The sequence below is a fragment of the Neolamprologus brichardi genome, chromosome 23 (genome assembly GCF_056152115.1).
Source record: "Neolamprologus brichardi isolate AB-2024 chromosome 23, ASM5615211v1, whole genome shotgun sequence".
Taxonomy (NCBI): Eukaryota; Metazoa; Chordata; class Actinopteri; order Cichliformes; family Cichlidae; genus Neolamprologus; species Neolamprologus brichardi.
In genome coordinates, this window is record NC_142125.1 from 17,898,221 (window position 1) to 17,950,315 (window position 52,095).

At 38.8% G+C, this 52,095-nt stretch overlaps 2 protein-coding genes across 4 annotated transcripts in view; both read left to right on the top strand.

Moving 5' to 3' along the window:
* The window catches only part of LOC102786295 (polyunsaturated fatty acid lipoxygenase ALOX15B-like), a 16,572-nt gene extending 13,439 nt beyond the window's left edge, over positions 1–3,133 (top strand). The window contains exons 13-14 of the mRNA XM_087836428.1: positions 2,632–2,802; positions 2,954–3,133. Of these exons, the coding sequence (XP_087692554.1) occupies positions 2,632–2,802; positions 2,954–3,133 (351 nt within the window). The remainder of the gene's footprint in view (positions 1–2,631; positions 2,803–2,953) is intronic.
* A 4,025-nt stretch (positions 3,134–7,158) lies between these two features.
* On the top strand, positions 7,159–44,485 carry LOC118455024 (T-cell surface glycoprotein CD4-like). 3 transcript variants are annotated; one of them, XM_087836221.1, is made up of 6 exons: positions 7,159–7,283; positions 33,391–33,550; positions 34,681–34,715; positions 38,568–38,882; positions 40,394–40,532; positions 44,132–44,485. In XM_087836221.1, exons 2-5 carry the CDS (start codon positions 33,507–33,509, stop codon positions 40,528–40,530), a joined length of 531 nt encoding a protein of 176 aa, XP_087692347.1. In that variant the 5' UTR covers positions 7,159–7,283; positions 33,391–33,506; the 3' UTR covers positions 40,531–40,532; positions 44,132–44,485. The 3 variants fall into 3 exon arrangements, with proteins under 3 accessions (XP_087692347.1, XP_087692346.1, XP_087692348.1); XM_087836220.1 differs by lacking the exon at positions 44,132–44,485 and having other exon boundaries at positions 7,160–7,283; positions 40,394–41,384; XM_087836222.1 differs by lacking the exons at positions 7,159–7,283; positions 33,391–33,550; positions 44,132–44,485 and adding an exon at positions 33,779–33,911 and having other exon boundaries at positions 40,394–41,384.
* The last annotated feature ends 7,610 nt before the right edge of the window (positions 44,486–52,095 follow it).

Sequence of the window (52,095 nt, forward strand, 5' to 3'; positions counted from 1 at the left end):
TTTGACCAGGACATGTCCTTCAACGCACATATTAAACAAATATGTAAGACTGTTTTCTTCCATTTGCACAAGGTCTCTAAAGTTAGAAATATCCTGTCTCAGAGTGACGCTGAAAAACTAGTTCATGTATTTATTACTTCCAGGCTGGACTACTGTAATTCATTATCAGGATGTCCAAAAAACTCCCTGAAAAGCCTTCAGTTAGTCCAAAATGCTGCAGCAAGAGTACTGACAGGGACTAGAAAGAGAGAGCATATTTCTCCTGTTTTGGCTTCCCTTCATTGGCTGCCTGTTAAATCCAGAATTGAATTCAAAATCCTGCTCCTCACATACAAGGTCTTAAATAATCAGGCCCTATCTTATCTTAATGACCTTGTAGTACCATATCACCCTATTAGAGCAATTCGCTCTCGCACTGCAGGCCTACTTGTTGTTCCTAGAGTATTTAAAAGTAGAATGGGAGGGAGAGCCTTCAGTTTTCAGGCCCCTCTTCTGTGGAACCAGCTTCCAGTTTGGATTCGGGAGACAGACACTATCTACACTTTTAAGATTAGGCTTAAAACTTTCCTTTTTTGCTAAAGCATATAGTTAGGGCTGGACCAAGTGACCCTGAATCCTCCCTTAGTTATGCTGCAATAGACGTAGGCTGCCGGGGATTCCCATGATGCATTGAGTTTTTCCTTTCCAGTCACCTTTCTCACTCACTATGTGTTAATAGACTTCTCTGCATTGAATCATATTTGTTATTAATCTCTGTCTCGCTTCCACAGCATGTCTTTATCCTGTCTTCCTTCTCTCACCCCAACCGGTTGCAGCAGATAGCCACCCCTCCCTGAGCTTGGTTCTGCCGGAGGTTTCTTCCTGTTAAAAGGGAGTTTTTCCTTCCCATTTGGCGACCAAAGTGCTTGCTCATAGGGGGTCATATGATTGTTGGGTTTTTCTCTGTATCTATGAAGCGCCTTGAGGCAACTTTTGTTGTGATTTGGCGCTATATAAATAAAATTGAATTGAATTGAATTGAATTGAATTGAATTGAATTGAATTGAACTGAATTGAATTACAGCCAGCAGCATCAAACACTAAATTAAAGCCTGGTAGAAAAAGCAAAGAAAAGATTCTGTCTTTAAGTTGTTTTTTTTAAAACTTAGAATTCACTGCAGTCCATGGGCTTATGGTGTTATAGACACTAGATATTTGAGCCAATCAGCAAAGAATTATTTATTTACTAAGATTTCTTTAAGTTTAAGATCAGGACTCTTTTCACAGTGAGTAATTTAAATCACCCAGCCACCAACATGTTACTCACTAACCTTGTGCAGTGGATATAAAAATATGTTCTCTTGGCTAAAATGTGATCAGTTTTCAGTACAGTGGTCCCTCACTGTAGTGCGGTTCACCTTTTGCGGCCTCGTTGTATCGCAGATTTTTTATTTATTTATTTTTGGTGCAATATTACATGCTTTTTTTAAGTGCAATATTAAGTGCATTGTGGTCTGGGTCCTGATTGTCTGTAGACTATTGTCAGTAAATCTCGTGCTGTGTCTCCTGTCCAGTACAGAATGCATTCAGCTTGTCAAATATAATCACTAGCACTGTGACTCTGAAGTGCTGTACTGTTTGTTTGTAAGTTTTCTCCCCAAAAATGTCGACGAGACATTTTGCACCATCAAAGGCACCTGTGGTAGCACCCAAAAGGCAGAGAAAGATGCTAATCATTGCACAAAAAGTTGGACTTCCGGACTTGCTAAAGGAAGGTAGAAGTTAACGTATTTTTCAGACTATTATGCTGGGCATACACTGTGCAATTTTTGGCTCATTTTGATTTTTCAGTCGTGCGACCGTTTTGGTGATTGGAAACCTAAGTTTCGCTAAGTTTCGCCTTCATTGTGTGTCATGCATCGTGTAGTATACGTGGGGTAACGAGATTAACACCTCACGACCAGCTCCCAATCATCAATCGCTTCGTTGTAAGAAAATCAAACCAGTTTGAAATCCTGTCAGCCGTCGTGAGGGTGTCACCACAGCCTCTCACACTGCGGACGCGCAAACACAGAAATGAAAGTGAAAAAACAAAGTAGCACAGCAGTGCAGCGTGTGATCTGGACACAAGCGATGGAGGCACAACTTGTAGAACTTTGGCAAGCGCATCCGAGCCTTTTAGATTTGGCCTCACAAAATTATCACGACCACAACAACCGTGAAAATAGTTGGATTTACATTGCTGCTCAATCACAGCTGCCTGATCAATGTTTTTCCATTAGCAATTTAGCAAAGTTGATGGTGGTGGTGTGTGCCTGTGAAAGACAGAGAGGGAGAGCGAGGGACAGATTATCTGTTATAACCTTCATGTCACATCAGGGCATCGGGCCGTATAGTGTGAGACCCTGCATCGTGACCTACGAACTTCTAACCCCTGTGAGTCAATCGTGCAGTTTGAGCAGAAGTTGAATAACGCGACTGAAAAAACTGCACAGCGTGTGATGTTACACTTGATGGATAAATCTGGATGTGAAACACCTTAGAAATCATGTGGAATATTTGGTACATTTGGATCCAAAGGTTAATGCTATCAGACCTAAAAACTATCCCTCAAAGCCTATAAATAATGTATCAATTACTTCACCAATGCAGTACGATTTTGGTGGCTGGATGCCCAACAGTCCTACTACCATGGAACTTCCCCCACCAAAAGAAAAGGGGACAACAACTGAGAAAACAATACTGGACACATTCCCCAGTGTTAACACAACAGTGCATGCCATGTCCACAGTATGGCTACTCAGCAAGCAGTCCTCTGATAGTGTAAGTACTCACCAAAGACGTTATGTTTTATGTTGCTTTTTGTTTATTTTAATGTAAAATACATGAACATTTTGCTAGAGTTACATATTTGATCAACGTGATAGTGGAACCAAAACTAAATGTACCATTGATCTCATATTGATCTCATCAGATTTTTCTTGGCAACTACCCAGAGAAGCATTTTACTGAGAGGTTTCCTCTCCTGAAGATAAAAGAATTTCAAGAAGAGCTCAAAAAGCTGAGTGCAGACATCAAAGCTAGAAACTCAAGCTTGGACTTGCCGTACACATACATGGATCCAGAGGTGGTTGAAAACAGTGTATCTATTTGAATGAATATTGAAAGGCATCTTCTCCTTCAGCTTTATATTAATTTAACAGGGTAGGGGGAAGAGTGTGTGTCCAGATTTAAACTTTTTCCACTGATTTAACTTTTGTGTACATCATAATCTTAAAACTTCTTAATAGTGTATCAGTGATTATAACAAACAGGGAAACTGTAAGAATGAATGTAAAGGTGTTGCAGTCAGAAGGTTTTTATGAAGAGGGGGGTTTGTGTAGTCATGGCCTTTTTTGTCTCAAGATATGAATTATTTGATTTATATTTGTTCTTATTTCAGTGTGTATTGCATGTCTGTTGTGTAACAGTTACTGATCACTGAGTTTCTCTTTTCTCAAATTCTGATAAAAAAAAAAACTAAACAAACAAAGCTTAATCCATATAAAATATTTACATTCCGTACAGATTCCATACAGATTAATAGAGTTTATGCATCTAAGGAATTGTGTGACAAGTGATGACAAAATACTGTGTAACTGCCGTGTTGTGATCACATGTTTAAACATTAAAGTCAAAGCTTGAAGCACCATGTTATCAATCTGTGTGACTTCAGTTATGACTGGATCCATTATGTTTTGTTACACAGCTGATTATTGAGGATGCATCAAATAAATGCTCATAGCTTAATTTTCAACTGAGCTGACAGGCGATATATAAAACATGGATGTGCACATTGTCACCCAATCAACGTTGAACTCTTTTAATGGCAGATCTATGACCATCACCATGTTGGTTTCATGGAGCTTGAGGTAAGCATACTTGGAAAAGATGGTGGAGTGCTTAGTTATAAGCTAATGCTAGCTAGCTTGATTACTGTTAGGTTCATTTTTGAGAGAGAAGTCAAATATACTCAAAGACACAAACATTTGATGCTAATTATGAGATAAAAACTGTGGAATATGACAGAACCCAACTCTTCAAGTATTAAACTTTAAGCCAAAATTCAGCTTTATTGTCAGTACTGGACTCCAGATCAAAATATTTTTCCCTGATTGATACTGTGTTAAGAGTAGAACAGAGCAGAAAGTATCAAGTATACAAATATACATCTCTCTCTGTCATATATATATATATATATATATATATATATATAACACACACACACACACACACACATATATATATATACACACACACACGCGCTGCTGGAGCCACTCACCTAGCTCATCCTATTCATGTAACCCCTTCCGCCAGGGTTGATGATGATGTTTCTGTGCTGTTCATTGCACTTCACATCAGAAGCCAAATGCATGAAGGAAGTGAAACATCAGCACAGGGTTGCTGAGCTGATGAGCAACTTGTTTTATTACCTGCATCTTTAAGCTGGGTCCATTTGATTTGTTTGTTAATGTAACATTAACATCACTGCAGAAACAGACAGAAGGATATGTCTGTGAAGGTTCTCAGTCATCCAGGTCATCGTAGTCTAAGGAGCTTGGAAAGAAAAGTGTCTGGACTTCTTTGAGTTCCTTGAAGACGTTTCACCTCTCATCCGAGAAGCTTCTTCAGTTCTAAGGGTCAAATGGTGGAGAGTCCCAGATTTAAACCAAAGAGGGACAAAAGACCCCTGATGATCCTCTACCTAATCACATGAACCAAGGTGTGAAAACGTGTTGGGTCCCAATCAGCCAGGGTTTCAGGTGAGCTCATTGTGAAACCTGGCCCCACCCTATCAAGTGATTTCCTGAGGTCAGATGGCCCAGGATATGAGTGGGCGTTAAGGCGTCTGGGAAAGGATCTCAAAGCTGGATTATAGATGGCAGACAGTTGGTGTCGTAAACCACTGCCTCTGTTCAAAGATGGTCGCTCACAGTGGACGTAAATGGCATCTTTCACTCCTCTTTCAAACCATCTGTCCTCTCTGTCCAAAATGTGAACGTTGGCATCCTCGAAAGAGTGACCTTTGTCCTTTAGATGCAGATGAACTGCTGAGTCTTGTCCCGTGGAGGTGGCTCTTCTATGTTGTGCCATGCGCTTGTGAAGTGGCTGTTTGATCTCTCCGATGACAGAAGGATGAAAACTAAGATCCCCTTTAACAGTTTTTAAAGCAGTCTGATTCTCAAGGAGAGGGCGGTATAGAAACTCTTCATCTCCTCTTCACTTATGTAACGTCCCTTAATGTGAAGAGCACTCTGTGAAAACAGGACTTCCGACTTCACAGAGAGTTAAATGTCCAAATTGTAGCTCCTGCCCACGGCCGCTAGGTGGAGATATGCACTCAAATTAAGTAGCCACTTAATTAGGAACAGCTTAAGTGTTACTTGCTGTGGTTTGGTTTGATGCTAGACAGGCTGCATCAACTGTTTCATACACTGTTTTAATTTTCATGCTTTTCTTTTTGTTTTGTTATTTAAAGTACAAGTATTTCAAGGAGGATTTATTCACTTTGTCTTTCTGGGGTATTCTGTGTATAATTCTGAGGTGAAACATGAATTTATTATTCCAACAAAAGTAAATGAGGAATAAGTGGAGTTCTGCAAATACTTTTTTCATGGAGAGCAGCTGAAAAGCCTCCTGAAAGAAAGAAAAACTGGAGTTTACTAAAACTGGATAAATTGAAAAGAATGCATCAGAATTTGGTGCAATAGCATGTAAACAGCATGAAGCTCATATCTATCCTGTTTAGTATTGAAAAATGAGGCTACTGCTGCTGTAATAGAGCTAAGGGGCGCTGTCATGGCACTCTCTGAGCTCCTGAGCCCCACCTGAGCATCATGTGAAGGCCACAGTGCTGTTGCTGACCATCGCTTCATGTGTGGTGTCCAATTTGTGAATTTCTTCATGAGAAACACATGGGCACCACAGACACGAAGGAGCTGTGTGATGCTATCATAATGACATGAACCAAAGTCCCAGCAGTTTCTTGAACCTCAGCCACCAAAAATAAAAACAGTTCTTGTCCCAGTGCCTAGAATGTGAACCTAATAAAGTGTCCAGTGAGTGTACATTCACTGGAAATCGTGAGGTTTTAACCACTGTCAGGGCCAGTGCCACTGAAAGACTTCAAAGAAAGAGACTGGATGGAGCTAGTTTATCACCATGTTATATGACAGTAATGTCCTTCACTCCTGAAGGCTGTTCAACTCTCTGAGATCTCACGTTCTCACCGCAGTGAATTCTTACAATGAAAGGTCATATTATAGAGAATATGAAAATTGTGTTTCTGCAGTTAGAATTATACTTTTACTGAATTTCTTTTGTCACTTGATCTCCAAAATGCAGGAGAGCATGGTGTCAGAGTGATGGGTTTAGAGGACAAAGGTCATTACTGATGTTGGCTCAGACCTCACAGGGATAAATCCAGGGCACCCACCCTGTGTTTCTCAGCTGTCGCTGACCTTCCACGGTCTCTAGTGTCTGCTTTGCTGCCAGCTGCTTCCTCTGTAGTGATGGCTGTACATGCTGGGAATTTTTTTGTCCTGCCGACATCTCATCAGCAGCTATATTGAGCCACCATATAAGACCTAGAAGAAATGAAGGCCACTGTTTTTTCCATTTATGTTGTTCGTCACGTATTACTTTGGGTTATTTCATGTTTTAATGCTCTGAATACGACTGAAGGAGCTAGAAAAGCACAAACATGAAGACAACACACAGCTGCTGTTTCACTCAGAGGATGGATTAGTTGAAAATAAAGGACCTTTTTTATATTCTGGGGTGTTGTATGGAGGGCTTTTAGATGCATAAGAATGATTTAAATCTTAATATGATCAGTTTAATGATGTTGAACTCTTTAGACGGGAAGTGCGCTTCTCTTAGACATGCGCACTCTTGTTCTCTGGGAAGACCGTTTGTAGTTGCTCTGTTTGTCCGGTAGATGAAGACAAAAATTCAGCTTTAAATTCGTGTTGTCCATGAATAAATGACAAGCGCGATTGAATATTTAAATATTTATTTTTCCCGGTGTCACCGGAGGCTGGACGAGTCACTCCCACCACTCCTCCTCCGCCCTCTGCTGTCACAAAGTTTCATTCTTCAGAGCGTCGCCTTGTCAGCAGAAGCACTGTCTGTGAAAATGAGGATCTGTCAGACTTCAGTGGGGCAGATGTCACGTGTGGAGAAGACAGTGGGGCAGCGCTTTAATCTTGTGTTGAGGTGACAGGGTCCGCGGGAGTCCTCAGGTCCAGCTCCAGGCTCTCAAGGTGAGCTTCACATTTAACAATAGGCTATCCTCATCGGGAACGACCCAGATCCTACACGGAGTGCATGATGTGTCGTTTTTATTTCACGGTTTGCGCAATAATCGGTCTAGCTGACAGACATCGGAAACTATTCATACACCTTTAAAAACTTTCTGTTTTCCCTTTAAAATGTAGAGCAGATTCATTAATAACAATGAGTTCCAGCTCAGTATGCTTAGTGTGGGGTAGGAGTTGGCAGGAGAGTGCAGCCAATATCGGTTGCAGTGCTGGTCTGGACTTCTTATTGCATCAGCCCCCTGCTCGCAGATTTCATTTCACCCTTTCGCTGAACTCTGTTCTCATTAAGCCAACCACCAAAAGCAAAACTGCAGCGCTGATGACATTTAGTGAAACCGGCAACAACTGGTCACAGTTTCTGCTGCTGATGCCGTGGACAAAATCAGCAAGTCTGTCACTTCGGGCGAAAATGACTTGGAGGTTTGTTTGTTTTTTTAATACCTGGAAAGTAAATCAAAGACGACATGATTCATACTTCTTATAATTGTGTTGAAAACTGTGAAACGGACCTGTTTTCATGTTTCAGTCTGAGAGTCATAAGCAATGTTCCCTCTATTTTTTCATGTGTCTGAGCGAACGCACAAACTCTCTGAGCGGTCTCTTGTAGTGATGGGATTGCCGGATCTTTTTAGAGAACCGGCTCTTTCGGCTCGACTCACTAAAAAGACCCGACTCTTGCGGCTCCGACCGACTCTTCAGGTTGTTTTGTTGCTTTAATTAATTTATTATTAACAATAATATGACATCATGCACAAAAGGAATTACTAATGTAAAAAAAATATATATATATATATATATATATATATATATATATATATATGCGGTGGCCCCTAGAGGCAAAGCATGTACAAACTCCAAAACACATTTCTAGCGTTAACTGAACTTCAAAACAGAGCTACCTAGATCACTTAAATTACACAATTGAAAGTATATGTGTATTGTTTGTGTATTTATACACAAGCACTCATACATATTTAAATAATTTAAAAAAAAAAAGTTCATTTACCTGTTACTACCACACACCAAATCTGGTCGTTGGTACTTCCTGGCTTGTGTAGCCACTAGGTAACAAAAGCTCAATGCTGGGCCTAGCATTCTGGAGCACTTCTGTTGTGTTTTGGAGTTTGTACGTGCTTTGTCTCTAGGGGCCACCGTAAATATACTTTTATTTATTCACTCCACATAAAATGTAATAAATAAATCATATAAAACGAAAACCAACTAGTCACAGTTCAACTTTTAACTATTTAAATTTTCATCTTTTTTTAAAAAATGAAACAACACAAAACACTGCAAACCACAACACAATTAAATATAAATTAAAATATGAAAACAAAAAGAAGATGCATATTCTCTGTCATATGGGCCTGCGTGAATAAACTTTCTGAATCCTTTATCATCTGCAACTGAAAATAGTTGTGGATGATTGCTATACCTTTCTAATGTGACGTTGTTGTCCCTGGCTCTCTTTCTCTGTCTCTCTCCCTCCTGCTCTGTTCCTGTGCTACTCTGCCCTCTGCCCAGCGCAAAGCACAAGGCTCGCATGCGGAGTGAAGCGGAAAAAAAGTGTGAGAGAGAGGGTGAGAGAAGAAAAAAAAAAAAAAAAACACGATAAGGAGCCGGCTTGCGTCGTTCACGTCAAAGACCCAGGTCTAAGAGCCATTTCGTTCGCGACCGACACATCACTAGTCCCTTGGACCACTGTGAGCGACAGCAGACATGTGCACTGTAGTCACTCCAGCATCAATTCCATCCAAGTTACATGGTTTATTAAATAATCAAATTACAACATTTACACGTTAGACTACTTTTAATTAACTGCTTTAGCCCACTTACAATGAAAATTTAAAAAATCTTGTTCATGACCTGTGTAATATGTTAACACTATTGGAAGTAAAAATAACTTGGACTCCAATTTTGAAAACAACTTTCTTTTTTCTATATAAACCTCCGAGTGTATTCTGAGTATGAGTTTGTGGTCTGGGAGAGAGTCCTGTAATTCTGTCTGCAAAATATAGTATATAAAGACCAATGCTGGGCAGTTAATTATATAGTTACTCATTTAAAAAAAAGTTACTGAGTTTTGCAAAAACAAAGTTTTTTTGCAGCTGTTTACCTAAAAACAAACATTTCAAACTATTTACAGAACAATCAGCTGTTCTGCATCACATTTGATGGCATACAAATTATTTGTGCCACTCCAAAAACATAATTTCTGTCCACTATGAAATAAAGGAGAACAACAGCCTGACACCTGCAGGCCTGACAACAGGAGATGTATCACTCCTGTAACACCTGTAACATTCAGCAGTTGCCTCCTTGTTCTGACACACACAACAAAACTATTGACTACACTACACACTAACTACATAAGATTTGCGCTAAACGTCGGAAATCTCTCACATCTCAAAACCGCCGTCACTCCTAAAACTTCCTCCCGTTTCTTAACAACTAAATGCCATGTTTTGATTGGTTGACATTGTTGTGTTTTTAATAAAACATCAGTAGTAGTGGGCAAGCTTCTTTATTTTAACGTGGCTCACATCCATGCATGTAAAACATAACCTGCCGCTGCTTCTACGACACAGTATATATCACAATTTGGTTAGACGGCCCCCTAGTGGTGAAGCTGAACTAACCCACATAACTCCTATCAACACATCCCCTTTTCTTTAGATGTTAACTGCTGAACAACACTGTGGAAACATACCTAACATTGCATAGCTTGAATTACATCACAAACATTTGTGACAGTGTAAACTACTGAACACACAATAATACAGAAAGTTCCATACATATATATATATATATATATATATATATATATATACATATATATATATATATATATATATACATATATATATATATATATATATATACATATATATATATATATATATATATACATATATATATATATATATATATATATACATATATATATATATATATACATATATACATATATATATATATATATACATATATATATATATATATATATATATATATATATATATATATATATATATATATACACACAACTTTGCAACAACACTGCGCCGATCCCGGCCTTCGATGCATCTGTTGACACTTTTGTTTTTCTTTTTGGATCAAAATACGCCAAAACTGGCTCTGTTGTAAGTGTCTTTTTCAGTTGTTGCCACTCGTTTTCCAGTTCTTTATTCCATCTGAATTCACAGCTATTGTGTAGAAGCTGTCTCAGGTGCACTGTTTTGGCTGCCAGGCTTGGGATGAATTTCCCAATAAAGTTAACCATTCCTAGGATTCTCAACACACCTTTTTAATCTTCAGGACGTGGCATTTCCAGTATAGCTCGTAGTTTTTCCTTGTCCGGCTCGATGCCTTCGGCTGTCAGCTTGTCACCGAGAAAGGTAATGTCACCCACGCCAAACTGACATTTTGCTCTGTTCAGTTTAAGTCCATAACGTTTCACTCTTTCCAAAACCTTTACTAGTCTCTCATTGTGCTGCTGTAGTGTGGATCCCCACAAAATGATGTCGTCCATATAAACTCTGACTCCCTCGATTCCTTCGATCATATGCTCCATGGTCCTGTGGAATATCTCAGGAGCTGAAGAAATTCCAAAAGGCATTCTCAAGAAGCAGTAACGCCCAAATGGCGTGTTGAACGTGCAGTATTTTGTACTGTCCTCGTGAAGCTTGAGTTGCCAAAATCCTTGAGACGCATCTAGTTTGCTAAAAAATTTTGCAACAGCCATTTCACTTGTTATTTCTTCTCTTGTAGGTATCTGGTAATACTCTCTTTGTATGTTAGCATTTAAGTCTTTTGGATCCATGCAGACTCTAAGAGTGCCGGTTGGTTTTTTAATGCACACCATGGAGTTAACCCATTCAGTAGGTTCTTCAACTTTTCTTATAACTTCCAGTGCCTCCATCCGCTCTAGTTCCTCTTTAAGCTTGTCTTTAAGAGCAGCTGGAACACGTCGAGGTGCATGAACCACAGGCTGAGCTCCTTCTTTGAGCTTTATCTTGTAGGTGAAGGGTAAGACTCCAAACCCCTTGAATATGTCTGGGTACAGATCCACTATTTCCTTCACACTTTTGGGCTCAGAGCTGTTTATACTGTATACCCATCTGACTAGGCCGAGTCTCTCACATGCTTTATCTTCCAACAGAGATTCATGTCCCTCCAGCACAATGATAAACATCAGACTGTGATATTTTCCTTTTACTTGTACCCTGAGCCTGCATTTACCTTTGGTTTTGATTGGTTCTCCATTATATGCTTGGAGTAAACTGTTATTTTGGAATATGTGTGGTTTCGTTTTCATTGCTTTCACATCCAGCTCATTCACCAGATTAGCCTTGGCTCCTGTGTCCAGTTTGAAAGTTACCAGGGCTCCATTCACTGGTAACATCTCTGTCCATTTGTCCTGCTTCACTGTACTGACTGCAGGTTGGTCCATGGGTGTATCGTGCTGCATTACCATTCCCACAAAAAACGTGTCACTGAGAGCAGTTTCTTCTACTGTGTGTACTATTTCTTTTTGCTTATTCTTTGAAAAACATTGCTTGGCAAAATGGTTTTGTCCATTGCATTTTTTGCATATTTTACCATAAGCTGGGCATTGTTTCCTTCCATGTTTTGTGCCACATCTTTTGCACAAGAAAGTGTCTTTTGATTCTTTCTGTTCTTTTTTGTACGTGCGCCCTGCCTGCCAGGTATTAACTGCAGCTACAGCTGTGCTTTCCGTGTCTGTTTCCCTCGGCGACCCACTGAAGGTTTTTGCATGTTGTATTGCGAGCTCACTGGCATGACAGACTTTCATAGCACTTGCTAGAGTCAGATCCGCCTCTCTCAGAAGCCTCTCTCTTATCTTTGTATCTTTTATTCCAAATACGGTCTGATCTCTTATCATAGATTCTTGCAGCTGTCCAAAATTGCATGTTCTTGCCTTTAACTTGAGGTCACTCAGAAACGTATCAAAACTCTCTGAAGGTTGTTGTATACGTGACCGAAAGACATACCTCTCAAATGTTTCATTCTTTTTGGGCGAACAGTGTTCATCAAACTTTCTCACTACTTCGTCAAACTTTTCTTTGTCTTCTGCAGTTGCGAACACAAACGTGTTATATACTTCCACCGCTTGTGGACCTGCTACGGTAAGAAGCAGTGCAATCTTCCGTTTATCAGGCTTACTATCTAGGCCGACAGCTTGCAGGTATAGCATAAACCGCTGTTTAAAAGTTCGCCACTCACAGTCCACATTTCCGTTCCAGTTGACGGCATCTGGCGGCTTAACGCTGTCCTTAATGACCTGCTTTACTGGTTCACTCCTGGTACCATGTTGTGTTTTTAATAAAACATCAGTAGTAGTGAGCAAGCTTCTTTATTTTAACGTGGCTCACATCCATGCATGTAAAACATAACCTGCCGCTGCTTCTACGACACAGTATATATCACAATTTGGTTAGACGGCCCCCTAGTGGTGAAGCTGAACTAACCCACATAACTCCTATCAACACAGACATGGTACATTTTTCGACCAATGGGAAAGGGTAGGGAGCGTTTTGGTTTCGTCTTTGCTCACAGGCGGAGAGTGCTTTAGAGCCTGTTCCTCGTAAAACGCAGTTTTTACAGTTTCTTCTCGCAGTAAATATAAACAATGATAGTATTCAGAAAGAAAACCAAACATTGCATATATTTTTATCATAACTCTGGTTTTACGTGGCCTATCAACACAATTTAAAAACTGGTATAAAGTCCACACTTTTTCCATCAATTGTTCTGTCAGTCCTGCTCACATCTCCAATGGTTGTACACGTTGTTATTAATGTGGCTTCATTCCTCATCAGCCACGCCGCTTTGCTAGCTAAAACTCCGGTGTCGGCACACAAGGACGCTGTCATAGCCTGTTAACGACGTTGATTAGCTGCGTATATATGAATGTAAATCGCGTGATTGGCTGGACTATGGGATAAGGCGGCATTGTTCTAATCCCATACAGGAGCAGCCAGTCAATTACTGACTAACACTGCAAAACAGAATTGTTAACGTATTTATTTTAATTTCAATTCAAGTTAAAAAAAAATTTGTGCGCAACGCAGATTTTTTCTGCCCAGAGACCGTGCTAGCAGTGCGCAATTGTAACATTGGTCATAAGAGCGTCCAGTTATTAAACATTGTTGTGTTTTACCCAGCTGTGAGCCAGCTGTTCTTTGTTTTTGCCCTTTGGGGGGGGGAACGTTAATATGACCTCCCGCTGCGCTCTCATGGGGAAATCCTGGCCTTTCTAGTGAGGTCACAGTTGTTGGCCTTGGCTAAAAGAGCACACACTTGATTTTCAAACAACTTGTACATTTCATGGCAACATGGGAGGTTCTTGTGAGCATTTTTAGTTGGCTTCACGATCAGCTAAATGTTTAAATTCTTCAGCTATTTACCTCGTTGATTTATAAATCTAATAAGATATCTGCTAAAAGTGAACAATGCGTACCCTCTCTTTATTAACCAAATTCAACCCATAAAAACATGAACTTAGATAATCACAGCTACCAAAACTGGAGGCCTTTAAATTTAGTTAAGAAACACAAACAGTAAGGAAGTGGTAATCTATAAGGAAGTGGAAACCAGTCTTAAAGGAACTCTAGAGAAGCTTAGGTCTGCGTGAGCAGAAGATTCCCTTCGCCAGTGGCCTGCATGGCAGTTTGTGCCAGGGAAGTCAAATCCCACGGCTTCAGAGCCCTTTGAGCAACACTCAGGGGAGGACGTTTTACCATCCTCTGTTGTCTGGCCCTTCTTCATCTCATCTCCTGACAGCTCTCTGACTCCCTTTCTACAGAGTAAAAACCTTTCTGCTTCACCCAGGTGTCTGTCATACCTATGCATGCCTCCCCTAGGAATTGAAACATAGAGCATTTCCTTTATGTTTGATTCTGTTTTCGCTTCCTGTGTGAAGTTATACAAAGTGGGCAATTCGACTGTCTGTTTCTATTCATCACTTTGCAAAAAAAAAGTCTGAAGACGAGGAGGGAGAGAATAAGGGTGAATGTCTGTTGTGACTTCACATTTTTATCTCTGAGAGCTGTCAAAATGCAAAAGAGACGCAGTCAGTAAAGCAAGGACATCCTCTTCGTTTAGTTGTTTAGTTTGGGCCGCTAGGTCTTTGGTTCAGACTCAGAGTGTCAAACATTGAGAGAAGAGGAGCAGGACTGATGGTTTAGTTGAAACATTCTGCTTCACATATCAGACTAAGGGTTAGTTAAAAGAGGCTGCATCACAGTAGCATGTTCATAGGTAGTCTGGTGTTTGAAGATTCAGTTTTGGTGTTTGTCGATGCCTGTTTTGATTTCAGAATTAATTCCTTTGGAGCATTAATGCGATTTGATTGCTGTCCTCCCTCTATCTTATTTTTCTGTTAGTGCCTCTTCATCTGGCTCTATTATTCCACTGTATGTGCTCAATGTTTGCACTTTGGGTTCTTCCTGTTTTACTTTGAAAGTAAAACAGGAAAACTTTTTTCTTTGTTCCTATGTCATCATGTTAGTTTTCAATCTCGTCTGTCTTAACCATTCCCCTCCTGTTTTAGTGAATCAGCGCTTAGTGTATAAATAGTATAATAGCCTGTCACTTTGTGATGAGCTCTGCACAACATAGTGAGTTTAATATGTTAGTGAGCCATGTTGAGCTTGAGTTGTCAGGGTCTTTTTTACTGGCTAAATCACTGTGTTAACTTCTGCTAAATACATAACCTGTTCAGGAGCAGGTTATGCTCAAAGTTTTGTTTTAAAAAAGTCTGGAAGCACCACGTTTTCACGTATTCTTTTGTTTATAGCTTGTTATAAGTGCAATATGTATTCTGTGCTGCTGGAATATGTTTAGTATGTGTTTTTAAGCCTTACTAAAACCACAAAATGAACTGCAAACTGTGAACTGTATTACCCCTGGAATGAACATGTATGTAATGAGCAATGTTGTGCTTTAACCTGAATGGCACTGCTCACAGTGACACAGACTACCTGTGACTACCACAGGCTACACTACTAGTGTTGTAGTGTTATGCTTGAAAGTTTGATTAAACATGGGACGGCATCCTCGCTTGGCTTGCATACGGTGAAGTCAGAGTCGAAGATTAAGAAATGAATGAAATAAATAAAGTACGAGAATATGAGATTGTTTTTAATGGGCTCATAAGTCTGATAATGATCAGATGATAATCCACCCCGTATCCATTTTTTGGAGTATGAGTTCTAACCCTCAGAGAGACGTTAGAGTAGACGGCTGCAAAACAAATCACTTTAGGCTCTCACTGCTCTCAGCATCTATTGGACTAAAGATTCCCACATTTTAAAAGGTCTGGAGTCACATCATCGTGTTTTTGAGTGTTTGCTGGCGTTATATCATGGGAAATGTCAGCAGATTTGATTACACACTCAATATTAGAATAAATAACTAGAATTTAAATGGGGTTTTTTGCTGCTCGATGTACTAAGTTGTAAGAGCAACAGTGCTCCCCCCTGACCCCGTCACAATCAGCTGATTTCTTTTCTTACAAAAACTTCAGCACATCTTGTGAAGCCAGTCTGAAGTTTGTCTTCATACTGTGAGTACTTTCAGAGTTACAGGCCCTTTGATGACACAAGCCTGGTCCAGATTTGTCCTCACGGCAGATTTCAAATCAAATCAAATCAAAATGTATTTATATAGCACATTTAAAAACAACAATGTTGATCAAAGTGCTTCACAAATTAGGAAATAAATAAAATAAGACAAATTTACCAAACAGGAACACAAGACAAGACAATCTTAGAAGCCACAAAATGATAGTCAAACTGTCTTAAGTCAGAGCCAGGGTAAAAAGATGAGTCTTTAAGCGAGATTTAAGACTGAATAGTCACTCAGTAGTGTGAATGGCAGTAGGGAGATTGTTCCACAGTTTAGGTGCTGCAATAGCAAAGGCACGATCACCTCTGGTTTTCAGTTTAGACTTAGGTTGCATTAAGAGCATCTGGTTTGAAGATCTTAGTACTTTTTAAGGATTATACAAATGCAGAAGTTCTGTTAAATAGCTAGGCGCGATATTGTTAAAGATTTTATGAGTAAAAGAATTTTAAAATCAATGCGAAATTTCACAGGAAGCCAGTGTAAGTTAGCTAAAACCGGAGTCATATGATCATGCATTCTAACACCTGGGAGAGGCCTAAATAAAGAGAGTTACAATATTCCAGTCTAGAGGTAATGAATGCATGCAATCTGCTTTTCAAGGTCCTTGGGGGGAAAGAAAAGGCTTAGCTTTAGAAATTTGACATAGCTGATAGAAGCTGGATTTAACCACAGTAGAAACTTGTTTCTCTAATTTGAAGGAGCTATCCAAGAGTACCCCAAGGTCTCTTACAATGTGGGAGAGGTAGCTAGCAAGGGGGCCAAAGGTCTGAGTTTCAGATATCCATATGAAAATTTTAGGGGCGAAAAACATTTCTTTAAAACTGTACCCAGTTTGATTGATTGATAGGTAATTTATTTCAAACATGTAAACAATATACAGGTAAATTTAGAAAAGAAAATAAGAGAGAAAAAACTACTATACAAAAAAAATCAATACATTTCAATATACGTGCTGTTCTGATTAATTTACATGTTGAAATGGAGTGTGAAGAAGTAAACACTTATTTAATTCCACCCCTTTGCCATAAATTATCAGTTAATATTTAGTCAGCTTCCTTACTGATATAATTTGTAATAAAAATAGTGAACAGATTTCTGATATACTATAATATCAGATCATGAATTTTATTTATTTTTTAAATAGAGACATTCACTTAATTTCAATATTTGCCATGCCTTTATAGTTCGGGAAGATCATATTTTTATAACTCTTTTTGAACTGTTTTATGTTTGGACATTGCTTTAATTCCATATTCAGACTGTTCCACAGTTTCACTCCATGAACAGAAACACAAAAGCTTTTTCTTGTAGTTCGTACCTTCCTTGTTTTGAAGTTACAAAAACCCCTTAAATTATAGTGTCACGGCGAGTGAGAAGAGCCGTGTGGAAAAGGAAAAAGAGGATCCAAACACAGGCAGTCGTGAAGGTGTGAAGGTGATTAATTGAACACGAAATATAGAGAGGCAAACCGCAAAACGGAAAACTAAACTATACTGGGACAACTAAACTACAGAGCATGAGCGAAAACACGAACCTGAACATAAAGGAAGGAAGACGATGGTACATGATGGTGACGGCAGGGAACACACGGATGAAACATGCTGGAAACACAGATGGACCAGCAACTACAATGACAGAGGACACGACTTAAATACACACAGAGAAACACGGGAATTACACACAGGTGGTGGACACAGCTGGGAATAATCAACAAGACGAGACAGAGGGAAAACTGAACACACTCACATGAGACGCAAACCTTCACAATAAAACAGGAAACGAGAACACTACACCAAGATGCAGACCTGACACTGAGAGACAGACAGAGAATGACACATGGAACCTGAACTAAACTAAACATGAGATACAACCGAGAACAAATCCTTAACATGAATAAACAGAAACATAGAATTCTAATAATAATCATCATTATAATAATAATACTCATAGCGCCCAAAACCACGACAATTATTCAAAAATAAACTAACAATCAAAACTCAAAATACTGGGTCGAAACTGACCCAGAACCGTGACATATAGCTTCCTTCTTTTAAAAAAAACATACTCTGAATATTACCTGGCAGTTCTTTATTTTTTGCTTTGAATAGAATTTGTGCTGTTTGGAATTTCACTAGATCGTCAATTTTCAATATTTCAGACTGCAAAGATACTGAGTTTGTATGTTCCCTTTCACAAAGTAAAGGTTGCTTTTTGCTTTCTTTTGCTTTGCTCGGACTTGTTTGGAACAGCTATTTATCCCCTATGATGAAATGAGCCTTGACAGTTTACCCACAATGCACAAAACCTTCCACGTTTTCACCAGTGAGTTATCAGAAAACAGGTCAAACATTCAGGGCAACCACGCTGGAATTCTTCTAAACTGGTGCAGTTTGTTCAAAACTATGACAGATATCAGGACACTGATGATCAGAGTTGGTTGGAGAACAAAAACCCGATTCTGGCTTTAGACTGTGTCACTTGCTGGTGTCAGCTATTTGATATGTAGCAAAAAATGTATTGAAGTCTGAATCTTTTTTTTTCACTTGAGTGTGAAAGTATGAAAAATATTTAATTGTGAAGCACTTTGGTAAACTTTGTTGCTTTTAAATGTGCTATAGAAATACAATTGATATTGATATAATCACACGACTTGAGACTGACTTTTGTTTGTATTCTTGGGATATTTTTCAGTAGGATGTGGTATGACTCACCCAATTGAAGTTAAAAACCCCTTCATAGTATCTGAAAACTGTAAGAGCAGCAAAAACACAGCAATTATCTGATAACGTCTCCAACAACTCTCCCAGATCCTGTATTTTCTTTGGGATTATTAAATCGTGTTGTAGAGTCTAAAGCAGTGTTTGAAAACTTATGGTCATTTTTGTATGACAGGATCGTTGGTATCAGGTCTCATCTGTTCTCACACCAGCTTCTGTTGCTTTCGGCCACTTTGGTCTCATTCTGTCTCGACATCCTGCAGAGTTAAAAATGAAAAATGATCACGTATGTGACAGCTACTGTATGCAAGTGAGATCGACTGTAAGATCGGAGAGAGAATCCGCAAATGAAGCTAAGTTTGAAAAATGAGTGGCAGGCAGGAATTAGCTGATGTTGTACATTAGTGTTAGTGTGCTATGATTGCCTTATTTCCAGTGGACCCACAGAGCGTTATGTCTGAACATAATGGAAGCTGTTATCAGTACTGACTAGGGATGGGTACCGGTATCCGGTGCCATGATGGCAGGTTACAGGTTTTTGGACCAATTTTGTGTTCTCCATTCTTTAAGCACCGGTTTGAGCACCGTTTAAGCACCGGCACCGTTTCAAAAGTACCGGTTTGGCACCGGTATTGGATAAAACCTAAACGATACTCATCCCTAGTACTGACCATAGATGGTACATAAAAGATGTCATGAGTGAAGCCACCTACCAGTTTGAGTACATGTCGAGTCGTTTGTTTGACAAGTCGTTTTTTTGTTTGACTCCTAGTTCAACGTTCAGCTCTCGGCCTGAAAACAAAGGTCCACATTATGTCTAAAGAAAACAGCCATGGCCCCAAGCCTCTGTATCTTATCAAGAAACACACTGAGTAGCATTTGTTAATGTTAACATTTCACACACTGCCAATGAAGCAGCTGTGAATAAAGCTCACCATGTTGTAGTTTCATTTGAACTTTTACCTGCTGGAAGTTTGGTTTGTGAATTCTGATTATCACAAGAGTGAGAATCAACATAAATATACATGCAACTTCATTTTCACTTAACCAAATGTTCCTGCTGTCATAATGTTTCCTGTTGTACTCTCTCTGTAAGTTATACCCGACCACACCTGTGTACCGGTGCTGGGCTCTTATCTTTGATCAGTGTGACTGTTCATTGTTCAGAAATATTTGCCTTTGTGATCATAGTTTGCATACATTCAGTGCTTCAAAGGACACTGACAGAAAGGATAGAGACAGATTAACTTTATTTAGAGGCATGACTCTGTACTAGAGCATTTCCAGTCTTCTTATATCCCAATGTGTTTGCAAAAAACACTAATCAGCAGCAGGTGATATGACATTACGGAGTCAGAGACAGCATGTGATTTAAGAACTGAGCTGATCAGATATCCGCCTACTTTTGCCAGTGCTGTGAGTTAAACTTTGTTGTTTTTGTATCATGAGACAGGAAAACCTGGGGGAGATTGTTTCTGTTTTTCCAGCCCAACCACACTGGATTTGATGACATTCAGATTTGACCAGAGGCCAGTATTTTCCCCTAACACCATTCACAAAAATCTGGGTGGTTCTTTCTTTTACTTTTGTTCTTTTTATTCAAACTCTAATGTATTCAATAATCCTCTGACCTCAATGTCAGATCTTGGCTCTGTGGCAAAGGTGGCAGCCATTCAAGTGTGCTGTTTTTGTTTGTTTTTAGTTGTTTTTACTCTTGTTTAAAAAATTTGTCTCTGGCTGTAAAGTGCAGTTGTCAAAAATTATGAATGCTTCTTGGTTCAGTCCCAAGAGGAGACTCTATTTCGCTTGGGGCTGTGACAGGAAAGGCACCCGTGCTAGTTTTAAAATGTGATTAAAGAAAAGCTTGATCACAACAGAGTGCTGGGCATGTTGCTACATGGCAAACGATTGTCTCATAGCTACTAGCTCATTTGTTTGTTACGACCCATCCTCTTCCTCTTATCAGGATTGCAGAGGGGGTGGAACCTATCCCAGCTACCATAGGGCAAGTGACAAGGTGCATACAAACTCAACACAGAAAGGCCAACCTAGGTGATGAAACTGGAACTTCTTGTTGAGAGGCAACAGTGCTAGCCACCGCACTACCGCACAGCAGCGGAGAGGTGACAAAAAATGTTTCTTGTGCTGTGATGAAACAGTGACTTTGTGTGAGAGCTCTGTGATCTTGTGACCTCTTTTACTCTTAGTCTCCTGTAAGCTTCCCTTTGTGGCTTTGTTTGTTTGAGAAACCCAAACCCAAAAATCTGTGAAGTAACACTGTTAGGCCAGGGGTCAGCAACCTTTAAGACCCAAAGAGCCATTTGGACCACGCAAAAGAAAACACTGGGAGCCGCAAATACTTTTTGACATCTAAAATGAAGATAACATTGTATATATTGTTTTTTACCTTTATGCTTTGTGTAAACAACTAAGGTGTTCCTTATGAAATTCATGAAGTGCTACAGAGAAAATTACATTGTATTTATGTAATTAACACATTTTGAACTCTTAAAGAAATATAACAAAAGGAAAGACACCCAGCTGAACTAAAATGATCCATGTAGCAAACAAAAACTGTTGTGAGCCGCCGCCCTTATGTCGCCTTTGGGCTTTTGGAGCCTTGACCTGATTTTCAAAAAATAATTGGAAAAAAAGCACTATGCTGCTGAAAAAGGAAAAACAGATATTTGCAAAATTCTGCCTAAATATGTATTTTACCTGGTTAATGTGTGTGGCCGGGTGTGGTCTGCAGTGCCGCTGCAGGAGAGGCAGACACACGTGAGCGGCACCCGCAATCACGCCTCGCCACCTTATCGTCTGTGCTGTTGTGTTGGTCTGTGTCGGGCTGTGAGCTGAAAAGCTACAGCCGGCTGTATGCATACAAGTGGTCAATAAAGAGATGCTGAAAAGCATGTTCATGGAAACATCGTCGGGTCTGTAGGTTTGTAGGTTTACAATGGGACTTCTGCTCCTGAACCTCTGCGCACAGTGATATCACTTTCATCTTTACGCAGGACTGTAAGCTGTCATCTGTGGGGCGTGAGCGGTGTTTGTTTTTAACATAGTTCACAGTGGAGAATAGCTGCTGACATAATGTGGATCCGAAGATCCATAATTGGCCTATCTGGGGTTGAAAGTCTCGATAAATGCACGGCGTTTCCGCGGGTACACCGGCTTCCGCGAGTGTGACGCTTATTTTGAGCGATGAAAAAATAATAGAATATAATTATATTTTTATATTTCAATATCACAATAATCTTCCAATTTAGAACTACAAGTTAAAAAAGAACTAACATAAATAAAATACACTTCAGCTAAATACTTCTAATTTATTTTCCCAAACCACGCGGAGCCGCAATATAAGGATTAAAGAGCCGCATGCGGCTCCGGAGACGCAGGTTGCCGACCCCTGGCTTAGGTGTTGAGTTACCAGAAAAGACTTCCAGATGTGGTTGTATGAAAGCGAGTAGCACATTTATCCATTTAGTTTTGGCAGGGATGTGCCTCTAAAGCTCACGATGCACTGTAGATCATACTATAATCACGATAAAAGCCTTGTTCTTATTTCCTGCTTCTATCACCGTTGCTATGATGTAACCACGTGAATGTTCACGTTGAACCTAAAGTATGAGTTTACACGTCTTCATCTCAGACTTTGGGTCATCTCACTGAGAGTTACATTTTAAATGACTGTAACTCTGTAACACCTTGTTCAACCACAAATCCTCTCACACATTAACAACTTGTACTTTGACACTTCACTTTTTCACTTTCAGACAGCATTATATCTGATGAAAGAGCAATTCGGTCACATCAAGAGACAAGTTAGCATTAGGTAAAGTTTGTCAGAATGAAGCAAGGTCAGACCTCCTGTCTTGCAGAGGTCTGTAGGGAAGCAACGCTCGGCCTTGACCTCAGTAAACAATTTGCTGGTGAGTTCATGGTCTAAAATGGGTTTGCTGTTTCAGATTAACTGGAATAAAAAAAATATCCCTCTGTTTTCCTCACATCACTTTCAGTGACACTATAAAAGTGACTTTGCTTTAAATTTAATGTTCCTTTCACTGTTGCTATCTCTCACACTCAGACATGTTTACTGTTGAGAATGAACTCTCAGCTCAACTGTTTTCACTCTGTACATTGTAACTGTTCAGCTGTCCAAAACATGTCTGAGCATGTCCATCAGCAGCTCTGTTATACAGGCTGCATAGTAGCCCGCAGATTGTTCCCAGCATCATGAATCTGATATTCCTCAGAGTACGGGATGACTCCAGAGCAAAAGAAATCACAACATGTTGTGTCTGTTTTTGGCTCTGATATTTCCATTTTATTAAAATTGCTCCAAATAACCAAAATTACAGAGGTGTACGTGTTGTCCTCTCAATGTTTTGCTGACTCAGTTTCTTTGAACTGTTTTGCAACTTTTACACAAAAACATTTGTTTCCTTTCTTGTGAAACATGTTAGTGTGCATGGCTTTTTTTTTCTTTCTTTCTTTTTTTTTTTACAAGGGTGTGTTCTACAATGCTTGTCTGATGCAAAAGCCTCCTTTCCTCTTACAGCAGTGCACACACACTTGTGCTGTGGTTTTACATCACGTCTCCGTCTTTAGACGTTATTACTCATAAAGAGCAAAGTGTGTGTGTGTGTGTGTGTGTGTGTGTATGTGTGTGTTTGTTGGGGTAGGCACCGAGTCTGTCATAAAATAATTACAACCTAATGCAGACTATCTTACCATAGACCACAACAGAAAGTCTCAGACCAACTTAAATAAACAAAAAGAAAACATTTGTGTTTTTGAAACAAAGCATGCAAATGCAACCATTTATGCTGTTTTTTTTATTTGCTCATTTGTGTTTGGTGTTAATAAGACACGCTGTGGTCTCATCACTGACGCTCAATTAGCTCCTCAAACGAGAAGCAGATTTTAGAGACCCACTTTGAGTTTTCCACAAATAAAACACACCATACAAAAAGACAGCCGGCTGGTGATCATTCAGTGCAAATGTGTGCACTTTTTTTCTTGTCTTGGCAATGCATCCTTTCAGACTTTGCATCAGCATAAATGTGTCCCTTTGAAGTGGCATTTCTAAGAATTTTTGCAGAAATTCAGTGAAAAAAAAAACCAGCCTTTAACTGCAGTTTATCATCAGCTCCCCTTTAACTTGCTACAGCAGCAAAATGCATGCTTTTACTTCTGCTTTCATAACCCAGGTTATTTATTTATTTATTTTTAATTACTTGAACATTTTAAAAAGAGACAGCTGTGTGAATACTGGTGCAGAGAGCCACTGGCAGTTGCTAGATTACCAAACAGGAACTGACTACATGCAAATAAAACCTTTTTGTTCTGAGTTCTGGGGGAACTGTTATTTGGCAAGTGTACAAAAAAAGACAAAGTAGTGAGTGTGTTGGTATTACATATTTGGTCACCGTGGCTACAGTTTAAATGCAGACAGGAAGCCATATCGTGAGAACGTGAATAAGACATGTTATTATTGAATTATCTGCAGGACATGACCTGATTTAAATAAATGTCATGTTATTTAAGTAACATTTTAAATGGCCTGTATTTGTATAGCACTTTACTTGTCCCTAAGGACCCCAAAGCGCTTTACACATCCAGTCATCCACACATTCACACACTGGTGATGGCAAGCTACATTGTAGCCACAGCCACCCTGGGGCGCACTGACAGAGGCGAGGCTGCCGGACACTGGCGCCACCGGGCCCTCTGACCACCACCAGTAGGCAACGGGTGAAGTGTCATGCCCAAGGACACAACGACCGAGACTGTCCAAGCTGGGGCTCGAACCGGCAACCTTCCGATTACAACTCTTGAGCCACGATCGCTCCATTTTATAGGTCTTCTCATTCATACAGTGCTGCAGGAGTGCTCAGACGTAATGAGAGGTATACATAATTGATGTTGTTATGTTTAGGTTTGAATCTGTGAGTCAGTCCTGTGGGGAAATCCATCCATGCTGTACACACATCAAATGTCTGTTAAGCACCTCTCTGATGTATTCACTACCTCATACTTTTAATGTGTTTTCTTGCTACTGCAACACACAGGCCACACTTGATCTGACATTAAAGATAAACTCTAAAATTGAGTTTATAGATGATTATCTGCCTATTACGTCTTATAATGCTAGCTGATACAAACTCCTCTTTAGTTCCCAAAGTCAAACAAACACTGCGCCTGAGAGTAAAAACGCTTTAAAATCTGTCATCTTTAATAAAATGATCAGTGTATACCAACAATAACAGGTTTAACAACAATAACATCCATGATAACAGGATTTATAAAGTTTCATGGAGTTAGAAGTTAGCAGGGAGTTAGCTCGCTAGTTTCAAAATAAGAATCATGTACAGCTCTGCTATCATTTCAGGTATAAATGAAGACAAAAAACTAATAATGTAAACACATTAGCACAGTGAAGCTAGAGGATAAGCGCTAACTTTTCCCCACTCAATAAAAGTTAACATGAGAGTCCCTGATGAACAGAGAGAAATGTGATCGCATGGCAGGAAAAACATGCATAAAACAGACCAAAGTCCAGTCATGGGAACACCTGAGACAATCATCCACAACACGAGGTTAGTCATTAATATACTGCTGCATGGTCTGCAAAATTCCTGATTCTCAGCTTCATGTACTCATTCAATCGATGTTAGCCTCAGAGTGATTAGCTTCTAACCTGATTAAATATTTGATGTTTGGCAAACTGTGAGCTGCTGGGCTGTAGTTACATCTAGAGATGGCACGATACCACTTTTTTATTTCCAATACCGATACCGATATCATAAATTTGGATATCTGCCGATACCGATATGAATCCGATATAGTGTGTTTTTTAATCAATAAAACATTTTTTTAATATCTTGCTGCTTTTTGTATAAGTTCATACTCAAGTTTAAATAAACAACAACACTAAAGCTATTCTGTTATACCTGTATGTAAAAACTACACTGCACCCAAAATATTTCATAGTTCAGCAAAACTGATCAATCTAATAAACTTAAACCTGCTCCATCCTCCCTGTTCTGGTATTTTAAAGAGTACTTAGCAGAAATATTAAGCAACATAACTAATAGGGTATAGTAGTATAGTAGTCTAGCTTACTAGGGTATATTAGACTTAACAGTTACTATATACAGTAATGGACTTCTATATATTTTACATAAGATTAAAACTTTGGTTGTAAGATTCAGATAATTATTTATTAAAAGCAAGGCATTTTAAATGAGAATAAGAAAGAAAAGTATGTCTTTGTGCCCCCTTTTCCTTGTTAATGCCCTATGGGCCCCCCGGCTAAACTTTGCTAGATCCGCCCCTGCACAGTTACAGCCGTCAGCTACGTCGAAAAAAAATCCTGGTGTAGAAAGTAATATTAAATAAATTCTAACAACAGCTTATCAAGCTTAAACGTGCTGCTGTTGTTCAGCCGCTGGTTTCCTCTTTCTGGTGTAAAGTGGGCCAAAAACAAAGAAGAGAGAGGGACTCGCGACAGAAAAGCCGATCAGCTGATCACTGATCAGTTTCACGATTGAAGTAGCAGCAAGAAGAGGCAGTCGCTCCATATATCGGTTGTTAAGCTTAACGTGGGAATGCTTTACAAACATTCAGAGATGAACTTCCACACTTGCTTTACTTCTCTCTGGGAAAACTTCCTCGGAGATAAAATGCTGGTGAGGCTACAAATACACACAGCTGCATCACGTGAGCACACTGCTCCGACGTGCTACGGTTATGAGGCGAGTTACACCGTGTCGCAAGTTTTGTGAGGCGCTTTTTTGATATTTAATGGATCGGATTACATTTTTTATTTCTCTCTGATATCCGATCCAGTAATTTACGTCAGTATCGGACCGATACCAATACGTAATATCGGATCGGTCCATCTCTAGTTACATCACAAGGTTTTAAAAACCGAGCTTTAAAATGTGCTGCTGATGAATAGTGGTGATATCAACTCAGAGAAGCTGACACTGATCACTGACTATCTTTAAGGACCTGTCTCATCTCACTTCCAAGACTTACACTATTCTGTATTGCACTATTCGACTTTTTGTACTATTGTATTTATTTATTATTATTAGATTCAAATATAATACTACTGCACTTATTCTTAGCTTATCTTATTTCTGTATATTTGTATATATGTATATTTGAATTTATATTTGTATTTTTTACACTTTGCACCTTCGATCCAGGAGGACGATATCTCGTCCCACTGTATACTTGAGTGTATTTTATTGGGTTGACAATAAAACTCAACTTGACTTGATTCGACTTGCTGTATGTGCTCTTTAATGGACTGCTATGCATTGAGAAGGCTGTTACTGATAGAGCTACCCAAACTGAGCGACCCCTAATTATGTATTATTTATTGAGATGTGCTCTCATTTGCTTTTGAACTACTCCTCGTCTTTACCATTACAGCTGCCAGACTATTTAGTAGTGAAGCACTAGAGTATGTAAGTTTTTCCACATAAACAAAACAGCTCTGCTTTGTTAGTCTCAAAGGTCAGTCTGTCAGTGATTAAAAACTTTGACGGACTGAATGATCTGTTTGAAGAAACACTTTGAAGTCACAATGTACAATTGTTGTTGTGTACTAAGAAGAATTGAATTGAGAATTTTAAATTTAACAATGTTTTGGCCTAAATGCATATTAAGTAGTAATTTTATAGAAATACATGCTTATGGATATCAAGAAGTATTTCTAATGAGTTACAGTGACAGGAAATGCCCATAAATGATCATTTAAATAGTTTACGCTTTTACTATTAATGGAAATTTCCATTAATGGTACAGAAATATGCCATTTACCCAAAAGTTTGTTACCTTCCACAAAAAATACAAGCATTTTACAGAATTTTGTTTCCTAAAGTTTCACTCAGAGCCGATCCGCCCTTCCTTTCTTTATATAAAAGTGAAGTTGTAATTCACACACGGTTCTTTGTCTTGTTTCGGCTGCTCTCATTGGCGGTCACCACGGGGGTCTCCATCACAGCCTACACCTAGCACCCTCTTCTGTCACAGCTGCATGTCCTCCTTCACCACATCCATGAAGCTTCTCTGAGGTCTTCCTCTCTTCCTTTCACCCAGCAGCATCATTTTCAATTTTTGTCCAGTACATCCATCTCCGTCTGCACCTTGTTGACTTTGTAGCACATACTGTATAAAAGATGGACATAGAGTGGTAAATCTGCATCTCTCATCTCCAGCTGACCTCAGCAAAAACTCTCCTAAGAAACTTTAGACCTTTTAGCAACCAAAGGGAGAAAAAAACATGTTGTCATGCTCAGCTCATGCTTGCATCATCCTTTTCATCCTTTACAGTAACACGTCATTTGTAACCTTAGAATAAGATTTCCCCCAACATCCCACATAAATCTTCATACACAGTTCAGTTTCTGCTCTCCATCGCATTGGCATTTTTAAATGTTACATTCACGAGTGCTTTAACAGACAGTTAGTGTGTGTTAACATCTGGAGAAGTTTGGGACAGATTCCAGTCAGACCGAGGAAGTAAATCCTTTAATTTAAACACTAATCCAATTAGCTCAACACAACAGGAGCAACAACACAAGAGAGTGGGCCACTGAAGCAGACAGCTGTGCAAACACACACACACACGTGTTGCTGCACTTTTCTGACCCAGTCTCTTGTTTATTTGCTTAAATGAAATGTGATCCACTTAAATGCTCGAGCTGTTATACTTAGAAACGCACATCTCTTGTCAGGGCCAGGTTTATGGCCCTCTCATGGCTCAGAAATACCAATATAAATAAAATGACCAAAAAAAAACAAAAATCAAAGGAAAATGCATCCATCCTCTTCCGCTTATCCTTATCAGGGTTGTAGTGGCCTGGAGCATATGCCAGCTACCATAGGGCGAGATGCAGGGCACATTTTCCATAGGCCAGCCTGAGGGCTAACACACCGAGACAACCATTCACACTCGCACCTTTGGGAAATATAAAATCACCAGTTAACCTAACCCCACTAACTGCATGCGTTTGGACTTTGGGAAGAAGCCGGAGTTCCTGGAGAGAACCCACACAAATACGGGAGAACATGCAAACTCCACACAGAAAGGCAACAGTGCCAATCACCAGTGCTGATAGAAGAAAAATCCTGTTTGGTCCATTTAAACCAAAGCCTTCCTACAACACTCTTCATTCTGGCTCAAAGTGTTAGATTACCCCAGTGTACACATAATGAAATGATTAAAATTATACACATGAGTGGAATAAAAATAGGAAATAATGAAATCTCTAAGACCAACAATAAAAGCCAGTGAGCTGAAAAACAGAATAAGAAATGAAATCATGATGAGGGAAATTTCTGTGCCAGATTCAAGTAATTTTCTCACACTAACAAAAGCCTTTAATTTCAAACACATTTTCCGAGCTGTAGTTTTCTTTTTGGCTCAAAGACAGCAGCGGTTTAACAACTTGCCCAAACAAACATTGAACAACACCTGTTAACACCTGACATGTTGACATGGAGAGAGAAATTGTTTTTGACTTGCTAAGATAAAAATCAAACCACTCACACTTCACTAACGTCAAACAACGGTGTTATGTTCATACTTACGATCGACACAACTGCTAAGTGTTCACATCTAAAACTGTGGCCGATTCCTTCTTCAGCCAGCCATCCATACACATCCTCATCAGTACAAACTGTTCAGCTTTGTGAAAGACATGACAGTTATAAACCAGATGACTGTAAAAACCTGATCAACAGGTTACATGTTCACACATGTCTTTACAGCTGTTTCAGGCCAAAAAAGAATTGCTACCACAGTGGTGTCGGGGTGTTCCTGTTATTTCCTTTGATGTTGCTGGGAATTCAGTGCTTTGTTACATTCTTCAGTCTTTGGTTCTACTGAAGAGTTTCAGCAGAATACAGATTATTATTTTAACCTGTGTCTTTATGATGGTCTTCATTTTTGTTTTGTTCATTGCTTGTGGGATTTTTGTCTGACTTGATTGTCTCCAGTGTTTTGCTTTGAGTTTCACACATTGTCTGTACCTGTGTCTTTTACCTAGCTATTCCCACTTCCCTGATTACCCTATATTACTGTTTAAAAGTCTCAAGCACTTTTGCTTTCTTTGTAGCATGTTCAAAAATGCACAGAAATCCAGTATTTAAGGCAAAAACAGAGTTTGTATAATTCTAAAAAGCTTGAAAGTCAATATTTGGTATGGCCACCCTTATTCTTCAACAATAGGCTGAAGGCCGAAGGTGTGTCAGGTTTTTCCCCGTGATCCTCAGCTGTAGATAGTTTTTTTTTTGTTTTTTTTTTCCCTGCCATAGTTGGAAGCATTTGGCATCAGAAACGGGCATTTCTAAACAAAAGGCTGGCCCAACCCTTTTAAATACAGGAGGGGCAAAAATAAATTTAATAAATAACACATAGTGGATGGTTCTCTGATGCAGATCCAGCAGAACGAGTTCCCACCAAGCGTACACCTAACTTGGTAGCAAGTGAAACTGACAGTCGCAATGCATGTACAGGAAATATGGAAACATTTATTGTATATGCAGTGAAATGGAACCCAAGGGAGGCACCTGAACCTTCAGCTAATACATTTATTATTAAAGAATGAAGGTAACCATTTTGAAATACCGACTTCCAGAAACCTCCCGTACCTATTTCCCCACATGTATTGCTTTCATTGAACAACTACAGAGCGCTTTAAAAGCCAACGTGTTTCCTTAATGATTGTTTGACCTGTTTGGATTTCACTAACAGTAAATCCAACATGCTGCTCACATTCCAGGTGTTCTAAACTTTATTGTGATCTTGAAACAGATCAGAATTTGATCTCAGGTTAAGTTATTCTGCAGAAAAGCTGAAGGTGCATTGTCTGCTTTCTACAAAGCGATGCCACAGCTAATATGGGCGTGGTGTTAAACAACTAGCTGTGCAAACAGAATGTGTGCAGAAGTGTATCTATATGGTTGATCAGTGGTGTCAAAGAGGAAAATGTTGGTTTGTGGTACGAGTGGAGTCAGAGGAATAATTAGATTTACGATCTTAACACAAATATAGATTTGCATGAACTGGACACAGCAACCTTTGTTTACTGTTATTTCTGGAGAGGTGTTGTCACAACCTCTGACACATTGGCACGGATACACGGACAATATAAACAAACATAAACAGTTACCACCAAAACCAGTGGAACACCAGCAGGTTGATATTATATGGTGCAGATATCATTAACATTATGTTGGGATCATGTGGTTCTGGTTTAATCACAAAAAACCACAGAGACTCAGTGTTGAGATAAAATGATTTTTAATGTTTATTCTATGAGTAAAATGTTGCAAAAAGTAAATTTAATTTTTAAACAAAAAAGGATGTTAAAAAATTAATGCTTTAGAAATATTTAGATTTTTTAAAACTTTGAAGATTTTATTAATTAAATTCATAGTAATCATAATCATAATAATACTAATAATTTTAAACAATAAAGCATCACAGATAAAAATAAAAAAATGTGTATTTTATACATTATTGCTTCATATCATTAGATTTTAAACTAATTAAAAATGTAGCTGAATATAAAACATACTGATGTAATCGATGTTGTGAATGAGGGTTTAGAAATAACTGAGTTGGAGATTTTCTTCTCTTGCATCATGTTCATAAACTTCACTTCTGCAATGCAAACAAAATGATGATGTTGGTTGTGTAAAAGAAAATTCAATCAGAAACATCAAACGGGAAAAAGTCACGTCATTTATTCTCTGACTCATTGCTTTTTCCTAGACCAGTCACGCGCCTTTCTTCACGAGTCGTGCATCACGCCGACGCCTGCAGTGGAAAAATGCAATGGGGTCAAGAAAAGAAGTAGAACTGATAATGACTGCGCTCAGTCTAAACTCATAACATCATTAAAAGCTGCTCTGAGCCTTTTGTTCTACGCAGGTCATATAAACAAGAACATCATCTAAAGAAGCATTATGACATAAGCTGAGGATGTTGAACTAAACAAACAGAAAGGCTCAGTTCTCAATCTCTAGAGCCGTGCTGCTCAACAATGCTGGCATTCATTTGAACAGAAGTGAACTCTCTTTTCTCAGGGCTCAGATAAAGTACAAATAAAAATCACTGTTGCAATAATTAGTGACCTGAAAGCAAAGCACAGCCACAGAAACTACAGATAAAATGACAAACTTTACTTCCCCAAATTATACAGCTCCCGCATAGTTCCTCCTTAACCAGCTCCCAAACGAGCTGAAACTCTGCTGAAAAGAAAAACACAATACGATATAAATAAAAGTTATTAAAAGTCCCCCAGGCAAGGGCGTAGATTTGGTTTTGGCATTGGTGGGGACAGATGATTCAACCATCGAACCCTGCCCTGTTTCTTTTTCCCCCCTTTTTGTCTTTGCTCCTTGATAAAAAAGGAGAAATATACTTGCTATGCTATTCTACATGCTTTTAAACCATTTAAAATTACAATTCATAGTTTTACATTTGAATTATATAATGTTAAATTACTATTAAACAAATGACTGACTAAGTATTTTAGAGTTTAGTTTACTTCAGCCATATTTCATATAAATCAGCTATCATACAAACATAAAAAATAGCTTCAAATACAGTCATGACAATAAAAGAATATGACTTTAAGGACTTAACAACATTACTTCAGTTATAGTACACCAACATCTCTTATATACAATAGCACTAAGGGAACACTGAATGACCTGGTGGGTTTTGTCCATAATACTACTCATCTAAGATTACCACAAAGTAAAAGATCTCTCAGCAAAATGATGCAACAGTTTAGGCACTATTGCCCCGATCAAGTCAGTGAGCTGGGATGTTTTTATTCCAAACATGAACTACTGTTACAGCAACAGACATGGACTACTGCTGTCCCACACAACAACTCAACGTCCACTATGTGAAGGGGCCACACACATGCCTTCTCCTCTTGTTAACTGAGATAAACTGCTGGCATATTGGTTTTACATCTAAACTGTCCAGTCTCTTCTGGTGGACATGGCATACAGCAGCATTGTTTAATCTCATTCGAGTCACTGTTAACCTTACCCATCTTTTTAGTCTTCTGTGAGCACTGAAGCTTCTTTTAGCCTCAGTACATGCGTTTTATCCTCAGATTAAAAGTATTATTATGTGCTTGATGTGCCTCACCTTTGGCCCTGGCTCTTCCCCTCTGACTGCACTGTCCATTTGTGCACTAGGACATGTTGCCACCTGATAAAATAACACATTGATTCGTGCCATATAAAAAGTGAGACATGTCAATTCAGATTCTTTGTCAAATATACACTAATGAATCAATTTACATCAGCAGCCTAACAATTGTCATGATAATAAATACTAGTTTTATATATATATATATATATATATATATGCAGTAAATAAATATGTGGAGACAAAAAAAAGAAACATTGAAGCTATTCTTGCATCAAAACAGTGTTTTTGTTTTTTGTTTTTAGTGTGATTATTTATTGTGAGCAGCAGGAAACTACCTGCAGGATTAAACGGGAGGAGGTGTTGCAGTAAATTCTGTCTCCCTGCACATTCCGTGACTTTTCGAACAAACTTTATTTAAACAGTTTTTCCGTTTAAGTGTAATCACTGAAGTTTTTTTTCGGTTTTTTCTCCCTTCACGCAGGCTCAGTGAGGACCATCCACACATGGACACGGCTGCAGAAGTCTCCGCAACACCAGTGCTGGAGGAGGCGCAAGAGGAGAAAGAGAAGACAGCATGAGGAGGTTCAGCCTGTGCGCATGGTGTTTTCACTGATGTCAGACAGTTGCAGAATATGTGACAGGTGCGTTACAGCTGGAAAATCTGCTTATTCTGGAGTTTCGGAGCACAAATCGCAACAATTTAGCAGAAATTTGACGTAGACGGCTTAAAAAACGTGGATTTTTAAATTTGGGGGGTTGAAATAATATTGTAAACACACACAAACACAGCCGAGATATATATTAAAAGTATTTCTCATAGTATGTGCATTATTATTATACTGAACTTTTTAAAGCGGAAATGACTGCCTCTTGGCTTCCGTTTAGTGGGATACGTAAGCCAGGAGTGTCTAGCTAGCTGGAAAACTAGAAGTAATAAGTAAATATAAAATTTATTTTGGGCATCTGGGAGGGATAAAGAAACGGCATGAACAGTTTAATCAGGTCAGTAATGAAACCGACAACGACTGGGCCACAAAATGAGTGTGATGGGTCACCGAGGCTAACTACGTAGTTCAGCGTTAGCCGTTTTCTTTTAGCTTAAGCTACTTCCGGTAACTGGCCAAGTTTAAAGAAGTCAAACGAGACAAACAGATTTTCTCTGAATTAACTGCAGATAAACGAGCTTCTCCCCATATAACCAGCTCACAGGGAGCCGCTTTAACTCCTGCTGGTTCTCCGCTAACTCATTTCACTCCATCGTCTTTAAGTTTTAAGTTAAAAACATGTCGAGATAACATTTATAGCTAAATAACACATGGTGAAACCCCGGATCACGGATAATGATTTTTAAAAACTGTGAAAAAATCCAGACAATACTTAAGTTTTCTCTCATTTACGCTTAAAACTCCCTTTCTTAATAATAATTTTAAAAAGCCCAACTTAACACCAAGAAAATAATTTACGAAGGTTTAACATTCACGTTTTTGGCCGTTTTTCCTTGAAAATGAAAAGACGAGTCCACTCTTTTGACTTTTACTTTTAATCTAGTTTAAGTGTTACTTTGGAAGGATTTTACATAATTAAAATGCTATTTCATTTTATGTTTTTACCTCTAATGCTTCGTTGAATTTTTGTTTCAATACTCAATACTGCTGTTTCTGCACTTCACTGGACCTGCTCGTTGACATTCCTGGATTTGTTGGATTTCAGTATCATCAGCTGTGTCACAGGAGTTACACTGAAACCTGGGTGTCTTTCTTTGTCTCCACAGCCTGACTGTGTGCCTGCTGTGGAATCTGAGCGTGGGTGAGTCTCGCATAAAAAAAACTTTTTATAGTCTAAAGTTTGGATAGATGTCATGACTTCTGTGAAATTTGAGCTTAGAATAGAATAATCCTTTAATTGTCCCACAAGGGGAAATTTGGGTGTAACAGCAGCAAGAAAGACACATATACAAACAAACAGTACACAAGAGTTTCATACATCAGATATTTCTTCAGGTATGCATTTTTCTTAAAGGCCGATCCACTCACATTCAGCCCTCCCTCACAAACACACATGAAAGTCTGACTGCATCTTTAATATTAACGTCTCAAACAGTGTTAACTGTTGCTAAGTGCTGGATCGAACAAATATGACAAATGATACCACAAAAACAAAAACATCAGTAGAAAATAGAAAAAGAGTCTGGGGTTAGATTAAACACGGGCATATTTTCACAAGTGGATTACTTGCTCATTTCATGTGAGAAGTCTTCTGAGGCCAATACATAACGGCGTGATCAGTAGTCAAGATTCTAACTGTAATGCAATGATGGCTACAGGCAAGCAGGGGTCAGACGGTCAGCATGCTGACAGCCAGAGTGAATGCTGCAAGATTTTTGACACATGAAAATGCTACTCTGTGGCAGTTTTAATGCCTCTTTGTATATTTAAACCTAGCCTGAATTAAGTTTATCAGTCAGCTTTACCTCAGACTACTCCTGAGCGATGTCCCTGCTTTCAAACTCGGTCTCAAAAATGAAAACATTAGTTTAATGTTGCATTTCTGTGAAATATAGCTCTATACTATTCAGAAATTGTCACTAGTTGCTTTTGAAGTTTTTTATTTTCAAATATGGGACTTCAACACTTGAATTATTATTAATTTCTATATTTATTTCATATTTTAACTAGCCAGTAGTGAAGACATTTATTAACGGATCTGTCTCAAATTGGAGACTCTCGGCGTGTTCGCTCACCTCAGTGTAGTTTTTTTTTGGTTCAGTGTTGGTTCTCCTTGTGTGTCAGGGTAATTTAAGATATTTAAACACAGTGTGATTAAATATTTCCACCAAAAATAAGACCTAAAGCAGAAGACAGCTCTATGTGGTTAAGTATTGCGGTTTCAGTTCCTAGTCAAGTGTGAATCTTCTTCCTCTTTCTGGTTTCCTGCTGTTCATGTTCTTGTTGTGTTGCATCAGGTGAGCTGAACAAACATGAGAAGCATGCCATGGAAAGTCTGTGTGGCCCTCCAAAATAAACCAAAAGTAAAAGTGTGCAGTCATTAGAGAGCAGTTTGAGTGAGTTGGCAGTTCCTACTGACCAGTGTAGTCATTTTCTGAATGTAAACGGCTTGTCTCATTGTGGTACCTGCATGTACGGCAGCATGAGACAGACAGGAAAGTGGAAGATGTGAAAGAGTGGAAAATTTCTGAGCTTGGCAATTGTTGTTCCCTTTGTGGACAGAAGAGGATTTAGATCCAGTTTAGTTAGTGTATGTTTGCATGTGAGCAAAGAGCAGAGATGAGCAGGGAGTCTGTTGATACTGTGGATACACAATCACTTCTTCATACAGTGATGCACACAACAAAGAGGCTGCAGGGTGGCCAGAGAGTCACTAACCACATGGTTTTTTAGGGTTACAAATGGTCTGAGACCGTCCAACAGACTCCATGCCATCGATTGGCTAATCAGTGGCGTCACTCGATAAGTCATGAGAGCGTCTCCTTCACCTAAATCAGGTATACCATCACCTCGGCGTCCATGTTGCATACAAATGACGTCACAAGACACTTCCCTACGTTGCTATAACAACCCGATGTGCTTTAGGTTGTACTCGATTGTAATGGAAAAAAGAGTCGTGCCACATTGGGCCTGTCCCAGTAGGTACTATGGAAAAAACCCTAAAGACTGTGCAGAAAATCAGGATCCTGCTACCGTCTTTATGACTGGATTTATTACAAATGAATTAACCTTTATAATGTAAGCAGGTTGCCTGGAATTATTTTCTAGTTTCAGCTGTAAAAGTATCATAAAATTATCTGTGAGTGTGTGGTTTTCTCTCTTGTTTATCACCAGCTCCAGGCCTGTGCTGAATACATGAAAGAATGGCGCCCCTCCAAATAAACAAAGAACAAACAAAAACAAAGATGAAATACGCTGAAAACATATTAGCTGATGAGTGCCACGCTGTCACTTTTTTCATTCTCAGCAAAGTGTGGAAGAAATCAGCGATGAGCACAGAGAAAATGTAATCTGTGAGAGTTGTTGGTTCTGACATACAGTTGTGCAGTACGAGCCCAAAAGCAAGTGCTGGAAACATCTTTGCGCATGCTAGCCTTCTTTAGCCCATCCCTCCTTCCACAGACGTACAAAGATCATACACAGATGTTGCAGCAGTTTGAAAACTTTAACCTCTGTGGTATTGTCGTTTTGGTTTGTTTTCAAAATAAAAGCATTAAAACAAATGTTATATTTGAAGTCAGTGTAAAAAAACAAAACAAACAAAAAACCAAAAGAGCTGAAGTTCCCAGGTTTTTCTTGCTGATAAAACCCATTCATACTACCCTAAAGTAACTAACAGAACAGGGGCTTTCATTTCATTTCAGTCTGTACAATCAGCCATTAGAACATTTTATATAATTTTCCATGTTGATTTCTTACAGTTTACGAGTTGCTCTGATAGATGTCTCCCACTTACTACAGCAGGATGTTTTTCAACATGTAGGAAAACTGAAGAATATTATTGAAATGACACTTGTTTTTTTCCTAAATGAAATCATCTCAGCTAAATGTGTAGTTAAACTTCACTGACAGACAGGACAGTTTTACTGGTTCGGACCACCTCGGATAAAAATGGGCTGTACGTCACCCTGAGTTTGATGTTCCTGCTTTACAGAGTAACAACCAGTGGAAAAGAAGCAGGATTTGTCAGATTCTGTACAAATCAGCTCCACACAGACAGATCTTCTGGCAGCTTATCTTTGTTTTTTTTATGTTAATTGTGTGAACACCCTCGTTTTGAATTCCACACACTAAAGTCACCACAGTTTAAATCCACTTTAACATTTGGCAGGTTAAGTGTTGAAGTCCCAAACCTTTAATTTATTTTTTTATTCACTTTTATTATTTTATACATTTTCCTTTGATTATGAAGAGAAAAAAGTTCAGTTTGATCTGACCTGCCTCAGGTTTAGTTTATTGTAATAGCCTGCCTTCACATTCATGCTTCGGATCTCTGGTATTTGCAGATATTTAAAGATGAACTATTTCTAAGACCTGACTCACTTTTCTGCAGAGCTCTGTAATCATGTAGGTCAGTGCCATTTAGTGAAGTATTTAGCTGATGAAGGACTTGGATTACAGTTAGGAAAAGAGGGAAGCTGTTCTTGGCTTCAGTTTACGGCCCCTCAGAGTCTCAGGACAGACATTTACAGCTGAATCCGATTAATTAATGCTAAAATACTGCTCGTGTTCTTCTTCTGCTGTGAGATTTTCCCTGTGCTCAAAGTCACATGATGTTTGCAGGTCACTCACTCACAGCACTGAGCATGAATTACACAGTGCAGCAGCAATTACCGAGTATTCCCATCATCGTGTGGCAGATTTTAATCACAGTAAAAATTTACAGTCCTCTGCATATTTAAAGACATTCATGAGGGTTTACTAAGCAGGAGAACATCCAGTGAGTGTTTTATGTGTTTAAGGTTTTTCCAAACAACAGACTGATTCCATAAATTGGCTTGTGATGATTTGGTTCAGAGGACAGAAGTTTATCCAGAGAAAAACTGGAACATTAAGTTTTTTAGTCTGTTGCTTAAACAGTGAGCTAAAGCACAGAGCTGTGGTGAAGCTGTGCACAGGTAATCTGTAACTCACCTGTCCTGTCGTCCTGCAGCCAGCAGCCAGTCTGTGAGGACTGGCTTCATCGGGGGTGAGGTCCTCCTGCCCTGTGTCTACTCTGAAAAGCTGCCCAAGGAGGTCAACGCCTTCTGGAGGGACAAGGATGACAAAGTTGTGTTGGACATCTTCAACGGCAGAGAGGATAAAATAGATGCAAAGTTCAAAAGTCGCGTGTTCAGCTTTCCAAACCAATACGAGACTGGAAACTTCTCCATCCTCATAAAGGACCTGAGGGCAGATGACGCTGGCCCGTATGACTGCGACATCCCCAAAGTGGGCTATCAGACCAAGATGACTCTGAAAGTCACAGGTCAGTTCAGCAGCACAAGCACCTTATTAGGAACACCTCAGTGTTTGTGCAGCAGCAGCTCAGGGGTCTTTGAAAAGTGCAGAAAATTATCATGCTGCTGTGATTAGTGAATAGAAATCAGGACACATTTCCTCTTTAGATCTAATTTAGTGCAGAAACTGTTCACAGTAAGTGGCGACGAAGTCTCGAGCTCACAAAGAGCTGACTGCTGCACAAAAATCCTCTTTATTAATCCATTCTCTCTCTGAACAAATACACGTGCTGCAAATCTAGTGTGCAACTCTTATTATCCTGTTGTTGTGGTGCCTGACTCTTTCCACATTATAAAACTATGACATCACTACAATGATATTGGTGTCTTGCAGTGTTGAAGCTGGACACCATTAGTTTTATTGATGCAGAAACAACAACAACGCAACAATATCAAATCGAGTCTAAGCTGGAGTTGAGGGCTCGTTATGAATCCGCTGCATCCATGTGGCCCTACATGTGTCACAGATAAACAGCATGAACCCTGATCAGTGAGTGTGAGCTCAGGTATGGGGATAAAAACTTTTTCAACTGCTTGTGGTTTGTGCAGCAGGTCAATATCAGGTGAAACTTGAGCTCAGACAGCACCACACTTCATTCAGATTTTCCCCAATTTAAGAGGCTTTTTAACAATATCCTCCATCTCCTGCAGGTGAACATGAGTGTGGTTATCAGACTATTAAGCAGCCCCATCAGTGGCTCTGTGCTGCAACACTGTCACCTGCTGGACTGCACCTACACCTGTGAACACATTTGAATCTTTAAAGAGTTCCAATGTCGTGTTTGCCTTTTAAATATTGTTCACTTTTCATATTAAAAAAAGTGAAAACAAAAACTTAAATCTGAATCTAAAATCCGAAGCAGCACTACAAGAGGAAGAAAATAATTTTATTAGCTTTTTTTTTTTTTTTTTCCTTTTTTTTGTTTGTTTCTGATCTGCCCACAATATTTCAGTATTCAACTGTCAGGTGTGTTTTTAGAAGCAACATACAGCATACATGTAGCTTGCCATCACCAGTGTGTGAATGTGTGTGTGTGTGAATGGGTGGATGACTGAATGTAGTGTAAAGTGCTTTGGGGTCCATAGGGACAAAGTAAAGCGATATACAAATACAGGCCATTTACCATTACATCACCTACAAAGCTGCAGTAGTGTTAAAACAGAGAGGATAAAAGAGGAAACAGACCTTCTAGAGCTCAAACACTGACTAAAATGAACAGCTAATTTACTGAACCACTAAGGTGTGCCTCGTGCAGATTTGACTTTGGGCTGATTTGACAGCATAAAACAAAGATTGCGCTACTTCCCAGCAAACTTACAAATGCTACACTTAAGAAGTTGCACTTTAAAATTTAAAAAAAAGTAACAGAAAGCATCTTTATTTTTAGGCCAACAGCGGCTTCCTCCCTTAAAAAGAAAAAAGTGTTTTTTTACACGTTCAGCTCTGATTAAACTGATGTTTATCTGTTTTGTGTTGCAGAGAAGCCTGCCGTTAAAATAACCACTCCACGTCCTTTGCCTCCTGTGACTGCTTTGCCTCGGGGTGCAGCGGTAACCTCCTCCCTGCAGCACCTGACTCTCCTCTGTCCTGCTCTGTTTGTGCTTTTCTTCTCTTGAAAGTAGGCACAGACTTGAGTTGGGTTTAGCTTTAATCAAAAACTAGATTATACCTTAAAAATAACAAAGTTAAACCCTTCTTTTCCATATTTGCTCTAAACCTGGTAAATGTATGATGGAGCTGCTTTGAATTATTGACATCCATACATCTATCGTCATTATATACAGCTATCGTCTTAACATTTCATCCTTCAGCTCAGACGACTGAAAAATGCCTTTTCTGCCCTGAGGCATTTCTTATTAGTCTGTTCAGTGTGCTGATGTAACTCATCCTCCAATCAGGTGACAGAAAAATGTAAAAACTAAACCTCAGCTCGAAACCACCTGCGACTGTTACACTCTGACTCACCCGCTGCATCCACCTCCACCTGTTTTCAGCCCTCCAAAACAAACATGAATGAACTCGCTGCACTAATGTTCATGACATCAACGTTAAATTGATCAGTTTATAAACAGTCTCCTAAAGACAGGCTGTCATGTTATTCCATGTATGTTGACAGTCATAAAGATAGTCGTTTAGCTTAGTCTTGCTAATCAAGTCATCTGCCCTGCTGGACACGCTGTGTCATGACACCAGAGATATCGGTGTGGTCCTGTTTAGATCTGATTGGAGTCAGATGGTGTTTTCATTGCTTTTCAGTGCTAACTTCATGCTGTGTTACTGGAAAACAAAGAAATAACCTCCAAAATCTGTAAGTATCCATATTGGCCAATATTGGTTAATGCCTGAAAAACTGATGAACTAGTCTCCTGGCTGATATCCAATGATTTCAAAACTGAGTGTGGCCCTGAAAGGTCAAACAGCTGCAAGTAGAAAAGTACTCCAAAAACACACAAAGTACAATAAAAGAAAACTCACAAAAAGTTATTTTTTAGTAGTGTTTTCTTCAATTTCCTTTCTGTTTTGTGTACTTGTTCCATTTGTTAATGTTTTCTTATGTTGCAGTGCATTTGACCTTTGAGCGCCACCATTTAAATAAATAAAAAATAAGTTCTATGGAGAGCTGACGAGGTTTTAAAACCAGTCATTATTTACCCCTATTGAAGCTCTTTTGATGCCCGAGACCAAAAAAGGACATTACAGCAGAAGAAGAAGAAAAGTATCCGAACAACATCGATACGACCCAGATTACTGTCATAAACAGAAAAATAAAGTTGTTCGACTTTCCGAGATTGCTGCCGGACCTTTAACGTCTAAAGTTTCAGTGTGTGTTTCGTTATAATTGTACTCAGATACTTCTGTGATGGGCCAATATTAGTCATATTGATCAAATTGGAATTCTTCCACAGAAAACACCTTTATAAAGCTGATTTACATTGTTCACGTTTTTTGTCGATCGCCAGGAGGGAAGTGCTCTCTATCATCTATGAATAAAACAGGAAGTCACACTGTCAGGCAGATTTAACAGGCTTTAATCTACCTGGATGTTTCACAGTGACGCCATATAGAGACTGATGTTTGCCACAGACCGGGATTGTGAAGGTTTTTGGTTGTTTTGTTTTTTTTTAGGTTGTGTTCATTTCAGTGATTCTCCTTGCATGTGTGTCTTTGTATTACTCACGTAAAAAGCATCCGTTTGATCCAAAGACATTCAACATCAAATTAATGTAATACTTAATGTATTAATTAAGTATCAGATATGTGATACATGTGAGAACAATCGGCCACCTTTTCTCTGTTTTTATTTGAAGAAATTACTGTTGAAGGAAAATAAGCACTTACAACTAGGCTGTTATTTATTATTGATTAAAAAAAACAAAAATGTAAAAGTGAAGTTTATTTATGTTTTTGACAACAAAATATTCAAAAGAAATGTTCCAGTTGCCCCCCCAACCCCCCCAAAACTGTCAAAAATAATCTGTTTACTAAAAACAGCAAAACATCCAACACAATCCACACAAGTGTGTGAATGGGTGGATGACTGGATGTGTAAAGCGCTTTGGGGTCCTTAGGGACTAGTAAAGCGCTATATAAATACAGGCCATTTACCATCTACAATCCAACAAAAGCATGACTTTATTACAATCAGTGCTGAGAATAGTCAGTAAAATGTCAGATTTATTGCCTGCGTCTTCTATCATTTGCTATATAATACTGTTATTAAAGATCTGCTGTGTTTTATATATTTATATATATTGTTTCGGATGCAGATGGGTCAAAACAACCCGAAGCTCCCTTTAAGCTTCATCTTGTTTACCGGCATATTTTATGTTTATGAAGTGACGAGAGATCAAAAAAGCTGCAACGCAGATGTGTGCAAGTCTTCCCAGGTCGCACAAAGAGCTGATTAACTGATTAGTTGACTGAGCAACAGTTTACTCGCTTGATTTTCAGGGTTCAGTCCTCAAATCATAGTTTGAGTTTTCTTGCACAAGCCAATGCATCAAAGTTGTTTTGCTTCCATAGTCAAAGATTTACTCCCAACTTTCATACCTCAGATTTTATCTGTCAACATTTCAGGTTTATTTATTATCTGGTTTAATTGTTGCAGTGTCATAGTAGAGATCTTAACAAAATGTTAAGATTAACAGCCTTCTTGTATCAGTTTATTTGTTTCATTTTTTTTCTCTTTTCAGTGATAACAGATGATAACAGATCAGTGGTTTAGAGTCTTCTTCATCAACATGTGGAGTTAACTGTCTGTTTAATTACACAAAGACTCTAGGCACTACAACGTTCAGCCAACTTGTTGGCTTTAAGTCATTTTCAGATTAGTTTGTGTTAAGTTTTAATATGAATAATTCTGCCTGTCAGTCATCCGATGAAAACCAATCAGTTGTGTTCAGTGTTTTGTTTTCATAATTTGTTTTGTTCCTTGGCTTAGTTGTTGTGTCATGGAGGTATTTGTCAGGGTTTCACAGCCTTGGAAACATCCAGTGTTTTTAGTTTCTTTGCTTCAGCTCAAGTTTAAGCCTGTTTATCATACAGTTTTAAGTCAGGACAGACTGAACCAAAGTCCAGGATCTTTTCCCTTATACCAACAAACATCGTGGTTATGTGACCAGGATCATTTAAGTGTAACTACTGCTTGCTCTGGTGTGACCACAGGTGGCGCTACAGTGTTTCTCTTGTAGAAACCATCAAAGAAGCTGCGACCGCACATAAACTGTCTATCAGTCACCCAATCAGTTAATCGATCAGCTCTGATGTGCCGTGTGTTTGTGTATCGCTGCGCTGTTACAGTCTGAATGGTGAGGGTCTCTGCTCGGGGTACCTGTGATGTCTGAAGGTCATCGCAGCAGTCATGTGACCCTGGTCTTTTTCATTGTAGCTGACCATGGTGTGAAGTGTGGAAAGCAACCCAGAGGCATTGTGGGAAATTTAGGAAAAACTGGTAGCTTTTTTTTTTCTTCTTTTCTTCCCTGTTTCTGGTTGTTTTTAATGCAATTTATTTAATTGCTTGTTTTTTGTCCTGAAAACTGGATTCAAACCTTTGTTTTGACTCTAAGTGTGATGTTAAGGAAGGTGTTGATGACTTCAGACTTCATCAGCATTCATCATTCTGGTTTGTTTGTTACATCTGACGTTTGCAGGTTCATTGCTGAAGCTCAATAAAAACCCAACAATAAAACGAAACGTTTCTGTGTTTTTGTTCTGCAGTAACAGTTTCCTGCCACAAGGAGGAGCCACTGAATCCACTGTGACGATGGAAATGTTTAATTATCAATGAGAAATGTTTATGCAGTAATTTATATTTTACACTTACCATGTGAATTTGTTTTGTGTGTGTTTTATTAAATAAAGAGTTAACAATCAGATGTCAGTCCCACTGAAGCCAAGTTCAGATAATTAAATTGAAAAAGATTTAAAAATGTGTCTTTGAGGTATTCCCTGTTATTGTTTATGATTGGTTTGTGAAACAGCTGATTCATTAACTGATTCATTCAGTTAATGGAATGATTGAATAATAAAGTCCCGTTTAAACACAAATTGTTCTACAATAATTAAAAACAATTTTTTTTTTTTTACTCTTGTCTTTTTTTTTTGCTTCTCTGAAACTATCTGCATCATGTCGGGGTGTAACATGGTGATATAGATAAATGGCACAGGAAAAATGTGGACAACAAAAGGCTTTAAATAAACTTAATCAGCGCCTGCAGTGATGAAGCTGCTGTAGTGCTCTATTCTGATGAAGGTGAGCACAGTGTGTCAGAACGAGCTTCATCTGAAGGGTGGCTGACCTCCGTCTTAGAGATGGGATGAGGAGAGTAGAGCCAAAACTCCATGAATCTGTGACCTCTCTATTAGTGAAGATCCTTTAGCGTCCCTCTGGATCGATGGATGAACTCCTGGAGTCAGGAAAGGTTGTGTTTCTGATCGACTCAATCAACATCAGTCAACAACATCTTGGTTTAAAAATAAATGACATGAAGCAAAACATTCTTTTTTTTTCTTTTTCTTTTTTAAATTAAGATAGCTTCAGGTTGTGATTTTGGCCTTGGTTTATTAAATAATACACCACAGTGATGAACCTGCGGTGACATCCTAGATGAAGGTGGTGGTGGTTCTTATTTTTGCAGGTCGACTACTGTGTTTGATTCTTGGTGTTTGGAGGAGTAGCTCTAATGATGGACCTTGAATGTTCCAGCCCTGATAAGTGCGACAAAGGCAGGCTTTGTTTGGGAACGTCTTTGTGTACAAAGAATAGCTGAGGCAGGTGGCTGGAAGAGGGAAGTCTGAGCATTTCTCTTGGATTATGAGGCAGAAAATGGATGGTTCATTCAATAATGAATATATGATGTTCATGTACTTTTGGTTATTTCGTATTTCTGCCGATTTTTAACAGATAAGCCTACTAATACATGGTGATTCAGGACAAATATCTTATTTTATTCCTTCCTTTTTGGTAACTTCAGCAAAGAGTCTAAACATTCCTTTCACTGTATTGTAACACACTCCTTCACACTCCTTCAAACCATGAGGGGACTTTTTCATTTATGAGGACACAGGTTGTAAATCAAACACAGCATTCATTTCTACTCTGCCCCACCCTCCTGTGGCACTCAGCTAAAAATAAAAAAAGGACCTGGACGCACATATTCACAATCTTACAAATCTGTATTATAAGAACAGATTACAGTGGTCCTGTGACCAAAAGAGTCGCTCTCTTTTGGTCACAGGACCACTGAGCATCTGTAATCTGTTCTTATAATACTACTAATTATTAATTAATTACTATATTAATTAATATATTAATATTTCATATAATATATTAATTAATATAATGATCATAATCCGTGCATCTGTCCTGAATCCCGCAGCTGTATTCAGTACAGATGTCAGTTGTACGCTGGTGGACTTCCCTTTTGGTGAGAGTAAATGCAAACAGGAAGCATCACTTTTTAAAGCCTTTCTTCTCGGTTTTTACTGTAACTGTCGCTTCTGTTTTTCACAGCAACACAAAGTCATTTCTCCAAGTAAAGGTAAAACATCTGGAACTTTTCAGTATTTCAGACTTTAGGATTTAGCTTTCTTACTGTTTAGCTTTAATTTGAGTCATGTTGTAAACAAATGTTCACTCTATTAGTTTAGTTTCATTGCTGTGTTCATTGAAATGAACTGAATTGATATACCTTATTAGTCCCAGTGGCGGAGTGGGGGGTGGCTTACTGGACTTAAGCCCGGGTTGTTTTTTCAGAAGCCCGGGGTCTTTTGGAGTGTAATTTTTTCATAGTTAGATGCCTGGCTGACAACAGTATAAACAAAAAACTACACACAATATTCGAAGCACATAGTGCACACTGTGGGAATTTACGACTGTGCGTAAATCCCCTCTAATATTGGTATGATCCGAGCTCAGACACTAAGCGATTGAGCGAGGGGGCGGGGGGAGCTGCTGCCTGCAGTTTGCTGTTGGAGAAGCACAGCGAGGCAGGCAGAGGAGAACTGAAGTTTGACCAGGGACCAAAGCAAATCATTCGTACTGTACAAATAATGTAAATATGACGGTGCATCACGAAAGATTGATATCAAACTGATCACTTGACCCATATTACGGTACTTGCTCTTCGAGTGAATCAACAAATGGCGAAATGAAAAGCCGAACAACAACAATGCTGTTTTTTTAGAGAGTCTTAGCTTACATGTGTGTTTATTTCATATTTTCAGTTGTTTCCCTCCACGGCTAAATAAATCGGTTTCAGTAATGTACTGATATACAAGAATGGACATAAGCAGCTTCTTTCAAAGAAAAAACTCAGGTAGATGTTATTTTATTTATTATGCTTTGTATGTTGTTCAGTGTATTTCTATGCAAAACGAGGAATTTCAATACACAGCAGTATATTCACAGTTTAAACCAGATATTTACATACACTTTATGGAAAACACAAGAACATTTTTTTTTACTGTACAACATCAATTTAGAGTAAACTTGTTTTGTTTTGGATAAATAAATATTGAAATATCTTTTGAATTAGTTAAATGTCAGAATAAAGAGAGCTGTCTATTTTTTATCACTTTCATCAAATTTAGGAGTACATATACACTAAGTTTATTGTTAATTAATAAGAAAACTCCAGATGATTCCATTCTGGGCTGAAGAAACTTCTGATAGGTTAGTAGAGTCCATGTGAGTAAATTGGTGGCACACCTGTGGATGCATATAAGGCAAAACACAGAGCCTGTTTCTTTGAAATGTTAAAATCAAGAGATGTTAACCAAAACACCAGGAAAAGAATTGTCGACCTCCATAAGTGTGCTCAATTTTGAGTACTATTTGGTGCCATTTACAATTAAGAAATGCAGATAGTTTCTCTCTTTACTCTCAAATTTAACAAATATGTTTTTTATATTTATCAATCAAAAAAAAACAAAAACATTTAGTCTGATTTGATGTTACAATTAAAAAAGTGTTTGTGTTTTTTATCTGAAGAGTATGTAAATATCTGGTTTCAACTGTATATTTGATGGTGTTGGTGTTTGGCTTGATTGTCAGCACAAAGAGGGAGAGAGAGAGGAACAGAGAGGGAGAACAAGGACAAAACAGAGATGGAACAAGAGCAGGTGAGACAGACATGTTAGTCAAATGGTTGTTTACCAAAAGTATCACCGTACCATAGGTACTCATCTATCTCGTACCTAGTGTTTCTTTTTAGGTTTGTTATTTTTCAAATTCTACATTTATTAAGTTATGCAGGCTTGTTTGCACAACAAGGCTAAATAATTATATAAACTTTTCTCAATCTAAATAGTGGACTTTGGTAGATTTAAAAAATAAGTGTAGCGCAGGTCAATGATGATTTTTAGTGCTACTATCATTTGTGTTCAAATGATAGTTGTGTTCTGTCCGATCTCCTGCCACCAACTAGATGTCATGTCCTGTTTAAACAACTGATTAACATCTTCACGTGAAGGTCACAACAGTACTGCAGACAGACAAACTCATAAATCTCTACTTAGACAACTGGAAGGTTTTCTTCATGTTTTCCTGTTTGTTAGCAAAGCAAACTTCTGTGATTCCTTTGTTCTTCTTGCTGCAGTGGTTGGAGTGGTTTCCACACCTAATCGAATCAGTTTGGATCAGTTTGCTTCACCTGAACACCCTGACAGTATTTACTGGCATCTGACTGCATTCAACTGACACTGAGATGAAGCAGAAAAGAAGCAGCTGATATTTGGACAGCACACATGATGGAAAGGAGGATTTCAGTTGATGTGCGCATGAATGATTTGCGTTTCCTTTGCAGGTGAAGGTAGAAAGTGTGTGTGAGCTGATGTGGATGTGAATTCAGCAGCATGGGTCAGTGTGAGGACAGAGAGGAGGGAGTCCCTCCCTCTAAAACCACTCTGTGTGGGGAACATGAGAGCCAGACCAAAGATCAGAGGTGAGATGACCATCTCTAACTGTCCATGACTCTTCTCCATGTCACAGCTCAGCACTTTTCACTATTCACACTCAAAGCTGTGTGTGTGTGTGTGTGTGTGTGTGTGTGTCACGTTATAGTTCAGAGCAGCGGTACACACTGTATTCTGCCAGACCTGGGCCCAGCTGCAGATCCCTAACGACTGACTTGTACTTGGAGTTACACGTGTTTTTTACTCGAAAGCGCCTCCCTTCCAGTTTGTCCTCCTCACTGTTTTGTGGAGTGAATCAAACACAAGACTGTACTAAACTTGAACCTGAATCTAAACATGAACTGATGCCTGAAAAAACAATCATACCTGAACAAGAATCTTCTGCGACTTCAAAGTAAGTCACTGAAATACTAGTAATAGTAAAACCACAGAACTGTAAATAAACAGAGCATCTGTGATTAAAAGCCTGAAGTAAAGGTGTGACTAATAAATCTGCTTTCTGACTTTACATGAAACACTTCTTTATAGAGATATTAACCATGCACAGTTAAATAATTCATTGAAATTGGATGATCTCTCTTCAGTCTTCAGATCCTCGGTTGTAAACATGTCATGGATCAGGATCAGGCTGGGCCCCGGCAGATGATCTGTCCGGTGTTGAACAGCAGTGCTGTAAGTCATGCTTCATCCTGTTTCAGTTCCTTTTCTTTATATTAAAAAAAAATGTTATTTCCTCTTTTGTTCCTGATAAGCAGACTCTGAGGTAAACATCACATTACAGCCACAACAAAAGGAAGCGTCTTGATTTGAACCTGAACAAGTCATTATTCTGTCTCTTCTTCATTTTAGAAAACACCTATCCACCTCAGTGTACAACATCATGTTTGACACCACATTCATGTTTGGCATATAATTTAACAGAAGAAATAAATGCACAGTAAATTTTTACCTCTAATGTGGAGACACCTTGAGATAGGAAACAAAATTGGGTAGTTTTGTCAGCCTCAGAGATCAACAGACTGCACTCTGATAACAAAGTCACAGGCAGGATGACAAAGACCAAACAGCAAAGACTAAACTCGGGTCATTTGGACCTCTAAGCAGAACACTGACCTAACAATTAGACTGTCATTTTTTAAGAAAGCCTGTCTAAAATGAAACAATCCCAGGTTAATGCAAAATTGGATTATTTGTTTATACAAGCAAGGTTAAATTTGATGTTAGTCGCACAAAAATGTTGAAGTTTATGGTTTAAAAGCCTATATTTATGTATCTTTTATGTTTGAGCAAAGTCTATTTGTTTTTTTTTCTGTTAACAACTCAGATGTTGGTGAGATTTCATAAAACCGTATTATCAAAAACGTTCTCTTACTTTATCAGATAAGAAAGACAGACGGGCTTTTAAAGGAATGGCTGTGGGAAACTCTGGAGACTTTAGGAACTGAGGAGCTGAAAAACTTCAAGTGGTGTCTGCAAAATGTTACTGAGTCAAGGGATGGCTTCAAGCCAATCAAAAAGAGTCGACTGGAGAACGCAGACAGACTGGACACAGTGGACCTGATGGTGCAGATGTACGATACAGAGACTGCAGAGGTGACGAAGAAGATTTTAAAGAAGATCAAAAGGAATGAAGGTCTGCTATTTAGATGAAATATAAAGCTTGTACATGTTTTTTCAAACAATAATAAAAATGAATCCATTATTGGTTTTCAACAGGACAACCCTTTCCCCAAATTCTGCTGCAGGATAAACCAGCTAATGCCACGGGTATGTGTTCATTATGGTAGTAAATCATTACTACACTAAGACTGATAATATAACTGTAATATATGTAATAAAAAAGGGGGGAGACGAAATAGCTGATTTAATCTAAACCTTTCTCACCTTTCCACAATTCACTAACTTTCATTTGTGTGAAAAGGTAAGAAAGTCTGCCCCAAAAAGGAAGTCTACATCTTCTCTCTATAACTCAGTTTGATATTTAACTGCAAGAAGCTTTCAACTCCAGTCAAACAAATCTTTAGTTAATCTGCTATATGAGGTGGAAAACTTCTCAGTTTCCTAGATTTCTAAAAGTACCGTATTTTTCAGACTATAAGGCACACTTACAATCCTTTAATTTTCTCAAAAATCGACAGTGCGCCTTATGTATGAATTTTTCCTTACTGACCTCGAACCGATTTTATGTGGTACACATAGGGATGAGTATTGTTTAGGTTTTATCCGATACCAAGCCGGTACTTTTGAAACGGTGCTGGTGCTTAAACGGTGCTTGAACCGGTGCTTAACTTTGTCCGAAAACCTCTTATGTTTTTATTTTTAGCAGTCTCTTTTTTATGCAAAATAAATAGCCCTTTCTGTTGATACAATATACCTCCTTTGGTTGGAACTGGTGCTTAAACAATGGAAAACACAAACTTTGTCCTAAAATCTCTCATGTTTTGCTTTTTTTTTTTTTTTTTGCAAAAGATAATCATATTAGCTTTCTCTGGAGCTATACGGCTAAGCTACTCACCCAGAGAAGAGCGTCTGCTGCTACCATCATCATCCGTCATAATTTCTGCCACACTGGCAGGGCTAGGGGCCAGGACTCTCCTCTTCAGGTTCTTGGGGGATGTTGCTAACTCCAGGTCCGATAACAGGCACCACACCCGCAGTAGATGTGCTCGGTGTGAGGTCTTGCAGCAAGCTATCAAATACATACATTTCTCGGCTTTCAAGAAAATGCTATGGGTCGCCAGGTGTTTCATCAGATTCGAGTTGTTACTTCCTTTGCACAGTATCACCTTAAAGCACTTGTTGCAGGCCAGACTTTTGACGGCTTCGCCTTGAGCATTTTTAATCTGTAGCTCTGCTCTAAAAGAATGTACGTACCTGCGCCTGCCTACTATCCTTGGAAAGGTAAAATGATTGGCTAGAATCCAAAGTGTATGACATCTCTGGGGGAAAAAAAGCACTGAAATAAAGCACTGAAATAAAGCAACGAAATGTGCGCTGCTTTTCGGTCTGGTTACTACCGTTTATGTCAGAACCGGTGCCATATCGGTACCCATCCCTAGGTACACGGCCCTCAAAAATCTGTCAAAATTGTCAGTGTTACAGCTACTGTAGTCAGGAGCCTCACGGAGTAATACGTACTTTGCTTCAACATAATATTACCGTATTGTGTGTGTATAAGGACCCCAAAACGGCACTTGTTAAGAGACATGCTGTTGAATCAGATTTCAAACTCAAGGTTATCAGTCACACAGTAGAAAATGGGAATAGAGCAGTTGCGGGAAAATTCAGCATTAATGAATCAATGGTACGTAAGTGGAGGAAACAAGAAGAATGAGTTGAGTAAAGTTTGACTATTTTGTTTTGCTTAATTCGCCTTATAATCCGCTGTGCCTTATGGTCTGAAAAATATGTTAGATGATCTGTGACTGACTAGCAACAACACTAGCATATTTTGTCCACTAGAGTTTAATGATGGAAAACCCAACATAAATTAGTGAGAACAAACTTCAATTTTTACCTTAATTCCAGTTTATGTTAAAAAAACACACACACACAAACCCACACAAAACACATTTTTTATAACTCCATTTAGCTTCAAAAGCCTCTTTTGCCTTAACCTTCACATGCTGTCAATGTCTAGCAGGGTGGGTTAGAGCTTTGTCTGTGTTTCAGTGATTCAGTGGTGCGTTTTCATTTTGCTTTCCCCCCCGGCAAAGTCTTGTTTTGTACTGGGGAACATTGAGAAAATCTATTATTCTATGGGGGAA

What these genes read in the sequence shown, in the direction of transcription:
- LOC118455024 (XM_087836221.1), top strand. Translation starts at nt 33,507, where the DNA reads ATGGTGTTTTCACTGATGTCAGACAGTTGCAGAATATGTGACAG. An exon ending in GCTGTGGAATCTGAGCGTGG is followed by an intron (nt 34,716 to 38,567) that starts GTGAGTCTCGCA and finishes GTCGTCCTGCAG; the next exon opens with CCAGCAGCCAGTCTGTGAGG. An exon ending in GATGACTCTGAAAGTCACAG is followed by an intron (nt 38,883 to 40,393) that starts GTCAGTTCAGCA and finishes TTTGTGTTGCAG; the next exon opens with AGAAGCCTGCCGTTAAAATA.